The sequence below is a fragment of the Petaurus breviceps genome, unplaced genomic scaffold, assembly GCF_028583685.1.
Source record: "Petaurus breviceps papuanus isolate PSGF00001 unplaced genomic scaffold, PetGlider_PUasm1.0 81, whole genome shotgun sequence".
NCBI classification, from domain to species: domain Eukaryota; kingdom Metazoa; phylum Chordata; class Mammalia; order Diprotodontia; family Petauridae; genus Petaurus; species Petaurus breviceps.
Genome location: NW_027186546.1, coordinates 500,216 through 572,304, shown reverse-complemented (window position 1 = coordinate 572,304; position 72,089 = coordinate 500,216). Strand labels below are relative to the sequence as shown.

General features: G+C 38.3%; 1 protein-coding gene and 1 non-coding gene across 2 annotated transcripts; one reads left to right on the top strand and one right to left on the bottom strand.

Moving 5' to 3' along the window:
• Positions 1-17,692: 17,692 nt before the first annotated feature.
• LOC138176099 (N-acylneuraminate cytidylyltransferase-like) lies at positions 17,693-50,076 on the bottom strand. Its single transcript, XM_069106829.1, is given in 9 exon segments — positions 17,693-18,316; positions 21,844-21,997; positions 22,871-23,042; positions 23,634-23,728; positions 27,254-27,387; positions 30,309-30,464; positions 30,675-30,817; positions 49,752-50,019; positions 50,022-50,076. Coding segments are annotated over 9 exon segments (1,350 nt in total). The 5' UTR covers positions 50,062-50,076; the 3' UTR covers positions 17,693-18,128.
• LOC138176151 (U6 spliceosomal RNA) lies at positions 18,791-18,892 on the top strand. The gene has a single exon (XR_011172176.1). It is a non-coding gene; the product is annotated as a U6 spliceosomal RNA (small nuclear RNA).
• Positions 50,077-72,089: the final 22,013 nt, after the last annotated feature.

Here is a 72,089-nt window from a genome sequence, read left to right as displayed (position 1 = left end):
ATAACTTGTTCATCTGTTTTATAGGCACCCCCTCATCCTCCCATTCTCTCCAATTTCCCTGTTAAGTGAAATATAGTTCTGTACTCAACTCTGTGTGGGTGTATTCTCTCCTTTGATTAGTTCAAATGATAGAAGGATTTAAGTGTCACCCACTCCCCCAACCTTTCCTTCTTGTTAATATAGTCTTCTACTTATGCATTCCACTTATGTTAAATAATTTCTCCTATCTTTCTTTAACCTTTTTTCTCTTAGTCTATTCCCCTTTGTCATTCTTCTTTTAAGATGATCAAAACATAACAGAACAACTCCCAGGCCTGCTGTCTTACATAACTTCTTCAGGCTTCTAAGGGGGTATATGTATCATCTCTTAATAATAGAATATAAACAACTTGTGATTGTTTATTCCCTTATCATCATTTTTTAATATTTCTTTTGACTCCTATATTTGTATATCAAAGTTTCTATGAAGCTTTTCTAGTCTTTTTATAAGAAATTCTTGGAAGTCCTCAAATTCATTAAAAATCTGCTTTCCCTGCTTGTTTGATTAGACTTAGTTTTTTTGGGTAAGTTGTTTTTGGTTGTAAGCCTAGATATTTTTCCCTCTGAAAGAACACATTCCAAGCTCTCTTTTATTTTGTAGCAGTGACTGCTAAATTTTGTGTGATTCTGGTTATGGTTCCTGGTTACTTGAATTTTTTTTTTCTGTATTCTTGCTGCATTTTTTTTTCTGACCTGGAAACTTTTTTAGCTATAATGTTCCTAGAAGCTTTCATATTGGAGTTTCTTTCAGGAGGTGAACAGTGTTTTTTTTTTTCTATTTCTTCTGACAGTTTTCTTGAAGTAAGATGTATAGGCTCTTTTTTTGTCATTTCTTTCAGGTAGACCAATGATTCTTAAATTATCTCTCTTCTGTTTATTTTCAGGTCAGTTGCTTTTGCTATGAGATGCTTTTATGTATTCTTTATGTATTTTTTAGTCTTCTGGCTTAAATTTTTTTTTATCTCATGAAGTCATTCACTTATATTTGGTCATTCTAACTTTCTGGGAGTTTCTTGGGTAAGATTTTGTGTCATACTGTTATCTTTCTGATTACTTTTTTTTCCATAAGTCACAATTCTTTCCAATCTCTCCCTCCTCAATGCACTCTCATTTGATTCTAAACTTAAAAGAAAATTCTTACTTTGTCTCTTGTAGGAGCTCAAGTTGAACTCATTTTCAAGTTGTTTCTTTCTTGTAAATTTTGTAAATCTTTGTAAATCTTGAAAATTTTCAATTTTCTTGTAGATATTTGGAGTCATTCTCTTCTTCTGGGTTTTTGTCTCGAACATTCCTGTCACCACACAGCTCTTTAAGGCAGGAATCCTTTTTGTTTGTTCATTCCTTCAGCTTACTTCCTAGCTTTGGATTTTATGTTAGGGCTGAGCTATTTACACTTTGGGAGGGGATATTTGAATTAAGCTTGTGTTTTCTTGAGTTTATTTTGCAGCTTTATTCGGGGTATTTAGTGAGAGTTCATCTGGAACTTCAACTGAGTGCTTCCCAAGGTGACTGTTCTAGGATAAAGTTCTATCACCATCTTCACTACCTTCCTAGGATGTACTCAGCAACTTTCTGATCTGGGTTTGATTTGGGGCTATAAGCCTTGTCTCTGGTTGAGGCTCCAGTAGACTACTACTGGACTCAGATATTATCAGCCAACTATAGAACTCTGTAGGTTTAGAGTGACAAAAATGTTGGCTCCTCTGTGACCTGGAATTCCTGACCTCATTACTCCTCTCAGACTTTAGACTAGACTGGAACTGAGACTTCTGTAGCAGCAAGCACCCCAAGCGTCCTCAGGGTTTGCTGCCACCACAGGTTCTTGGATCTGCTTTGATAAAGGAAAGCAACTCAAAATGGGTTAACAAGCTTACTTTAATCAGTCAAACATATATCGTTTACCTCCTTCAGGGGAAAAAGCACCCTGAACTTCAAAGTATACAGGCAGAATTATCAAGACAGAAACAGATCAAGTAGACAGCTTTTCAAACTGTCCAACCATTACATCCATACCAAATCAACATCTGGGTTTCAACATCTGGGTTTTTCAAAGCCGGGGGGCTCCGGACAACGGCTTCCCAGAATCCATATCAAATCACAGAACACTTCTCAAAGTGAGCCCCAAAACAAAGCTACACATCAGGGCTTATATAGCCTTCTCCTGGCTCAGAGAATGTAACAACCTTATTGACTCACTGGCCAATCAAGAAGTATCTACAGAAAAACAAGCCTCCCACCCCAGGCTCCAGGTGCACTTTAGCCTAGGGGCAGGGAAGATCTTCCAAATTTGCATTCCCATTACATTCAGCCCCAAAATCTTTCATGCCCATAGCATAGTCAATTTACTTTTGAATTAGCACCAAACATCTCTTAGGTCACATTTTCGAGATACAGAACTAAAGTTACCAAAGTAGCCACTGGGCCTTAAACAAACACAAAGTGCATTACCACTTCAATTCAAAACAAAAATCCAAATAAAATTTCTCTGGGGGGGGGTGTCCTTCCCCTCACAGCTCCAGCCCCTGCTTCCAAGTACAGAGAGGGGGCTGGGCAACAAAACCAACAAGGTGAGGTTCTTGGGGGTCCAAGGCACTTCATCCCACCCACCATAGTCACAAGTCCATCCTCCCCCAGGGTCCCAAACTGTGGGATGCAACAAGGAAACACATTCAGTGCCCCTGCTTTGCTGCTCAGCTCTTATCTTTTCCTGTGGCTGAATTCCGAACTCCTGGGTTCCTTCTCCTCCCGCTCAGCGAAGTCTTCATGCAGGCCATTCTTCTCTCCTGCTCCACGGCTCCACAGAGTCACAGCTACCACAACTGGGAAACAAACAATTATCCCAGCTCCCATACTTTCCTTTTACTCTGCAGATCCTGTTCGTGAGGCCATTTTGTAGCAGCAAGCACCCCAAGCGTCCTCAGGGTTTGCTGCCACCACATGCCTATAGTTACCATTACACAACTGCAGCATCTTGCTTCTAAACTTGGTCCTCAGTTTACCCTGAGCCTGTGACCCAGAATTTGATAGCACATTACATAGGTATCAGTTGGCACTAGTGTCTGCAACCTGCAGACAGTTCAACCCCTTCGTGTGGGTATAGGCTGTCTTTTTTGCCCTCGTACACAGCTTTGGTCCTTTTTGGGTTCCTACTCTGGAATGTTCTACAATTTTGTTGTTGTTCAGCTGTTTCAGTAGTACCTGATTCTTCATGACCCCATTTGAAATTTTCTTGGCAAAGATACTGGAACAGTTTGCCGTTTCCTTCTCCAGCTCATTTCAGAGATGAGGAAACTAGGACAAACTGGGTAAGTGTCTTGCCCGGGGTCACACACTTAGTAAGCATCTGGGGTCAGATCTGAACTCAGGAAGACAAGTCTTTCTGACTCTAGGCCCAGCACTCTATCCACTGAGCCACTTAGTTGCCTTCTCCCAACATTTTGCATAGCTGTTTCTATCTAGACCACATCCTCACTGTCTGCAAACCTGTTTGAAACCCTATGAAAACCTAAGCTGGAAAAATGATTCACTGTGATTTTTCATATGATTTCCCAATTAGGGATCAATCTTGGTACATTTTTCTAGCTCTCTGGATTTGTGGTGGGGAGTTCTGCTGTACTTTTTTCTGCTACTCTGCTATCTTGGCATTTTTGTGTATTTTTACTGGCTCTACCCCATGCTTCCCTTCACCTCCTGGCTTCCCTGGCTTCCTTCAAGTCTTAACTAAAATCTCACCTTCTGCAAGGATCCTTTCCTGGTCCCTGTTAATGCTAGTGTCTTCCCTCCTAGATTACTTTCTGTCTACCCTGTTTATATCTTGTATGTCCATAGTTATTTGCATATTGTCTCTCCCAATAGGATGGAAGCTCCTTGAGGACAAAGTCTGTCTTTTGCTTTTTTTTTGTATCCCCGGTGATCAACACAGTTCCTGTCACATAGTCAGTACTTAATAAAAATGCTGGTCAAGTGACTATATCTATATTAAAAATGAAAGTTGTAGAATCTATTATACCTTTTTTTCTGCAGCTGAATCTCTAATCGGTCCATCAAAATGTTCCCTTGCTAATTATCAAAATACATAGTAGATGATGTTCTATCAAAATGCTCTTCTATTCTTTGATGGATTTATACGCAAAAATGTCTGGGTTCTTTTGTCCAAAATGACTGCCTGAATGCAAACAGAACACTCAATTCCTACTACTAAAACAAAAATCTGAAATTCACACTAGATTGAATTATAATAAAGAAAGCCAATAATGAACTATGACAGGTTGCTTCTTCTACCCCAGGGCTACATCAAAAATCAACTAAAGGTCCATGGACCCATGGAAAGGGACCTACCAGCAAACCAGCACCTATGCTTAGGCCAATAAAATCATAGTCAATCAACCCAATCAGAGATGATCCAGAAATATTTGTAGAATGCAAGGTTCTATGTCCAAGGGAGTGGCAGGGGAGGAGGGCTTCCTCAAGAAATTCTGATGGAAGGAGGATTCAGAAATACGTAGGGTAGTCAGAAATCCACAATGGAGACCTCAGAAGTCATATGGGCTACAGGGACCAGTGGCACAAAATTATTCAGATTGAGACAGCCAATGTACCCAGGGTCTCTAAAACACCTAGTACTGTGTCCCAAGATATCACATGGGGTCATAAAGATCCAGTATTCAGCTCCTCAAAGATCTAGGTAGAGCTCTAGCATAGGAAATGGATGTTAACCCAGAAACCCAGGTGAACCAGGGTGAGAATGAATAGAGCTGACCATCCCACCCAAAAGTGGGACAGACTGACCCTGGCACAAAGTCCCAATTTAGAAATTAAAGTTGGAGAGAAGGGTAAATCACAAAATGTATCACTAGTATATGAAAATAACTGGAGATATAAAAGTGCCAAAAGTTCAGTCTAAAAGCAGACAGTAACTTCACAGACAATTGCAAAAACATAGACTCAAAGGAAAAAAATGGCATTTCCACAAGGACTACATGATTACAGAGAAAAAAATGAAGAGATACAAAATAAGATGGAAATTCTGGGGAAAAAAGAATTCAAAGCATCTAAGAAGAGAAAGTTGTAAACATTTCCCAAGTAGCAGACTCCCCTAAAGCTAGAATAGAAATCAATGACTCCATGAAAAGGTAAGAAATAGAACAAAGTTGAAAGATTAAAGACAAAAGAAAAAAACACAAAAAGTTAGGATAGCTGATATAAAAAACAACTGACTCTGAAAACATAATAATACAAAGAAAGATAATTTAGGAATCACTGGATTCCCAGAAAAACTATGATCCTTTTTCCATCTGTCCATTCATTCAAGAAACATTTTTGAAGTGCTTGCTGCCTGACTAACCTTTCCCAAGTTACTTAACAATCTTCTATAAAATGGGGAAGTGGAAATAGCTGACCTTTGATAAACCTTCTAACCTCTAACAGAATCCTTGGCAAAGCTAAAACCCTAGAAGGGAAGGAGAAGGGGGGGGGGGCATATTTTTTAAGCATCTACTGTGTGCCCAACACTGTGGTACTTTGCAAATATTATCTCATTTGATCCTCACAATCCACCTGTGAGGTGGGTGCTCTTATCCCCATCTTCCCAATGAGGAAACTGAGGCAGTCACACGTGAGACACTTGCCCAGACAGTTGCACAGATTTACTTAGCTAGCAAATAGAGGCTGGTTTTGAACTCAGGTTTTCTGACTCTAGGCCTGAATCACCCAGCTGCCTGGAGAACTGTAAGACTTCAAATATCCTCCCAGTATCTTTCCCCCACCAGCCTCCACAGGTCTACAGCAGGAGCACAAACAAACTTGTATTCTTGTATCTAGGGCCTATCCTGGAAGTCTTCATGACTGTAGTGATTCTGTGGGAATATTCCTTCCCCTAACCCACATTTCATCTTGTTAGAAGCAGAAGATACTGGTTCTGCTGAGTCTCAAGAGTGAAAGGAGGACATCTGCTATGTCCAAGTCAGTGGGGAGACAAAGATGTGTAGTATAGTACAAAGACAATTAAGGAAGGAGAGTATGAAGAGCTGAGGAGATCAGGCTGGCCCCTGAGACAAGACAAGATGATCGAGATGAGAATTCCAAAGGGTAGCACTAAGGAAGAGGTACATTCCAAATATAGGAATTCAGTTCATGCAAAAGCCTAGAAGAAGGAATATCAAATCCAAGGAAACAGTATCACAGGAGCACAGATCTAGACCCAGATCAGACCTCAGACACCATCCAATCCAATCCCCCCGCCCCTTCTGCAGACAAGCAAGAAAACTGAGGCCCAGAAAAGTTAAGTGATTTGCTCGAAGTCAAACCAAGAGTATGTGTGAAAGGCAGGATTTGAACCCAGTACCACTTATGATCCAAACTGGTCTAGTAGTCCCATTGGTCTAGAACATAGAGTTTGTGAAGGGGACTAGCAGAAGTCTGGAATTGTATGCAGGTGGGAGCCAGACTCTTAAGGCTCTTATGTGCCAACCTCAGAAGTTTGTATTTTAGCTATTAGGAAAGGGGGAGTCAGGGAAGGTTTTTGAGCAGAGGGGGGACATCTTAGTCATGTGAGTTAGGAAGATTGTTTTGGCAGCTCTGTAGAGGAAGCACTAGAGAAGGGAGAGACAGCAGCTTGTTGAGCATCATTTGGGAAAGGAATGACTAATGAGCTTTAAAATTAGTCTATGTAGCTCACACAGACCGCTAACGTTTCACCAGCATGAAATCCTTGATAAAGCAGTGCTGGCTCTTTGTGATCACAGCTTCCTTTAATTTGCTGCCCCCACCAGCCTAAGCACAAACTGCCAGGAAATCTTCTTCTCCAAAACAAATCCATTTATAACCTTTCCCTAAAAGCAAAATGCTAGTTTTAACATCTCAGATTTTATCTTATAATTCAAAGATCTGTGACTTCACCAATATGGGTGAAATCTCTTTTTACCAAAACAGGTAGATGGTTTTTGTATTTCACAGTTGTTGTGGCTGAAAAAAAATCATCATTTGATGGATAACATTATTGCAATGAGTCTCTCTGAATTTATGCAAGAAAAGCTGTAACTTAGGTGGAATCAAGGACACTTTGCCCCAGCCTGGAAAATCTAGAAGTCCCAAACCATACTGTCCCATGATTTGCTTCTGATTCTGTCCATCTGGCTTCCATCTGGAAGCTGAAGCAACTTCATTCAAGGGTTAACTTTCCTCCTCCTTTAGCAGTATAAAAATCTCCCAGTCTTCCATTATCCCTTATCCCTCCTCACACTGACAACTCTTCCTGTCTATCTGTCTGTCATACATTCTCTCAACTCATTCCCTCTCATTCTCTTTTTTGCCTCTCACTTTTCCCTCTCTCTGTCTCTGTCTCTGTCTCTCTCTCTCCTGTCTTTTATGTTCTTTCTCTCATTCTGTCAGTCAGCACATAAACATTTATTAAGCCCCTACTATGTGCCAGGCACTATTCTAGGTGCTGGGGATACAAACAAAGCAAGAGGCAGAACCTAACCTCAAGGAGCCCATGGTCTAATAGGGTGAGACCAGAGGAGGCAACAAAAAAAGGAAGCTAAAAAGAGGTGAGGAAGGCACTCAGTGTAGAGGCATGATGAAGTCCAAAGGAGAGCAGCCATGAGCAGAACGAAGGGATGGATGCTATGGATAGCACCCTCTTTAAATGAAGGATGTGGGAGGAGCTCTCCATGGTCTACCCTCTCATTCTCCAGATACCAGAGTTTCCATTTCAATGGTAGAAGATATACCTGAAGTCCTTTCAACTTGGTAGGAAGATGCCAAAGATTTTATTCCATGAGGTGTTTCATTGTTATGTGTAGGAATTTGCTTTAGGAAAACCATCTTATACTACAGTAATATATGGTTATAACAGAAAGAGGGTAGATACAGAGATGGGATTTATCTCTTCAAGCCATACTCTTCTGGGAAAGAATCACTTTTTATGCAATTTTCTCTATCAAACTTGCTATTGATGCACAAATAGAAGATACTTTTGCATTTTAAATGTTTGAGTAAACCAGTTAAAAATATGGATTAAACCTTCTGTGCCCAAGAGCAGGATGTTTGCACCTTAATAACTGAATATGACGGTCACTTTGACATTCTTTCAGTGATCTTCTATATGTTCCTCTTTGTAATATGCATTTACTTTTTGAATTTAAATTTAATTAATTAATAATTAAATTGAGTTTAGATTTCAACTGGTTTCAAATTGTTGACAATAGATTGTCAATGTGTCTAAGTAAGTTATATTTAGAAAATACTTAAGTGAGTATTAGACACTTTTTAAACTCAGTATATTCATTCATTAAGCATTTATGCTGCATCTCCTATAGACCAGCCTGAGGATACGAAGTCAAAAGACTAAGTATTCTCTTCTCTCAGTAGAGTTACCTTCTATTGGGAAGAAGACGTGTATACAGGAAAATAAACAAAAAGTAAATACCGAGTCACAGAGAGGGGAGGACAATGAGAGTACTGAGAAAAACCTCACCAGCAAGGTGGCACTGGAACTCAATTTAGAAAAAAAGTTTGGTATTCTAGAGTCCAAGGTGAGGAAAAAAGTGTATTCCAGGAATAGGGGGAGATGTTGTTTTTACATAGCCACAGAGATGGAAGATAAAATGGTTAGTAGGACATTTTGCTCAGTATAGGAAATGTTAAATAGGGCAGTTTGGCTGAAACACAGAATGTATGAAGAGGAATAATGGAAAAGATAGGTTGGAGCCAGATTGTGAAGGGCTTTAAATACCAAGTGGTTTGTAATGCAGCAATAAGAACCTCCTGGAACTTCCTGAACAGGGAAGAGACATGGTCTATCCTGTGCTTTGAAGGGGATGGTGGGATTATATATGGAAGCTCTGTGGAGGATGAATTAGAGAGGAGAGAGAAGGGAGTCAAGGAGACCAATAAAGGGAGTATTAACATGGTCTCTATGAGAAGAGATAAGGTAGATAGAAGTGGATAGATTGGAAAGAGAAGTAATGGAAATAGAATTCATAAAACTTTGAAATGGATTAGATGTTACAGGGAATGGTGCTGAGGGAGACAAGAGAGACTGAGGAGTGGAAGATGAGTTCAAAGTTGCAAACCTAGGAGACTGGAAGGATGGTTGTGCTTTTGATAGAAAAGTAGAATTTTAATGGGTTTGGGGGGAACGATAATGCTTTCTAATTTGGATATGTTGAGTTTGAAATGTCTACAGGACACTTAGTTCATAATGTTCTAGCAAGGTTTGCACAATGTTTTTTTTTTTAATTTGTCCTTTTTTTAATGCAGAACAAAGTCTTTTTCTATCTCAAAAAGTTCATTCCCTCCAGGCTGATTTAAAGGTATACTGAGTTCTGAAGGAATTTCTTAGTAGAACATAGAGGACATTTAAATTTAAAAGACATGAAGACCCATCTAAACTGGAGCGCCTAAACCACAGATTAGTGTAATTATCTTCAAGGTAAAAGTATTTAAGGGCACAGAATATATTCATATAGTTTTCTTCTTGCTGAATGGCCACTGGAAATTTATTCTTTAATTTTCAAGAAGTGAGGATTTCTTCTTAGGAAACAACCACCAGAAGCATCACCAAAATTATCACAAGAAGCAGCAAACTCAATTAAGGTTTATGTGCTTCTGTACTGCCCATCCCCCACTTTACAGAGCTCATGATGTTCCAGTTTGGCAAGACTACACCAATCGTTCTGGGCTAAAGCTACTTGGGTCAGTGTCCGGAGAGTTTTAGTTTGATATTGGAACAAAGTGAGACACTAGTTGGTCATTCAGCAATTAACAAAAGGACCTTTTTTTATGGCTAAGTTTACTTGCCTATAAGGAGAGAAGGATATTCAATAAGTGAACAGTTCCTAGTCCCCTAAGCTAATCAAATCATTTTTTTTTCATTTTTCAAATGCTTTATTAACTTCTTTTTTTTTTTTTTAAGCAATCGGGGTTAAGTAACCTGCTTAAGGCTACACGGCCAGTTATTTCTGGGTGTGGTGCTGAGTGTCTGAGCCCGGGATTTGATCTCCAGGTCGTCCCAACACTGGAGCCGGTGCTCTTACTCGCTGAGCCACCTGGCCACCCCTAAGCAATTGGGGTTAAGTAACTTGCTCAAGGTTACACGGCCAGGTGTTTCTGGGTGGGTGCCAAGTGTCTGAGCCCGGGATTCGATCTCCAGGTCTTCTCAACACTGGAGCCGGTGCTCTTACTCGCTGTGCTACCTGGCCGCCCCGCTTTATTAACTTCTAATTTACATCATTCATTTCTGCCAGATTTTGAGTTACAAATTTTCTCCCCATTTTTCCTCTACCCACAGCCCCAAAATAGCAGTCCCACAGGATATCCCCTCCTGCAATCTGCTCTCTCCCATATCTTCTCCCATGCCCCCTTAGACTTTTCCAATAGGGGAAGATGGATCTCTATGCCCTAGTGCCTGCATATCTTATTTCCCAATTGCCTGTAAAATAGTATTAATAATAGTATATATATTTAAACATTTGATTTTAAAACTTTGAATTCCAGATTCATTCCCTTCCTTCCTTGTCACCCACCCTTACTGAGAAGATAAGCAATTCAGTATAGGTTGTACATGTGTAGCTAATGCAAACATTACCATAATAGATATATTGTAAAAGACTGACTATATTTCCCTCCCTCCTATCCCACCTCCCACTTGTTCTATTCTCTACTTTGATCCCATCCCTTTTCAAAAGTGGGTGCTTCCAATTTCCCTCCCCCCCAGCCTACCCTCCCTTCCATCATCCCCCCTGTCATCCCCTTCCCCCCCTACTCTCCTGTAGGGTGAGATACCCTATTTAGTGTGTATGTCCTTCCCTCTCTGAGCCAAATTCAATGAGAATAAGGTTGACCCATTCCCTTTTGCCTTCCTATTCTTCCCCTCCATCGTAACCATTTCCCCTTGCCTCTTTTATATGAGATAGCTTACCCCATTCTGTCTCTCCCCATCTCCTCTCATTATATTCCTCTGTCACCTCTTAATTTCCCCTTTTAAGTATCATCCCTTCCTATTAAATTGGTCCTGTGCCCTCTATCTATGTATACCTGTAAACATATATACACACATTTACATATGTATTCATATGCCCGTATACCCCCTGATATATGTGTGTGTGTGTGTGTGTGTATTCCCTTTAACTATTTTAATACTGAGAAAAGTTTCATCAGTTACAATTATTGTTTTTCCATGTAGGAATGTTAATAGTTCAACTCTGATGAGTTTCTTATGATTTCTTTTCCCTGTTTACCTTCTCATGCTTCTCTTGCTTCTTGTATCTGAATGTCAAATTTTCTATTCAACTCTGGTTTTTTCATCAAGAAAGCTTGAAAGTCCTCTATTCCAATGAATGACCATATTTTCCCCTGAAACATTATACTCAGTTTTTCTGGGTAGGTGATTCTTGGTTTTAATCCCAGGTCCTTTGCCCTCCAGAATATCATATTCCAGGCCCTTCGATCCCTCAGTGTAGAAGCTGCCAGATCCTGAGTTATCCTGATTGTGTTTCCACAATATTCAAATTGTTTCTTCCTAGCTGCTTGTATATTCTCTCCTTGATCTGGGAACTCCAGAACCTGGCTATAATATTCCTAGGAGTTTTCTTTTTGGGATCTTTTTCAGGAGGGGATTGGTGGATTCTTTCAACCTCTATTCTGCCCTCTAGTTCTAAAATATCAGGGCAGTTTTCCTTGAGAATTTCCTGGAGGATTATTTCTAGGTTCTTTCTTTGATCATGGCTTTCAGGTAGTCCAATAATTTTTAAATGATCTCTCCTGGATCTATTTTCCAGGTCAGTGGTTTTTCCCATGAGATATTTCACATTGCCTTCTATTCTTTCATTTGTTTGGATCTGTTTAAAAGAATCTTCATGTCTCATAAAGTCACTAGCTTCCATTTACTCCAATCTAATTCTGAAGGAATGATTCTCCTCAGTGAACTTTTGAGATTCTTTTTCCATCTGGCAAATTTGGCTTTTTAAGGCATTTTTCTCCTCATTGCCTTTTTGAGCCTCTTTTGCCATTTGAGTTAGTCTATTTTTTAAGGTGTTATTTTCCTCAGTCAGGCTGTTGACTCTCATTTCATAATTTTCTTGCATCATTCTCATTTCTCTGCCCAATTTTTCCTCCACTTCTCTTATCTGCTTCTTAAGGTCCTCTATGGCTTGTAATCAGCTCGTATTTTTCTTGGAAGCTTTTGGTGCAGGAGTTCTGACTTCACTGTCTTACTCCTGTTCCATGCTTTGATTCTTTTTGTCCCCAAAATAGGAGTCTAGTGTTGTATTGCTTTGCTTGGTTTGCTTCCTTTGCCTGCTCATTTTGCCACTCAATTACTTGACTTTTGGGCTTTTTGCCACAGTAGGACTCTGCCACCAGACAGGGGAGATTTGTTCCAAACACTGGGGTTTTCTCAGCTGCTGGAGGTATTAGTTGAGTGCCCTCTCTGAAGCCTCCACACACTCTGGCAAGCTGGTTACACACCCCAGGACCTCCACCCCAGACCACAATCCAAATCCAAGCAGGTTAAAGCAAGAGCAATTACCCTTCAGACTGGTTGCTTGGTCCCCCTACACTCTGCAGACCAGAACTGAAGCTGCCATGTGGAGGTGGCTGCTCCTCAGCCCTCAGCAGCTTCTCACACCGGGGGCAAAAGCCAACACGTTCCCAACTACTGGATCCCAAAGTCCACACTGCACTGACCTCTCACTTCGTCCTTAGCATCTATGTGTTGATAATTCTGGAAACAGCCATAGCTTCTGGTGATCTGGAGTCCCTCCAGCTGGTGGTTGGTCAGGCTTGCCCTGGGGCTAAAATCTCTGGCTCATACAGGCCTGGGCTCGGCTCCCAGAGCACTGAGCTGGCTGCTCCCTGACATCCTGCTGGCTGTCCTCAGTGGGAGGTTAGCTTCTCTGTGTCATTTTGTGGGTTCTGTAGCTCCAAGGTTTGTTCAGAGTCCCCTTTTACATGAATTGGAGGTGGTGGGAGCCGGAGCCTCGTGGAGGTCCTGTTTCTACTCTGCCGTCATGACTAGCCAATCAAATCTTAAGGAATGTCTCAGTAGCTTCTAAAGAAAAACCTAACCTCCCCTGCATTGGGGGACAGGTTAAGATTTTACTGCTACTACAGTGATCACATATGCAATACATAAATGACCAGTTTTCAGAGAATTAGAAAGCAATAAAATGCATGTAATACCCAAACTATGTAGAGCAGAACTCAGACTTTCTTTGCTTTTATCAAAATGCAGTTGGGGGGTAGCTAGGTGGCACAGTGAATAGAGCACCGGCCCTGGAGTCAGGAGGACCTGAGTTCAAATCCAGCCTCAGACACTTAACACAAAACTAGCTGTGTGACCTTGGTCAAGTTACTTAACCCCAACTGCCCTACTTCCCCTCTCCAAAAGAAACATGCAAAGAAAAAATTCAATTGGAAGGGAAGCTCTTCACATAGCTAGTTGTGTGACTTTAGGTATATCACCTAACTTCCTCAGAGCCTCAATTTCCTCATCTGTAAAATGAGGGGGTTAGAGTAGATGATTTCTAAGGTCCCTTCCAGCTCTAAATAGTCTTATATTGTTTTCTGGGTAACAAAAGAGTTCTTTCTCCACATCAGCCAAGAAATCAAATACAGAGTTTTTCAAATAGTAGTGGATACCTTCTACAGGGAAAATATCCAATAATTGCTGTTCTTAGATTGCAAGATTTCTTTGGAAAAAAGTCATTAATGAAAATCTAATAAATAAAAAAATAAGCTTCATGGATTCTAAGAAGTACAACAGATTCTATTGTCTAGCCTCCAAAGAAATTGAAAATAGCTATAGCTAGTAGGTTTTGTGAATTTGAGAGAAAAACAGTGTTGGGTCTTTCACTATTGTGGAAATAATTTCACAATGTAGTAGTATCAGAAAATACTGTAATGGGAAAATCAGATTCAGACATCAGGGTAGAGAAAAATTATTTTCTATGGGCAATATCAAAGAGGGCAAATTATTCTTATTAACCTAATCTTAAGGAATAAATTGAGCATCCAAGGTTAAAGTCCAAGATCCAAGAGTTCAAATAAATTGAATATCCAAGATTCAGAGAAATCTGAATGATCCCATATCAGCAAATAACCTGGGATATTGTGTTCTTTATAAGGCTTCCTTATACAAGGTTTGTTATAAAACTGTAAATTTTTTCTTTTGGCTAGTGGATAAGTATGCATAGAGTATTTGCATAGGGATGTCCTTGTATTTGTTTTTCTTTCCTCTTCCCTAGCCTCTCCTATCCCTTGCAAAAACAAAAATCAAATCCATTCTAAGAAATTTGGTCTGCCTTACGAACCCAATATCCCTTTCTTGGATGCTAGTTTGGTGCCAGAGTCACCTTGGCATCCAGATGAATTTTCAGGTAAGCCACAAAGTTTGCCAGATTGGAATAAAGAAGGCAGAGCAGGCAGCTATGTAGTACAGTGGATACAAGGGTGAACTTGGTGTTAGGAAGATCTGAGTTTGAATCCCACCTCAGTCCCTTAGCAACTGTGGGACCCTGGGCATATCAAAGCCCCTGATCTCTTTTAGTATCTGTTTCCTTATCTGCATAATTGGGACAATAAAAATGTCTCTCTCATAGAATTGTTGTGATGTGTTACATTGCAGCATAATGCTGTGAAAAGAATATTGGTTTCGGAATTAGGGAGAATCCTGGGTTCAAATTCAGATTCTACCACTTATAACCCGTGAGTCCTCAGAGAAGTAATTTAATTTCTTTTTTTCTATAAAATTCAAGGATTGGACTAGATTACCTTCAAGGTTCCTTCTATATACAAATATATGAACCTTATATGTTATAATGTGTAATATATTTGTTGTTGATGAACAATGTTATTAAGATATTTGTGATGGAAAGATGGGGATAGAACATTACTTCGACACTGCAGTGTCTCTGTTGTAAAGAGTCACAGATAACAACATAACATGTATTTCTACCCAAATTAGAATTCATTTTTTTAAAGCAATCAGGGTTAAGTAACTTGCTCAGGGTTACATGGCCAGTTGTTTTTGTGTGGGTGTTAAATATCTGAGGCCGGGAACCGATCCCAGGTCTCCTGACTCTGGGGCTGGTGCTCTTACTCACTGAGCCACCTGGCCGCCCCTAACAGAAATTTTTGAGGGTTAATTTTTGAGAGAAAGCTAAGTTCATTTTTGGGTATAGTATCACAGAATTTAGAGCAGGAAGAGCTCTTAGAAATAATTTTGTCAAACTCAAATAGAAATGGGTCCACTAATATATACATAAAAATCTGTGGGGGCCACATATTGACAGTTTTAAAATGCAATGCTATCTACATTTTATTGTATTTTTACAATTTTTTTTGTCCCAGTTACATTTCAATCTAGTACAGGCTTCACTCAGGAGTGTTGTGGGTTTCATCTATCTGCACTGCTCAGAGCATGTCTGACACCTCTGATATAGACTAACTCCCTATTTTTAATATGAGTAAATAGAATTTGAGTGACTTGTGCAGGTAGGAGGTACAAATACAGGGATTTGAACTCATATCTTCAAATTCCAAATCTAATGCTATTTGTGTTTTACATTGCTGTTGAATTTGAGGTGCAGTATAGGACACCCTGGTGTTGCTATCCAGTAAGTAGGCCATTGGGCATAGCACTAGGGAAAGGGATTTATGGGTAGAAATGTTAGCTTTGGTGACATCTACATGGTAGTGATAACTGGATCCATAGGAGTGGGTAAGATCACCAAGGGAGAGAGTGTGTAGATCTTCTCTTCCTAGTGACATAGTGGGCTACAGTTTTGCCATATACTTTATCTTCATCCCTTAGTAACCATGATGAATACTATAAATAGCAGGTCCTTAAAGAGTACAGTGAGTCAATCACCTATCAATGTCTTGGTATCTATCTTCTTAATCTTTGTGTTCTCCAGGTTCAAAACTTTGGAGTCCTCTTTGATTTCTTCTATCTCCTTTATGACTTTGCTCCAAACAAGTCATCATTATGTTATCTATCTACCACAGAGCTTATCACATCAATTCATATGGACAAATCAAATCATGGTCTATGAAATATTAAAACCATAGACAAAAATGCCAATATAACATAAATATCAGTATTAGGAAGGAATTCTATTGAAATACATATAGAATTCAGGACAAATATGGGACTGAGGACTCCTTGCTAAAAGCAATGCTTTAAAGGGATACTTCCTTTTTTATTTTTAAATATTAGAAATAGTTCACACATACTCTTTTAGAATTGTATAGAGAACACCAATGTTACAGTATGCAAAAACAAAATAATTCACCTATACTTCTCACCTTGCTGACAACTGCAGAAGCGGTTTCTCAAATGTTGAGATAATAAATCAAGACAGGGCCATTCAAATATGAAGACAAGAATAATGAGCTTTCACTCCTAAGTTTCTCAATGACTATGGAATATTTTAAATCTTTCACATTGCAATGATCCATCTGTCTTGCTCCTTTCATTTTCTGTCATTAGACAAGCAAACAAAAAACAGGCACTATATAAGATACCTACTAAATGTCAGCTACTGAAGAATTCTAGGATCTGATTTGAAAATGAGAAAATTATTTAAATAGTCTTATTATATGCAACTAGGGGTTAGGTTACATATATATGGACAATTTTGTTGATATTCAATATGTCTTATTCTAGATATGTATAGGGATTTTAAGTATAAAAATACTCTTTATAACAGAAGCATATAAGTAGACAATGAAAAAATATTTTTTGCTTCTCATATATAAACTAAATTTCAAACCTCTGAGATATTATGTTCAGGACTCAATTAGGTAAAAGAGGGATTTCTTTGTTAAGTGTATAGGTGTAATTGTAGCAAAATATGGCATGTAAAATTACCATGAAAACTACCTTAGAGATAAGTACAAGTGACTCACCAGTCCATTTTCCTCTCCCCATCCCAATTACATATCCAGTTCTAAGTAAACTTAAATAAAAGGTAAGCTTTTTACACCAGTCAAGTCTTTGAGATTATTTTGTCTTATTTCTATCCTCTAGTGTAGTAGCATAATGTAATATACACAAGAAATATTTTTTAAAATACTTGTTGAATGGGTAAATAAATAAATAAAACCAATACTTTGTTAGATTTTCCACAGGATTATAGGTTCACAAAATTAGATTTGAAAGGCACATTAGTGGTTGCCTAGCCCTTAACCACTCCCTCCTCCTCTCATTTTACAGATAAGGAAACCAAGATGCAGAGAAATTAAATGACTTCCCAGGATCATATAGCTATTAAGTGCCTGAGATGAGATTTGAAGGCAGATCTTCCTGAAGCAAGTCCAGTGCCTTAACCACTACACCAGTAAGGGTCGAACTCAAATAGAAATGGATCTCTGCAGGTCACATAGATTTAGAAAATCACAAATTCACATTATCTATGTTGCATTGCATTTTTATTTTATAAACTATGTTCCAATATAATTTGGGCTACACTTGGGAGTTGTGCAAGTGGTTTTCACCCAGCTGGCCATCTTGCTCTCCATCATGCTGCCTTCTAATTTGTAACAGACTCTAAAATGTATGGTCAAATGGCAATCCAAGATGCATTTCAGGAATAAGGTGATGCTTCTGTTAACCTTTCTCTCCCACAAAAACGAGATAGTTCTAGTGAAGTTTGTGCAATATAGTTTTATTAACTGATAGTGCAAATCTTACCAGACACACAGTCCCATAATAAATAAAACTCAAGGATCATTTGAAGCACACGAACATGCAGTCTTATTTGGTACAATGCAAAGCTTTAACCTTCTGACAATATTGCTAATTGTGTTTAACAAAAATCTGGGAAAGACTGGAAGCAACCCTAAGCAATGAATTCAAATAAAAGGTGACACAGACCATTCCTTTTCTACAACAGATTTTGGGCTAAAGATTTCAGAAGTTTTCATTTTAAAGCTATTTAACTCTACCACAGTGCAAATCATATTGCTGAAATATCACAACAGGGAAATAACACTATTCAAATAAAAGCAAAGTGGTTGAAGAGGATTATATAGTTTACTCTTCTTTTTTATCATCATCATCATCATCATCATCATCACATTATGTTCTATTTTTGGCAAGAATTCACTTTTTCCATCAGTAGGAAGATGTGTTCTGCAAACTCTCGGATGGCACCTCGGCCTCCACTGCATTTGCAAATATACCCAGCAGCCTTCTGGGCAATGGAGCAAGCATCAGCAGGAACCCCACTCATGCCAGCTTTCTTCAAGCATTCTTCATCAGAAACTTCATTTCCTAAAAAAAAAATACACGCATTAAAACAAAACACAAATGGCATTCTTTTTGGATATGGCAAGCTATTTAAATTCTGACTTCTAATTTAACTGATCCTTATAACAACTCTGTGAGGTAGCTGCTATCATTACCCCTGTGAAGAAACTGATGCTAAGAAAGGTTAAATCACTTCCCCTGGGTTGCACAGTTAGTAAGTGTCTCAAGAGGAGTTTACACACAGATCTTTCTGACTCCACGTCTACTGGTCTAACCATTGTGTCCCACTGCATGGATCAAAGAGCCACAAAATTCTGAGACTTTAGAGAAGATTGAGGAGGTAGTGTAATAGAGTATAAGGAAAAGAGTACTGAATTCGAAGAAGTGGTCTAGGTTCAGATCCTGCCTTTGCCATTTACCCTGGGATACTGGGTAAATCATTGTATGCTTCTGGGCCTCACTTTTCTGTACCCATAAAATGAAACGGGTTTTTGCTCTGGGAGCACATCTACTCAAATTTAAAATTGGAATGATACAGAAAGATTAGTATGGTTCCTTTGCAAGGCTGACTCAAAAATCTGTGACATCTTCCAGACTCTTGTTTTAATGAGGGGACTTCACTAGATGAAGTGCTAGGTCTGTTCCAGAGCTGAATCTTCAGGATTCTTTAATCCGTCTCCAACAGATGTGCTAGCTGATGCAGAGACATTTGCCACAGTGAGTGTGGTCAATTGTGTGTCAGGGACCGACAAATGGGAGCTGGCTGAATTTAAGCTTTCATTTCTCGATGGATAATGTGGATTGTAGTGATAGTATGCAGAAGATATTTCAACAGCAATTTCAAGAACTTAAGATACAGTGTAACTTCAAAAAGCTATGGACGCACACACATATCTGGAGTAACAGGCACACGTTATTTTAGAAACACGCACGATAAACACCCATATGACTATAGCATGGGCCAGGAACTCAACCTTCTTTTTGTTAGGCATTCCCCGTGAAACCTATGGAATTCTTAGAAAAATGTTTTTTTTTTTCTTTTTGTAGGGGGGAAGGCAGGGCAATTGAGTTTAAGTGACTTGCCCAAGGTCACACGGCTAGTAAGTATTAACTGTCTGGTCCAGATTTGACCTCAGATCCTCCTGACTCCAGGGCTAGTGCTCTATTCACTGTGCCACCTAGCCACCCCTGGAATAATGTTTTTAAGTGCACAAAGTAAAAAAAAAGTAGGGTTATAAAGGAAACCAATTATATTGAAAGAGTTATCAAAATATCAAAGAAAAAGTTCATGAATCCCATATTAAGAACCCCTGAGGGGCAAACAAATTGAGCTCTAAATTTTTCCCAACATAATTCAAATTGGTTTATAGGAAACTCTTATCAAGTAAGAATGAAGGGTTCTGGTTTCCAAATGCCACAATTACCATATATAAATCTTATGTGTAGGTCAATTTTCAAAGATTTAGAATAAAATGCAAGCTATATATTATTACTCAAAGTAAAGCAAAGTAAACTTTTAATCATTTAATTTAGTAATTGACTTTTTCTTCCATGCTTGTTCAGAGGTCACTTGAGAGCCTTACCATGCCTGCCTCCCAGTTATCATCAATTGTTATTACTGTGTAGGGACTGCAGAGCACTGATGATAAAGTTCCAGTTACGACAGTGCTAGATGAGTTTGCTCTAACCTGTTTTAGTCTTATCCACTCTGAGAATTCCCCACATTTCCAACAATTAATGAAATGCCAAATACGAAGAATGCCAGAAAAGACTGCTTTTGCCTCCTCACCTGTCCTGCAGCACGGCAATAGCTTCCTGATTGGTCTCCTGGTATCTAGCCTCTTCTCTCTCCAATCCAACTTCTGCACAGCTTTCAAATGAATACTCCTTAGCCATAAATCACTGGTCTACTAAGAAATCTACTGTTGTTCCCTTGAGACTCTAGGTCAAAATGCAAACTCCTTAGCTGTCCTTCAAAGCCTGCCTCGATCTGGCTCCCACTTAGAGAAAACAAGAAGCCATTGCTTAGAGCATGCTTTTCTGCCCTCTCCAGGCTATCCAGCAAGCTGTCCTCCTTCACTCCAGCTCTGTTAATAACGTCATCTTCCTTCTTCCTAAGGTCAAGGCCAGCCCTTCGTCATGTGTCCCCAATCTCATGCCTATTCGTCTTCTCCACCTACCTGCCCTCTCAATCACCTTCTCCACCAATTTGTTCCTTTCCTGTTCCCTTCAATAAGCCCAAGTATTCTTCTCTATCCTAGAAAAACATTCACTAAGACTAGTCTAGGCCCTCTCAAGCTTTCAGCCTACATTTCTCTTCTCTTTCTCAAACACCAAAAAAAAGAAGCCATCTGCGCTCAAGGCCTCCACTTCCTCTTCCCTTACACATTTTTCAACTCTTTGAAATCTGGCATCAGAGTCTGTGGCTTGACTGAAATCACTCACTCCAAAGTTACCGATGACTTCTTAATTGCCAAAACTAATGATAAGTTTTTCAATCCTCATTCTTCTTGACCTCTCTGAAGTACCTGACACTGAACCCCTCTCTCTTACCTGTCAGTAAGTCAGGCAATAATCATTTATTGAGTCTGAAATAACCATTATAGTGAATGGGATAGTGAATTGATTAGGAACATGTAAAAGGATTGCTTTGCTGAACCGAAGTCCTAGTCAATTATGTAACATTAATCTGTAGTGGATCAAATCAGGATTGTCTTGTGATTTCCATCAGTTCTATTCAGCTCCATGTGAATGGTATCAAAGGAGATGAAGAGTAGGGTGCTGGGGTTTGGAAGGTATGACTGGTAACAGGACAAGGGAGTAGGGGATTCAAGAAGAAAATGTAAAGTTGAACCAATTTACAAGGGTTCCAGATAGAGAGACTTCCAGTGCAGGGGTGATGGAATGGGAAGGAACTGAAGGGTGGAAGGACTGGTGGTAACAGTAAGGACAAACAGGGATAACAGCAAGAAGGCCTAAGGAAATATGGAATGTTAAAAGATTATGGTCAGATAAACTTCAGAGTTCATGAACATGGAAACAGAATACTTGTGGTTGTTAGAAAGTATGACTATCTCTATGTGTAGCTGACCTGGAGTGGAGAAATAAATCATTAAAACTCAGTTATTGAGGAACTGGGAAGTTCTTAGTTGAGGAAGCATCAAAATGTAAACTGAAGTCCCCTAGTGGGCATGAGTGCAACAGGAGTTGGCATGGAGCCAGTCCAGGCCCCGAATTCACTCAGGAATGAAGGAGAACATACAGAATGTCAATAGGAAATGGTCACAAGGATCTTAGATTGGGTGATAAATTTGGACAGTGTGAACCTCAAAGGAGGAGAGGCTGCTGAGTGGTGGTGGCAGGAGAGTCTGGAAGGGGTACTATGAAACAAGTAGTATTCTGACTCCCTTGCCATGACTAGTCGAGGGGCATGAGCTATGCTTTCTTTTCTCCATTTCTTTATCTATAAGGTGTACAAAATACCCACAGATTCATGTGTGAAAGATGAAATCCTAATTCTATTTTATTTGGCTGAATTACAAGGTACCCACCTAGATATGCCACTTCTTTCCAACATAAACCCATTTCTTTTCTCCATTCATCTACAACTGCTAGCTTATTGGATATACCAATTTCCATCCTCACATCCAGTTTTAAGGAGGAGAGTGTCTGTTTTGAACAGGCTCTTTCAGAGATTAACCTCACCTGTAAAAAAAAAAGATGAAAATATTAAAGCATTACAAATTTTAAAAACTGAAAAATTTTTTAAAAATAATAGCTCCAGAATGTAATACAAGTCAACAAAATGAAGTTATTTGGCATCCTGAGATATTATTTTAAGTAAAAAGAAATAATTTTATGTTTAAAATGAGACCATTTTAACATTTTTCTAAGCCTAATCTGAGATTGAAATGTAGTGCTTCTACAGGAAGCACTTTAGGGAAAACACGGTACATAAATTATCCTATTCTGATAGATAAGACAGCTCAAACATCCATAACATGGGAGGGGATAGCTCCACTGGTCTTTGTCCTGATGAGACCACATCTGGAGTACTTTGCTGAATTCCTGGTGCCATATTTTAGGAAGGCCACTAACAACTTATAGAGGAGGGTGACCAAGATAGTGAGAGCTCTTGAAACAATGGAATGAACAACAAAAGGAATTGTTAAAAGTTATCCTAGAAAAGATTTAGGTGAAACATGGTAATTATCTTCCTGTGTATAAATAGCTGTCATATGTTAGAAGATTTAGATTTTGGTTGGCCTTAAAGGCCAGATAAGCAGAAGTTGCAAAGAGGCAGGTTTAGGCTCAATATAAGGAAAAATTCCCTAATCATTGGGGCTATTAAAAATGGAATGGGCTGCCTTTGAAAGCCCATTAGTCTGGAATTTTGCAGAGGGTATTTCTTTATAGGTAGGAATTGGACAAGATGGCCTCTGTAGATTCTTCCAAATTTGAGATTCTATTACCAAAAATTTTAAATCTCAGGATTCTCTCCCCCAATTTTCTGTGAGACTAAATAAAAATAAATATGTATATACCTAATAAATACAGTAAAATTCAGTGGGTAAATACCTCAATATTACTTTTCTTTAATAAATTTATCCCAATTGAATCTCTAACATCATAAGATATTATTTCTTCTTGGTTTCCTGATACATAAATGTGACCATTGGTGAGACATCCATCAATATTGCAAACTAGGAGCTTTATTTCCTTAAGCTTCTCTTTGCCAAAATAGCCATATCTGAAAGAAACCAAATCCAAATTTGACAAGGTCCTTTTGAATCCAAATATAATACTCAGGTTTAAAAGCACTTCACAGAGATCATGTCATTTGAGCCTCACAGTAACAACCCTGAAGTCGGTACTATAGCTAATATTATCCTTAGAAGAGAAAAGTGTGGTTCAAGGTAGTTACATGCCTTTCCCTTGGTCAAGCCGCTAATGCTGAGGAAGGACTCCAATACATATCTTCATGACTCCAAATCCAACACTCTACTAACTCTTACAATAACCTCATCCTAATTACCTGTCACTTATAAATTTAATAAGCATGCTATATACTTAATTTTTCAAATCACTGGTTATATTAAAGGCTGTATCATGTATAGACACACACATAAAAGCATAAATTCTTACGTTATTGTGGATAAGATCAAAGTAGACTAAAATGGTGTCACTTTATGGAACCATACTAACTATACTGAATATCCTGTAACCTATACGTCATTTCAGAAATTGCCATCTGGACACTTTGTTGTAGTGTTTTAACAGTCATAGAATTTAGTCTATTTGTTAAACATAAATATACTTGGCTCTAATTAAATGCTCTTACCTCAATACTCTTTGTTCTGCAATAGGCCAATCAATATCAACATCAATATCTACACTGTGTTCAGCTCGCATTTCATAGTAGGCCATCTTCCCACCCTATAAAAAAAAAATAATGTCAAAAGTATTGTTTCTTAGCATCAAATATAGCTGTTCCTATCCCAGCAAAAAGTTTTTTAAAATTAATATTATTTCTCTTTTCCAATGCTCCCTTTCAAAAATTTTAAAAAGAAACACAAAAAATCCCTTTGTAATGGAAACACATAGTACAATTAAATAAATTCTCCCACTGGCCGGGTCCAAAAATGAATGTCTCATTCTACAATTTAAGTCCATCAGCTTTCTGGCAGGAGGTAGGTAGCATGTTTCAGTCAGTCAGTCAGTCAATAAATATTTATTAAGCACCTACTATGTGGCAGGCACTGTGAATAGAAAGGCAAAAAACCAGTCCCTGCTTTTAAGGAGCTCACAGATTAATGAGGAAGAAAGCATGCAAACAAGTACATATAAACAAGCTATATACATGATAAACTGGAGATAATCAACAGAAGGAAGGCACTAGAATTAAGGGAGAATTAGGAAAGACTTCCCCAAAATCCAATGGGACTTTAGCTAGGAATTGGAGGGAGCCAGGGAAGCCAGGAGGCAGAGATGAGGGGGGAAAGCATTCCAGGCAGGAGGGACAGCCAGTAAAAATGAATGAAGTCTGGTGATGGAATGTCTTGTTTGAGAAACAACAAAGAAGCCAATGTTCCTGGAGTACATGAAGGCTGGGATTGGGGAAAGGCTTAAGAAGACTGGAAAGGTGGAGCAGATCATGGAGGGTTTTGGATGCCAAATAGAGGACTTTATATTTCATACAAAAGGTGATAGGATGCCACAGGACTTTACTGAGTAAAGGAGGGTTACACGATCATACCTGAGCTTTAGAAAGATGACTTTGACAGCTGAATGGAGCATGGATGGGAGTGAGGAGAGATTTGTGCCAGGGAGATCAACCAGCAGGCTATTGTAATAGTCCAGGTGTGAGATGATGAGGGCCTACACCAGGGTGGTGGCAGTGTCAGAGGAGAGAAGGTGGCATATTTGAAAGATATTACAAAGATAAAAATTGAAAGGCCTTGGAACAAATTGGATATAGGGGATGAGAGAGAATGAGGAGTCAAGGATAATGCCTAGGTTGTAAGCCTGCATAATTAAGAAGAGGGTGGTACCCTCAATATTAATAGAGAAGTCAGGAATAAAGGAGAGTTTTGGTGGAAAGATATCATTACATTGATCAGAGTTCTAAAGTTTTTCAAAGTTATTTTTCACTACAATGTTGTGTCAATGTTTTCCTAATTCTGCTCACTTTACTCTGCATCAGTTCATAGAAGTCTTCCTCATTTCCTTTGAAGCTGTCCATTTTGCCATTTCTTATGGTGCAGTAATCACATGCCTATACCAGAATTTACTCAGTCATTCCCTGATAGGTTAGCACCCCCTGAGTTTTCTGTTTGCTGCTATAAATAATTTTATATCTAGCAGTGGTGCAACTGGGCCAAAAGGTATACACAATTTAGTAATTTTCTAGAAAATAGTTTATTATAATGCACACAACTTTTTTATAAGTTACTTTCAAAAGGATTTCTGGAGAACTACAAAAATGCAAGACATTACTAACAGAAACTAATGAATTTTTGAACCAAATAATTTGGAGGGTCTTTTTTATCTCCCGATAGCAAAACAAAACCACCAAGAAATTTAGAATATTTCCAAATATTGTTGATGACAAAATTCTCATTCTTTTCCTTTAAAATGAAATTCTACTTTAATACTAAATATGTATAAACACAATATTCTCTCCTCTCAATATTATGGTCAAAAAGAGAGGTAGACAGAGACACAGAACCCTGTATGTGTAATGTTAACGGGAATTGAAAGTTTTCTCGTCCATTAATACGCCTCACATAGAGCCTATTAACTCAAGAGAAGCTTGATTAGGGGAGGCTTGTTCTTCAGGAAAGCCCACACCTTTTGTTATATTGTAATTAGGCAGTGGGTCATGAGGGTTGTGATGCCCTCTCACCCTGAAGTGTGTGTGTATATATATATACACATACACACACACACACACACACTGAGGTTAGCATTTTGCTTTGGGACTTACTCGTGGGAAGAGTGTTCGAGTGATGTAGCCAGATGACACTCTAGGTAGCCGTTAAGAAGCCCTCTGGCTTTGAAAACCCAGATGTTGGTGCTTCTCTCTCTGGTCACTATGTATGTATGTAATGATCAGACAACTGGATTTGTCTGTTGGTCTTTATGCTATTATTTCTGCTTGTAATTTCGGTTTGTATTTTCCCTGAAGTTCAAGGTGCTGACTTTTTCCCCTGAAACTAAGTAAATGATATATATGTTTGATTAAAGTAAGATTGCTGACCTGTTTTGAGTTGCTTTTCTTTAGAAAAGCAGATCAAAGAACTTGTGCTAGAAGCCCTCCTGTGTGCTGGTGTTATTGGTCTTATACTCTCACAGTAACTGTAAATAGCATTTCTATTACAGTATGATAACAACATATATGAACAGATCTCTTTTCTTTCTACATGTCTCCAACTCAGGGACAGTTTAAGAGTCCCTGTGATTTTTGTTCCAGTTATGACACAAAAGAAAATGAAGGACAAGAAAACTGACAGTACTATTGAACCTTATCTATTGTATTTGTGGAAATTAATATAGAACAAATGGAAGAACTAATATTTAGCCCTAATTTAAAACTCCCAGTCAAGGAAGCACTGTTGCGTGTGTGCGTGTCTGTATGTCTTCTGTCTGTTTGGGTGGGAGGAGGCTCATTATAACTAAAACTTGTTGATGTCGAGTATGATTTCCTACCTTAGCAATTATGTGGACAACAGGGATCATTTTTCTATAAAGATGGACTTCCACTTTCACAATTAATAGTCAGTCAGTCAATAAGTCCTTGTGTCTCATTCCTACCGGGCAGAGAAGTACTGGTTTCCTCCATATCTTAGGGTATGGTTTATGGACCATGTCTCAGATTGGGACTTACCAGAAGAATCTGTACCTAATCAGTATAATTTTTCCTAATTCTTTGATCTTTTGTATAAAATATATAGACTGGTGAGAAGATGAAAAGCTTGTTTTCTTCCCAAACATAGTGTTTTAGATAAACTAATGGTGATATGATAGAACTCTGTGGTTTTCAAGTTTTCTTTTCAGGATAGCTTTTATGACAAAGGGGCAATCACTAAACAGTAATACTATAACATTAGCTCAAAAATGGATGTAAAAATATTAGTATTTTTAATAGAACAATGTGAATGTTGCAATAGTAATTTTATATATGAAGATATATGAAAATCATTATATACAGAATATATTTAATATCTTTACACATAGTACACCATACATATACTAAAGTATAGTATACATAGAGAATATATATGCTAGTGATCAGCACCAGAGGATGAATGAAGAACAATGCTTCATACAAAAGAGCTTTATCAGTGACAGTCTGGTCCCCTTAACATTGACATTTGATATCATTTAGCAACTCTGCTTCTCTTGTCATTCTTTAGGAACAACTAATACTTTAGAGAGTTTTTGTCAAATGACTATACAGACCTGTAAGTAGCCCATTTCTATCAAATGTCTTTTAGCAAAATAAAAGGAGCCATTTTCATATAATTCTCCATCCCAGTCTTGCCGACGAGGGCGTTTGGCTGGATTCAAATTCAGAGGCTCTGTCACTTCACTTACTGCAAGTAAAAGGCTACAATCAATTCAAAATGCCTGTATGTCTACTAACAACACATCCCAATAATCCCATGTTTGCTAGCAAGAATGATTCTGGATGAGAACCTTTTGTAAAAACATGAATAGTCATAAACAATATAATAGAACAAGATTTCAAATTAACTAAATTACTCAAGGGAATGGATGTTATGGTTAAATTTGTTGTTGTTAATATCAAATGAGAACTCGCCATAAAAATCTAGAAAATCTTCCTATGATGTAACTGCTTGATGATCCATGCCATAGATGCAAGAATCCCCTGGTATAAGGCTCATATCCCTGAAAGAATCTAGATTGTGGCATCAAACTCAAATTTGAGTTTGTATTTAAGTTTAGTTTTTAATCAGATGGTTATTTTAAGAGGTTATATTTATAAAGTGCCACGCAAACCTTAAAGTGCAATATAAATGTTATTATTATTCAGCAATTGTTTGAAAAGCACTTCTGCAGCTATCTGATTCAACTCTACAGTAATTACTAAACTCAAATACTCAACAACTACTAAACTCAAATAGAAATGGGGACCACTAAGCTGTACATAAGGATGCCTGTGGGTCATATGTTGACTTAGTTTTGAAAAATAATATTATCTATGTTTGTAATTTTTACTTATTTTGTTAACTATTTCTCAATTACATTTTAATCTGGTTTGGATTGTTGTAGGATGTTGCTTGCACATTTGATACCTGTGGTCTAGAGGACCTGTAATAACCTCCGGGTATCACCTCAGGCATACCAAGAAACCAAGGGCAATTTGCTCCAGGGAGGGCACGTGATACAACTATGAGATGCCCCTCCTGCCCAGTTTCCCTGGTACTCTAATTATTCATCTACTAGGATAATTTAATACGTTAAAAGTAGAAAAAAATATTATATGTCATTTGAATTATGTGCACCACAGTATCAGGGGATTCATTTAGATGGAGAGGATCTTGTAACAAAACAGTACTGAATGGTATGTATACAAAACTGAATTAATTCAATACTGATGTTATGAGATATTATTTGTAAAGTGCTCTGCAAACCTTAAAAATGCTATAAAAACAGTAGTTATTATTATTCAGTAATTGTTGGGAAAACACTTCTGCAGCTATCTGATTCAACTCTACAGTGAATACTAAAGAAAATAACAATTTAAAAGAATAGATTTAAAAAAATACCACATCCTTAGAAATGCATAATTGCTCTTAAATTGTAAGTGTGCAACTACTTCACCTTCCTACTACCAAGTAATCAGATAGGTCAATGTCAATCTTACATACTATGAAAATAGTATAATATTCTGCATACTTTTAATCTAATGATTGTTTTTTCTTTTTATTAGTTAGGATCCTCCTACTAAATACTAAGGTTTAAATAAGAGTATGTGTACTTTCCCTGCTTCTTTGCAGAGGTAGAAGTCTGTGGGTGTGTGTATATATATAGTGTTGGATGTTTTCTGAGTGGCTTTGCTAAACTAACTTTTTTCCCCTTTGTTTTTACTCTTTGTAATAAGGTATTACTCTTTGGGAGGGACTAGAAAGAGGTATAAATTGAGAACTATTTAAGTGACATAAAAATAGACATTATCAATAAAATTTTATTAAATATAAATTTTTAAAGAATATGCCTGATCTGGAGAAGTCCTCCAAAGGAGAAATTACTAGAGAGATAATTTTGCCATTTATTATTTGAAATGGGCTCTCTGAGTTTAGCAGTCTCACCAGCAGAAAGGAACCTATAAATGTAGCATTTCATAAACCAAAATCACTTTAGTAGTTTGAACCAGTCAAGATGGGAGAAAAAGCACAAGAGCATAAAAAGAAATGGCCCAGTGCCCAAGACTCCTGGTCCTTTCAGTTCAGTAGGCTGTCTATATTAATTCTGACATTTTACGGAAAGATTAGTCAATCTTAAAAAACTGAATAAATATTGTCTGCCCCCATCCATTACCCCTTGCCCCCAAATTCCTAGTTTCCCTTAAAATATCATTTTGGATTTGTCATACCAAAATGTTTTCGATCCCTCTTTAAATCTATTTATATTTTACCATTTCTTTGGGTAAAATCTAATATTTTAACATGTTAAGTCTTACTTCCTATTCTTCTTTCACGTTTTAAGGGGAGGATAAGTATCCCCATAGCATGTCCTTTATTATTTTATTAGCTTTTATTTTACTGACATCTTATTCTCAGTTTTCTTCTAGACTGACGGGTCCAAACATTTGATTTTATTTTTATCTAATTCGTCAAAAACTAGAATACTAACTTTGGGAATATTTCAAATATTTACTTAGTGCTACTTGATCTAATGCTTCTGACTTTTAAATATTTCCTTAGTCAGGTTAGAAGAAAAGCTAAAGCAAATTCTCTTAGTCCAGATGTATAATCTACGATCACGGACCATGGAGTACAAGTGATCCATTTCATTAAGTAATTCCACATAATAAACATAATTTTCATTGACTGAATAAATAACTTATGTATTACTATTCTGAAGTCTCTTTTTATAGACGCTTTCATAAGCAAAATACAAAATTTCAGAGCTATTGATGAATTTATTGCAGCTTTTCTATTTTGTAGTTAATGGATACCAACAGTATATAACTATTCTCACATGGAATCAAATTTTTTTTACATTAAAAATTAGTCCTTTTACTTGAAAAGGTTGGGAACTGCTGGTCTAAATATATTATTTGCTACTATCACCTCACTGTTGGCAATAAGATCAGAGTTTTATAAACAAATCATACTCCATAAACCACTGTATCATTTCTACCTTATTTTTTCCATAAATCACATTAAGTATTATGTATTCACTTTCACTTCTCATAACATACCTAGAGAAGAAAAAATTTGAACCTTGTAAGCAGTTAAGACTAGAAAGAATGAAAATGTCAGGTTACCTCCTTTCTGAATTTCACTCCACCGAAATTGGTGACGCCTCACAACAGAGAAAACAGAATCATATCCATCTTCTCGGATCATTTCTGCCACTTTCTGAAGGTCAGAAGGATGCAGACATGGAGAAGTAGCCTGAATATTTCCTACAATATCAACCTCTTAAGAAAACAAAAGATGAAGAAAATGTGTGTCATAATGATATCAGCAAAAGACAATTAAGTGCTAATGAAGAGATTTTTCTAACATATCCAATTCATATTAAAGTAAATCAGGTTATCTAATAATTAAACACAGCAAAATCCCATTCCAACAACAACAATAAAATGAACTTGCTTTTTAAAAAAATAAACAAGTAATTAAATACATACCATTATGGTAACTTAGAAACTCTGATATGGCATCTAAAGAAGTAGAACTGTCTTTTGAAACTTCTGAACTTCTTCGATGAACTTGTGCTCCACATTGCTTGGCAACTTTCTCAATTTCATCATGATCCGTAGAAACCCATATGCTATATATGGATAAAAAACACAACCCCCCAAATCATTAAGAGAGCTTTGTTATCAAGGTGAATAGCTTCAAACGTCTATAAAGTTCCTGTATGACTAGTGAAACTGATGAAAGGTAAAAATAAACACTATAATTTGGAATTGTTTTATAATGCTAAATAACAGCAATTCAACAAAGAACATTCACATTATGAAATAACGAATTTAATACTGAACAACAGGAATTTAATGAAGAATGGAGAGAAAAAAAAAATGTTTCCTGTTATTTGCAGTAGGAACTTGAAAGACCATGTCTCTGAAAGAATACTATGTCCTCTACTAACACATTAAAATTAGAAGTGAGACTACTTAAGCTAGTCTGAAAGCATTACTGAGCATGGCTAGTTAGTTGGTATGGTCAAGCTAACTGTGTCAAAACATTAGGTCATGTAAGGAGGCCACACTTTAATCATTTGAGACCTAAACATGGGCATAGCAGCTATGTCGCTACTTTGGGCTGAATTTTTACCTAGATCAAAATTATTTTAATTATGAGGCATATATTTGTTATGTAAAATGGTGTATCAGTGAATTTTCCTTAGCAAAGGAACAAAATATTTGGGTAATATTACTAATTATCTTGAAAATAAGATAATATATATCATTCAGGCAATCCTGGCAACTTTAGGGTTGGGCAGGACAAAATAACATGCTTATTATTAATTCAAGTCACTGTGAAGGAAGTTTTAAAGGTGGTGGTGGGGGGGCTTAATTCCTATTTCTCACACATCAAAAATGGTTTCTCACAATCTAGTAGTGTTTACTTAGCATTTTTATAGGTTACAAACAACAAGCACAGTGGAACCTGGCATTCACTATACCTTTAGTCAACTGTATGATTATAGTAACAAGAGTTATTAGGGAACAGTGCTTATGAAAGTCTTTCTGTTCCCTTCTCACACACTCACCAAGGATGTCCTTAATATGTATGTAGATTATTCCTGTGAAATTTTTGTTTAGACAGATAGGAAAGTAGGTATGTGGGACTATAATTATTGGTATTCTTTTAGTTGCCTTTTTTTGAGGGGGTGATATCTTTGGTATCTTCCCCTATTTCTGATTTCTTGAAAACTGATCCCTCAATGCCCTCGAAATTGTGTGACTTAAAGCCCTACCTTCCTCTGTGGATACCTGATCCAGTCTAGCTGAATTTCCAGCTTGATTTTCATCAGTTCTAATTCTACTTCATTAGATAATACAAGTGGAACTTCGATGCTAGAGTTCAAATATGGTGACTTCATTATCACTGATAGTCTCTCCCCATTCCAATCCATCCTCCACTTAGCTGCCAAGGTCTGACCATGTCACCACCCTATTAAAGGACCTCCAGGAGCTTTCTATTAGCTCCAGGACCAAAAAGTGCAGTCCTATTTTGGCACTTAGTTTCTTAAAATCTGTGCCCTTTCTAGCCTTCTTGCACATGATTCTCCTTCACACATTCTACAGGGCAGCCTGGCCTACTTACAGTTCTCCAATCACAACATTCTATTTCCTTTCTTTTTGCCTTTGCATTGGTTGTTCCTTATGCATGGAATAAAGCTCTGTCCCATCACCTCTACCTCTTTACTTTCCCTGGTTTCCTACAAGACTCAATTCAAATTTCACTTTCTGTAAGGGGCCTTTTCCTGTCTGTGCTCCCACCCCCCAGTTGCTAATGCCTTTCTCTTTGAGATTACTTCCATATGCTTCCCCAATGGGGGAGACAACATGAAAACAAAGTGATACAAAGCCAGTTATATACAAGATAAACACAAAATGATTAAAAGATAAAGTAGTGGAATTAAGAGGGGCAAGATAAGGCCTCTTGTAGAAGGAGGGATTATAGTTGGGGCTTAAAAGAAGCCAGAAATGTCATTAGACACAGTGGAGGGGGAGGGGAGAGAGCATTTCCAGTCAGAGAAAATACTCTGAGTCAAGAGATGGAGGATCTTGTTTGTGTAATAGCCAGAAGGCCAGTATGACTGCATCACAGTATACATGGTAGGGAGTAAGATGTATGAAAACTAGAAAGGTAGGAAGGAGCAAGGTTATGAAGTGCATGAATGGCAAATAGAACATTTTAAAATTTGTTTCTGGAGACAATAGGGAGCCACTGAAGTTTACTGAGTGTGTATGGGGCGGGGTGGGGAGGGGGAACGGAAGGATAACATGATTAGGAAAATCACTTAAGTGGCTGTAACTGAAAAACAGCTAAATCAGGAATGGCTCTCACATCAATAACTAGCTGCTTTCTGCCAATGGAACAATAGTAAAACTAAAACTAGCAATTTACCCCTAATTGTTTTTCTATTGTTTATTGAATTTGGCAGTAGCTTCACTGACTTTAAACTCTCATTTTCTATTCCACTGAAGGCTCATTTCTGCAACTGTGGTCAAGAGGCAAAGGGAAGTCAGGAGATCTGATGTTCTAGCCTTGGCTATGCCACTCATTTTCTGTGAGAACTTAAGTCACTTACCTCTCAGTACCTGGATTTCCTCATTTGTAAACCAAAGGTATTTACACAATGCTAGATTTAGAACTGAAATAGACCTTCAAAGTCATCTGGTCCAGCCTCCTCATCTTATGAATGAGGAAGTTAGAGAACAAAGACTTTAGTGACCTGCCCAGGTCAGGAACCAATGATCAGGAACTTTCCTTCCATGCCAAACAATCTATAATTCTAAGTCAACAGACACAATTTCTACTTTCTGGAATGAGTATAGCAAAATCTCTTTACTATATAATGCTGCCTTAAGGGACATACCAGTTTTACAAAACCAGTAAACATTTACTGAGTATTTGACTGGGTGTGAGCACTATGCAAGACAAAAAGTAATAGTTTCTGCCAAAAAGGGAACTTATCACCTAGTTGTAAGCAATGGAATGAAAATGACAGGTACAGAAGATTTTAATGAATTTATGTAAGTTGTTTATATTTGTAATGCATTTTGCCATAGTCTTATAGTTTAACAGGGGAAAGAGAAAAAATAGTCTGCTTTACTTCCCATAATTTATTTATATTTCCATTAAAATTTCTAGAGTCCTTTTTTTTTTGTTTTCTCAGAAAAACTGTTTAAAAAGACTCTGGTCCCAACCCAGGTCATAAAAATAGTATTTTATTGCATTATAGTTCATAAGATCATAGAAATAAAATTGGATTACGTTAGAAAAATAACAGAGTCCAATCCTTTCATTTTACAATTGAGAAAGTTAAGGCCCAGAGAGAAAAAATAACTTGTCCAAGATCATCCAAACATAAGTGGCAGATTCAGAACTAAAATACAATCCCACTGGCTCTAAATTCTTTCTCCACAAGGCCAGGGTAGGACAATCTTATTATTGATGACTAATAATAAACTTTGTCTTTTACACATATATTGAATTTGCCTAATATCTGCTTTAAGAATTAGATATTTTTGAGATTTTTTTTTTTAAGCAATCGGGGTTAAGTAACTTGCTCAAAGTTACATGGCCAGTTATTTCTGGGTGTGGTGCTGAGTATCTGAGCCCGGGATTCGATCCAGGTCATCCCGATACTGGAGCCAGAGCTCTTACTCACTGAGCCACCTGGCCGCCCCTAAGCAATTGGGGTTAAGCTCAAGGTCACACGGCCAGGTGTTTCTGGGTAGGTGCTAAGTGTCTGAGCCTGGGATTCGATCTCCAGGTCATCCCGACACTGGAGCCGGTGCTCTTACTCACTGTGCTACCTGGCTGCCCCTATTTTTGAGATTTTAAGAATTTAAAACATTTTAGAAATGGTCAAACAGTAGCTTTCATTGGATAAATAAGAAATCATCTTAAGGCAATAAAAAGGCATATTAAGCCTGGGAACATTAAGGTGAAAAATAAAAAGAATGATGAATTTCTTAATAGGTAATTATTTTTTTATTATTCACTTTTATGTTTATTTTTAGTTTACATCATTCATTTCCACAAGATTTTGAGTTACAAATTTTCTCCCCATCTTTCCCCCACCCACCACCCTAAAACAGCGAACCCACTGAATACCCCCTCTCCCAATCTGCTCTCTCCTATATCCTCCTTCATCCCCCTCTGAATTTCCAATAAGGAAAGATGGATCTCTATGCCCCAGTGCCTGTATATCATTTCCCAGTTGCACGTAAAAATAAAATGTATGTGTGTGTATATGTATATATATATATATATATATATTTTTTTTTTTTTTAAACATTTGATTTTAAAACTTTGAATTCCAGATTCTTTCCCTTCCTCCATTGTCACCCACCCTTACTGGGAAGACAAGCAATTCAATATAGGTTGTACATGTGTAGCTATGCAAAACATTTCCACAGTGGATATATTGTGAAAGACTGACTATATTTCCCTTCATCCTATCCCACCCCCCACTTGTTCTATTCTCTACTTTGATCCTGTCCCTTTTAAAAGTGTGTGTTTCTAACTTTTCTCCCTCTCAACCTGCCCTCCCCTCCATCTTCCCCCCTCTCATCCCCTTCCCCCTTACTCTCCTGTTGGGTGAGATACCCTATTTAGTGTGTATGTCATTCCCTCCCTAAGCCAAATTCAGTGAGAGTAAGGTTGACTCATTCCCTTTTGCCTTCCTGTTCTTCCCCTCCATTGTAACAGTTTTCCCTTGCCTCTTCTATATGAGATAATTTACCCCATTCTGTCTCTCCCCATCTCCTCATTATATTCCTCTCTCACCTCTCAATTTCACCTTTTAAATATCATCTTCCTATTCAATTGGTCCTGTGCCCTCTGTCCATGTACACCTGTACACATATATACACACACTCACATATGTATTCATACACCTATATACCCTCCTATATAGACATATATGCATGTATACATATATATGTACATTTATATTCCCCTCCACTATTCTCATACTGAGAAAAGTTTCATAAGTTACAATTCCATGTAGGAATATAAATAGTTCAACTTTGAAAAGTTCCTTATGATTTTTTTCCCTTGTTTACCTTCTCATGCTTCCTGTATCTGAATGTCAAATTTTCTCTTCAACTCTGTTTTTTCATCATGAATGCTTGAAAGTCCTCTATTCCATTGAATAACCATATTTTCCCCTGAAACATGATACTCAGTTTTGCTGGGTAGGTGATTCTTGGTTTTAATCCCAGCTCCTTTGACTGCCAAAATATCATATTCCAAGCCCTTCGATCCCTCAGAGTAGAAGCTACCAGATCTTGTGTTATCCTGATTGTGTTTCCACAGTATTCAAATTGTTTCTTCCTGGATGCTTATAATATTTCTCCTTGATCTGGGAACTCCAGAACCTGGATATAATATTCTTAGGAGTTTTGTTTTTGGGATCTTTTTCAGGAGGTGATAGGTGGATTCTTTCAACCTCTATTTTGCCCTCTGGTTCTAAAACATCAGGGAAAATTTCCTTGAGAATTTCTTGAAGGATGATTTATAGGTTCCTTTTTTGATGATGGCTTTCAGGTAATCCAATAATTTTTAAATGATCTCTCCTGGATCTATTTTCCAGTTCAGTGATTTTTCCAATGAGATATTTCACATTGCCTTATATTTTTTCATTTATTTGGATCTGTGTAATAGTATCTTGATTTTTCATAAAGTCATTAGCTTCCATTTGCTCCAATCTAATTCTGAAGGAATGATTCTCTTCAGTGAGCTTTTGAGATTCTTTTTCCATCTGGCAAATTCAGCTTTTTAAGGCATTCTTCTCCTCATTGGCTTTTTGAGCCTCTTTTGCCATTTTAGTTGGTCTATTTTTTAAGGTGTTATTTTCTTCAGTCAGGTTGTTGACTTTCTTTTCATGATTTTCTTGCATCATTCTCATTTCTCTTCCCAATTTTTCCTCCACTTCTCTTATTTGGTTTTCAAAATCCTTCTTAAGCTCCTCTATGCCCTATAACCAGTTCATATTTTTCTTGGAAGCTTTTGGTGCAGGAGTTCTGACTTTGTGGTCTTCCTCCTGTTCCATGCTTTGAACCTTTTTGTCCCCAAAATAGGAATCTAAAGTCAATGGATTGCTGTGCTTGCTTTGCTTCCTTTGCTTACTCATGTTGCCACTCAATTACTTAACTTTTGAGCTTTTTGCCACAGTAGAACTCTGCTTCCAGAGAGGAGAGCTTTGTCCCAAATTGCTGGGGTATTCTCAGATGCTGTAGCTATTAGTTGGCTGCCCTCTCTGAAGCCTCTACATGCTCTGGCTCACTGGTCACGCACCCCAGGACCTCCACCCTAGACAGTGATCCAGATCCATGCAGGTTAAAGCAAGAGGAATTACCCCTCAGACTGGTCACTTGGTCCTCCTACAGTCTGCAGTTCAGGAGCTCTGAAGCAGCCATGCAGCGGTGGCTGCATGGCCGCGACACCTCAGCTACTTTTCCCTCTGGGGGCAGAGCCTGCACCACACTCCCAGACCCTCTGTTCCCAAAGTACACTGACCTCTCACTTTGTCTTTGCCATTTATGGGTTGATAATTCTGGAAACCACCACAGCTACTGGTGATCTACTCTCCTGACGTCCCTCTAGCCGTGGCTGGTCGTGGCCACCCTGAGGCTAAAACCTTGGGCTCATGCAGGGCTGGGCTTGGCTCCCAGAGCACTGAGATGGTCCCTTTCTGCTGGCCTGCCAGGCTGTCTTCAGCAGGAGGTTAGTTTCTCTCTGTCACTTTGTGGGTTCTGTAGCTCTAAAGTTTGTTTAGAGTCATTTTTTACACATATTGGAGGAGGTGGAAGCATGAGCCATGCAGAAGTCTTGTTTCTACACCCCCATCTTGGCTCTGCCCCCGCCAATTCTTTAAGACTGTAAATTTACAGCAGGTGTCAGTCAGCATGGGTAGGAATTCCTAAACAGGAGTTCTCTCTACCAATGAAGTCACAGACCCAGTTTTCCCCAAAGGAACATATGCCATATTAATAACAGAGAAATGTAAAAGTAGCCCAACCATTATACCTAATGCTAGGAAGATCAAGTAGATGGTTTTTAATGTTCTTCGTGATTGCAAAATTGCAAGTCTATGAACAATGGAAATTTGACATCTAAGAACACATGAATATTCTACAATTGGTACTTTGTGCTAAATCATAGGCTCACAGAATCTCAGAGTTAGAAAGGCCATCAGAGACCATCTACTCCCTCTGTATCTCAAAAAGAATCCATGCTACAATATAGTTAACAAGTCCTCATCTGGTTTGTGCCTGAAGGTCTCTAGGGAAAGGGAGCCCATCGACTCTGCTTATGGATCATTCTGATTGTTAGGAAGATTCTTTGGATGAACTTAAGTGTGTCTCTGTGCAACTTCTAGTTACTGTTCCTAGTTCTATGTTTTGGGGCCACAACAAACAAAATAAGTCTAGTTCCTGCCCCATGTGAAAGCCCTTTATATACTTGAAGACAACTATCCTATCTCCCTCCCTCCATGTCCAACTCTTCTCTTCTACTGAACATACATCTCCATTTCTTTCTGTTAATCCTCCTATGGCCCTTACTCTCCTCCAAGTATTTTAATGATCCAGTGACACTGGTCTCACTATTCCCTGAACAAAATACTCTGTCTCCAGATTTTGTGTCTTTGTACCCACTGATCCTTATGCCTGGAGTGATTTCTCTCCTCAGTTCTGTCTCCTGGCTTACTTCCAGATTTCTGTTCAAATCCCACCTTCTCTAAAAGGTTTCTCTCCACCCTCCACAACTGCTAGTGTCTTCACTCTAAGATTAGCCCCAAGTTGGTGTCTTTGCTTTTGATCCTTCCCCTCTCTAATCCACCCTCTATACAGCTGCCAAAATGATTTTCCTAAATCAGAGCTCTCACCATGCTACTCCCCAACTCAAGGACCTTGCTGCTTTTTTATTGCCTCTAGGACAAAGTATAAACACTTTGCCCCTGACAATATAGCTTCACCCTATTTTTCCATATTTATTTTATATTATTGCCCCTTACACATTCTATAGTTTAGCCAAACTGGCCTACATATTGTGCCCCAAATATGACAGCTTATCTCCCCTCTATGTACTTTTGCAGAGGCTGTCCCTCATGTCTAGAATGTTCTCCCTCTTATCTCCTGGAATCCTTATCTGAAATGCCATCTCCCACAAGAGGACTTCCATGATTCCTCCAGTTAGTGATCTCTCCTTTCTCCTAAAATATCTTCGAATCCCTCTTCATTTCTTTGTCTTAGCTCATTAGTTTCTTTCAGGGCCCAAGAGAGGTGCCACTTCCATGGGAGGCCTCTCCTGATTCCCTGAATTGTTATTCCTTTTTTCCCTTCTTAAATGATCAGGCACTGAATTCTCCAAATAAATGTTGTATTCTTCCAGTAGGATGAAAGTGTCTATGTAGCTGAGATTAATTTTTGTTTTGTCTTTATAGGGACTAGCACAATGCCTTACATGCAGTAGGAATTAAAACAGTGTGTGCTGAATTGAATTTTACTATATCCCATAGTCATGTATCTAATGATAACTGATGTCAAAATGAAATCAATTATAAAACACAAATGTTATTCAGTACTCAAAGTCATCAATACAGCCTTAAAAATGAACACAAATTAAAAAAGCAAGGTTCTGATCATAGGCCCAGTGTTGATACTGTGTGTCACCTAAGAATTAGCCCAGCGAAAATCAGAGAGGGTCATCACCATTTTGGCCACTAGTTGAGTAATTTTTCAGCCACAGCAACTTTCAAAGACAGTCAAGATGCTGTAATCAGTTGGTGGAGGGAGAGTGCACCCTGACAAAATCACAAAGCCTTGAAGTACATGTCGACATGTAGATAACACTAATGTTGGGAAGACTAATTAGTAGATGAACTTTTTTTTTTCTTTTACCCAGATCTGTGGTTTCATCAGTACTGGGAATGCTGCTTCCTTGGTCCTTTTCTAAAACTTCCATCTACTAAAGTAAATCTGTGAAAGAAAGCTGCTGAGGGCACTGATATGTGACTTCCCTAGGATCACATAGCAGATATGTATTAGAAGTCTCATTTCCAAGGGGCGGCTAGGTGGCGCAGTGAGTAAAGCCCGGCCCTGGAGTCGGGAGGACCCAAGTTCAGTTCCAGCCTGAGACACTTAACACCCACACAAAAATACTAACTGTGTAACCTTGGGCAAGTTACTTAACCCCAATTGCCCTCCAAAAGGCAAAAAAAAAACCAAAGTCTCATTTCCTGACTCTAAGGCTCTCCCTCAATCACTTGCATGCTCTCTCTATTAGTCTAATTAGTCTTCTATTTCTCCATTTTTCAGCTACAATTATTTGTTTGTTAGAAATTAATTCTTCTGCCTTCTTCATAGTAATTAGTGATGATCAGTAAATAACAATGTGCTTGAATTTCCCTATGCTAGGCCCATGTAACTTATCTAAATAAAGAGACTAAGCTAAAATACCATTTTCATTGGTTGATGCCTGTAAACAAAGGCATGAGGCAACAAATGGTTATCAGATACAAATACAAGCAATGATCCATCAACATCACAGTTCTGGGAAGGGATTTGGCAGTGCCATTGATGTCCTTCTAACCAGTAAATCTTGAAAACTTTAGACAGCAGTTGGACAATAGGACACAAGGCTGGCTGAACTTCACTGATGTAAAAAAAGAGCTTTTGATCAAAAGAATAAAAGAAACATTTAACAAGAACTGGCAAAGATATGTACTTTCTGGGTAATTTCTAACTTAATACAAAAACATACAAATATATAAAAAACAACTTCTATAAATTGAGGATTATTAAAAGTAACCAAATTATTAAGAGTAAGAGAATGCAAATGAAAATCCAAGGTTTTATCAGAATTTAATCAGAAGAATTGGCAGAGATAACTAAAGAGAAAGAGTAGCCCATGCTAAAAGTTTTTTGAGCATAGAGGAACACTGACACCTCACTGGGGTAACTGTGAAGTGATCCAACTATTCTGTATTTCAGTTAGAAATCATGTAAGAAAATTGACCAAACCCTCTGCCCTACTGGGGCAATCACACTACTGGGCAAATACCTCCAAGGAAGTCAACATCCCCCAAATCTCCACCCCCCCAAATTAATTAGACCAAATCTAGGATTCTAACATAGTGATAGGTGTATACTGTGGTTGCAAAAAATTGGAAACAAAATTAATGTCAATAAACAAGAGTGTGCATGGAAAAACCACAGTAATGAAATATAATTGTGCAGTATAAAATGATGAATATGAAGAGTTTAGGGAAATGTAGGAGGATTTGCATGAACTTATTTCAAACAAAATAACAGAATCAAAAGAACTATACAATGATTAAAATGGTGTAAATGAAAAAAATCATTAAAGGCAAGATGAACTCTAAATTATGAAAAAATAAAACTGAATTAATGAAACGATTCTTGCTTCATGGTGGAGACAGAGGAATAGCAGGCAAAATAGGACAGACAATGTCAGATACTGGTCTCTACATTGGTCAAATATTATGATAAAACCAACTCCAATAATACCTTTATTTGTCTCTCCAAGGATAAACTTATGAGCTTCAATTTGCTGGCCTTTTCTCTCCTTTGGCTTTATTTATAGCAAGAAGGTCAAGATAAATCTAATTCTGTATCTCTAGCAGTATGTCTGCTCCTTGTTCATTCTATAAAGATCTCACATTCAGAGTACCAACAACTATGGTGAAATTAATGAATGATCTGAAAAAAACAACAGCCACCAACCAAACTCGGTGATGGGCCATCCTTTGTTCCATTTTCTGCTACTGCCACCATCACTGCAGAAACAGATTGTTGCTTGTAGTTTAATCATTACAGCCATGTCTGACTCTTTGTGACCCCATTTTGGGCTTTTCTTGGCAGATACTGGAGTGGTTTTCCATTTCCTTATTCAGCTCATTTTACAGATGAGGAAATTGAGGCAAATAGGGTTAAGTAACTTGCCCAGAATTACATAGCTAATATGTGTCTGAGGTCAAATGTGAAATCAGGTCCTGACTCCAGGCCCAGTGTTCTTTCCACTGCACCACAGGGCTCTGCAGAAACAGAGAGGTCTGCAAAAGGCTGAGGTCCACTTTGCATTCTTCTCTGTCTCATGGGCTGCCATGGCCAAAGAATTCATCACTAAATGACCAGTCTAATGTTGATAAGCCTCTATGCACTTATTTTGAAAACAGACTGTATGTTGCTGGGATCCTAGTCAAAGTATTTTTGGCACAGCAGACCCTACTAGAGTGCGTGTTCTTCTGGCATAGCCTTTGAGAACAAAAGGTCACCTCTACTTCATCTTGTAACAGTAAGACCTACTTTGATATGAGGCCACATAGGCCATCCAGCTTCAAACCAGAGAATGGGAGATACAGAAAGAAAGATAAAGGATGAAAAAAGGGCACAAAGTACTGCCTCCCACTCCTCTGCTCAAGAGATGAGGAGCCAAGGGATGAAGGGATAAAGATGAAACACCCTTATGTGTTTTTCACGACTTCCAATCTAGTCAGGTCACCTTTCTTCTTGCTAGAATTTTTAAAGTCTGCTCCTTAACACCTTCTGAGGACTGGAGGCAAAAACAAAACTTGCATTCCAAGTTTCATGGTCTTTGGAGAGTGCTTTCCCTTAATAAGGGAGAAGTTTAATTTGAATTGAGGATACTCAATCCTATTAACAATAGGAAGCCTCTTTCTCAGTCCATTCACATGACTTGTTGCTCCCCCCTTTTCTGAGAATGACTCTTCTGGGCTACAACTGAATAGTAGGGGAGGAGGATCTTAATGTTCTCTCCCCATCCTCCAGTATTTAGAAAGTAATGTGACATCAAATGATAATGATAATATTGCCAAGGATAGCTAAGGAGCAAAGCCCTTAACAACAGAGGGATGGCTTTGAGACTGATTTTTCAAATAACCCTACCAGAACTTACAGACCTATAATTTCATCAGGGTAGGAACTCCTAATATGAAAACTCCTTGAAGATTATCACTAGCAACTCATCTGTAACTTACTGAGTTTTGGAGAGCTGCTAATCAGCATTGAGACTTACACAGTTAGGATGTATCAGAGATGGGGTTTAAGCCCTACTAAAGGTTAAGAAACTATTACATTTAGTACATTCTGTTTTCAACCATGGATGTACATATAGCATTTTAGAAAGATTTGTATCAGAAATAGTAACAGGGGTGGCTAGGTGGCACAGTGAATAGAGTACTGATCTGGAGTCAGGAGGACCTGAGTTAAATTCGGCCTCAGACACTTGACACACTGACTAGCCATGTGACTTTGGGCAAGTCACTTAACCCCAATTGCCCTCCAAAAAAAAAAAGAAAGAAACAGTAACAACAAAAAAGCTTTAGGACTTAAAGGAGTAAACTTCAATAAACTGAAAATTCACTTTCATGAAAAAATCCATTCCATTAAAATGCAGGACAAATTAGGCATTATCAGATTTACAATTTTTCATTGTTTCTGTGTCAACTCTTACTACCTACCAGGTCTATGGTATTGTGAAAAATCATTTGCATGGAATTCAATTTCCTCAATTGCAAAATGAGGCAATAAGACTAAATGTTCTTTCCAGTTTCTTCTAGCTCTAATATTATTCATCAGAATGGTGAAAGGGCTTGATCTTGCCATATTAGTACAAAATGGAGGAACTAGGGATAATTAGCCTGAAAGAGGAAATTGAAAAGAAAAATAGGGGAAAGGTAGCCAGATAACCATCTTCAAATATTTAGAAGAGAGATTAGATTAGATCTGTTTCTTCTTGCCCCCAGACAACTAAGGAAAATGGGCTAAAGTGAGGTAACTTTTAGGCTTAATATAAGGAAAAAATTTCCTAAAAGAGCTGTCCAAAAAGTAAAATGGGCTGCATTAGGAAGAAGTGGTTTGCCTTTTTCTTTATGTCTTTAAACAATGGACTGATTATTTTTCAATTACTTATCAGGTAGGATGTTGAGATTCCTCTTTAGGAAGGTAGATGAAAGATGGTTGTGAGATTCTTTGCTACTCTGAGATTCTGTAATACCATTTACCCTCATCTGTAGCAATAAAGGGGAAGAAGCCACAGTCATTCCCTTATCTCTCCAGTTCATACTTCAAACGGCCTTCTTATCTTTTAGAGTCAGCTCCTATTTCTGCTTGGCCCTAACCATAACTTCCTTTAGAGAACCGTTGTTGTTTTGGGAGGCCCAAACAACTCAAAACACGGCAAAGGAAAAAAAAAAACCATACACGCTTTCCTTAGGTTTCTTTCAAACATAGAGCTTTCAGTGCTTAACTGGTTGAATAATTGCTAGGTTCTTTCTAAAGCAGGGTTAGGCAGCTGTTAACAGCAAGAAGCTACAGCAATAAATCAGGCTATAGCAATAACAACTTGTGCTATGGTTCATTCATTCAATAATAATTTATTAAGTCTTTATTGTGTGTAGAACACCATGCTAGACACTGGAGAAGAAAGTTTAGATAAGATAGGATGCTGGTCCTCATAGAGTTGACAATCTATTGAGGGGATGATACAAATAAAGGTAAATATTATATTTCATGATTAAGAGGCATTTAAGTTAGTTTTAAGGGGAAGGAATTCAACAGGGAAGACATTCTAAGCTTAGAGGACAGTGTGAGGAGGGAACAGAAGGAAGAGATCACAAGGGTATATTTGGAGAGCAGAGAATAATGCAGAGTTTGTGGAAGGGAGTAATATGAAATAAGCCTCGAAAGGGAGAGTGGGTCAGACTATGGCATACTTTGAATGCCAAGCAAAGTAATCCAAGTTTCACTTGGCTGACAGTCACTAAAAATTATTGAGCAGATTGGTCAACATGATGCATGCATAGGAAAGGTTATTTTGGCAGTAATACAAAGTATGGATTTGGGGGGTATAAGATATAGAGGTGGGAAGACCTGTTAGTAATGTATTAATAACAGTTGAGAAGAGTAGTAAGAAGAGCCAGAAATAGGGTTGTATCAGTGGGAAAAGAGAGGAGGGCTGTTTGTCAAAGATATTGCTGTGATGGAATCAACTGGTAACTGAATGGCACTGAGAGGTTTAGGAGGGGGAAAGAGCCAACTATTGCCAAGTCTTTGAATATGGGAGGGTGAGCAAATATTGGCACCACAGAGAGAAACATTTAAGTAGGAAGAAACTTATTTTTGGGACAGAGTGGGTCAGATGATAAGCTCAATTTTAGACATGTAGAGTTTAAGTTGGGACATTCAGGTGGAAATGTTCTTCTACATGTAGTTAGGTTTTCTAAGTCTAGAGTTCAGGGCTGGAAGTTGATGGCATAGAGGTGGTAACTGAAGGTATGGAAAAGAACTGAAATTGACAAGGGAGGAGAGTGAAGAAAGGTGCGGAAAGTGCTATGCTTATGAAGCACCTAGCCTGTAAAATGGTTTCCTTACAACAAATGGATAAAGCAAATATTGTTGTTTACTTGTTTTCAACTGTTCCTGACTCCATGGACCATATTCTCCATTGGTAAAGCTTCTGGGGTGGTTTGCCATTTATTTCTCCAGTGAACTATGGCAAACAGAGGTTAAGTGAATTGCCCAAGGTCACATAGTAAGTGTCCAAGGTCACATTTGAACTCAGGTTTTCCTGACTCCAGAACCAGCGCTCTTTTCACTGAACCATTTGGGTGCCCCAAAGCAAATATCACTCCCCCATTTTCTGGATGACGAAACTGAGACCAACATAGCTGAGAGGTGGGATTCCAACCCAAGTCTTGTGGTTCCAAATTTAATGCTCTAGCCACTCTTCTCAAAGAGAAAGGTAAGATCAGATGCTTCAGGCAAAGAGAAGGTGAAAAAGGCATGATGAAAGGTAGGAAAACCAAGAGAGATTGGTGCCTCTGCACAGAGAGAGGAAAAAGTAAAAGGGAAAGCACAACACTGTCAAAAATTACAGAAAAGTCAAAGATAATGACTGAAAAAGAGTACTGAACTTGATTTTTAGATCACAGGGGACCTCTGAAAGAATACTTAAAATATTTTCTAAAATAAAATTTTATTGATGCTATTTAGTTTTAGAATGCCTACATTTTCCTATATGTCCATTCTTTTCCCTCCCCCCAGGCACACCTCTTATTACAAAGAAAAAAATTAGAGGGGAATGAAAGCAGTGGCAAAACTAAGCAACATATCAAAGCCTGACATTCTATGCAGTGTGCCACCCTCATAGATGACCACTTTCACAAAAGAGTGAAGGGAGGGGCCTTAAGTGGTAGGCAGTCATATTGGAAAGGATTGAGGAGAAAATGGGTACTGAGGAAATAGAAGCATTAGATACAGAAAACTTTTCCAAGATGTGTAACAATGTAGTGGGAGACAGCTGAGATAGTAGCCAGGTGGAATACAGGTCAAGGGAATTTTTTTAGGGGGAGTGAAGGCTGGAGAGGCTTGAGCATATCTGTATGTAAACAAATTATAGACCACAACACAGATTTAGAGCTGGAAGGGATCCTACAGGTCACTTAGTTCAACTTCCTCATTTTATAAATAAGACAACTGAGGTCCAAAGAGGTTACATAACTTGCCCAAGGTCACACAAAACTAAAGGGTGGTTGGGGTACAGCCAAAATTTGAACTCTGGTCCTTTCAGCTAGATCTGACCACTCTCTCCCCACAACAGCAAGCTGTTTCCCCTGAGGTAAGTGCTGGAACAATACCCTGGAAAAGATGGGAATAAATGGGATAATAGTACAAAGTAGGGGAGTAGGAATACCACTTATTGTGTGACCAATGGGCAAAGGCAGGAAAGGGGTCATGATGAGGAGAAGTTCTGAACAATGGAAAAAGGGGGCTGAGACAATGCAGGCTGCTTTTAATTACATGGAGGTGAGATCACAGGAACAGCAGGGAATGAAGCATGGAATGTGGAATCAGGTAAGACCTAGATTCAAATCTCACCCAATCTCTAACCATGGCTAGAAATTTGACCAGGGGCCTTAAGCTCTGTGAGACTATTTCCTCATCCATAAAATGAGACAGCTGTAGTATTTATCTCACATGTTTTAAAGCTCAAATGAGAAAATACATGTGAAGTACAAAGCCTTTTATAATTTGTCATTATTATTACTATCTACTAAATGTATAGGAAATTCCAGTTATGGCCTTGAGGAGAGAGAAAAAAGATTTGCAAGAGTTTCTCTGGGAAATGAGATCTGGTATCAATATGAGTAGACAGACCTACAGAACAGAAGAAATCAGCATGGACTAACAGCCTCGGCTGTTGTGGTCTCAGCACTGCTACTGATCAGTGATGTGTCCTTAGATAAATCAATTCACCTCTTGGGACCTGAGCTTCCTCATCTGCAAAATGAGCTTTGAACTAAATGCTATCTAAAGCTCCTTCCAGTTCTAAAATTCCATGATTTACAGAGGTCACCTAGTCCCATCTACATGCACTCCAAAATTCCCTTTATTATATACCAACCCATGGTCAGCCAATCTTTTCCTGGAAAAAAAAAAATAAAGGAAACCACTACATTTGAAGATACTCTGTTCTACTTCTGTATGGCTCTAATTTAGAGTAAGTTTTGCTTGTTACCCATATTTTGTGCAGTTTTATAAAAACATTTGAAGTCATAGTTTTGCTTTTTTCCCTAGTCTTTTCCTTGTGTTTTTTTTCTTTTGTAAATTTATGTACATTCTTATCCTCTCAATATAATTTATTGTCTCTATTAGGGATGGAGACCCCATCTGTGTTTTATTTGTTTAGGGAGCTGTTGGGTGAGGAGCTTCCTCTGCCAAGAGCATCTTTATAAACCACTTGAACTCATTTAATGAACAAGCACCAACCCAAAGTGCCAGGTATAGAATACAAACATACTACTAAAAATCTGGGAAAGAGATAGGGATTGGGACTACGACTTCAATGGTATATAGATCTCCTGATGAACTTCCTGTACCAATGCTGCTTGGCACCTTCTCTGCCATTTATATGCTTACGGAGTTGCCTAGAGCACTGAGATAATCAAGTTGTTGGCCCAAGGTCACACTGCCAGTGTGTGTCAGAGGATGTGAGCAAAGGCCCTTCTCACTCCGGGGCCAGGCTCTGTCCTGGTCCTCCTCTTCTCTCTCTCTACTACTTCTCTAGGTGATCTTATCAGCAGCTCCCATGGATTTAATTATCATCTCTCTACTGGTGATTCTCAAAACTATCATCCTGCCCTAACCTCTCTGCTGATACTCAGTCTCAAACCTCCAAATCTTCCTAGTTTCCCTATTACTCTTGAGGGCACCATCATCCTCCCAGTCAGCCAGGCTCATAACCTAGGCATCATCCTTGATTCCTCTTACCCCTCCATAGACCTGTTGCTAAGGCCTCTTGATTTTATCGTAACATCTCTCAAATACATCCCCTTTCTCTTTTCTGTCATCATCCTAGTGCAGGCCTTCTATCACGTCATACTTGAATTACTGCAATAGCTTGCTGCTTGGTTTCCCTACAAGTCTCTTTCCCCTCTAATCCACCCTCCATTCAGCCATCAGTGATTTTCCTAAATAGAAGATCTGACACGTCATCCCTCTTCACTTCAATAAACTCCAGTGGCTCCCTCTCACCTCCAGGATCAAAGATAATGTCCTCTGGCATTCAAAGCCCTTCATAATCTAGTCTCCAAATACCTGGAAAGGTATAATCAGTCTTACACCTTATATCCTTCCACATACTTTGCAACACAGTAACACTGGATTTCAAGAGGAAGATACTTCATCTCTCCCTTCTAGGCATTTTCTTCAACTGCCCTCCACGTCTGGAATGCTCTTCCTCCAAATCTCTGTCTCCTGGCTTCCTTCAAGATTCAGGCAAATCCCACTTTTCCCAGAGAAGCCTTTCCCAGTCCTCTTTAAACTTAGTGCCATCTCTCTGGGATTATCTCAGTTTTATTTCTGCATATAGCTTGTCTGCACATAACTGTTTTGTACTTTTGTCTCCTCCATTAGACCGTGAGCTCTATGACATCAGGGAGTGTTTGTCTTTCCTTGAATACTGGGGCCTCAGCACAGCGTCTGGCACATAGCAGACATTTAATAATAAATGCTTATTGACTGACCCAGCAGCTCTCAATCCACAACACCAGTCACCTCTTCACTAAAAACCTGAAATACTGCAATTTCCACGGCAGCAATACATTTACATGCAATTTAGCCACTGTCTGAGGCTATCGCAATTCAATTCATAACACTAAGAAATATTTTCTCCTTTCCCCTTAGTCCTCTATGTGACTCTCTCCTAGAAGAGCTGGCAGGAACGTCTTCAGGTGATTTACAACGGGCCCGGCAATTGGAATTGACGGATTAAGGGTCAAGCACCGGCAGTTCCTCCGAACAGGGTTATGTTCAAATTTAAATGATGAAATCATTTACAAGAATACCGCAATAAAACCATCACGACTGTGCATATAAACCTTCCCTATCTTTCACCTCTGTATAAACACGGGCTGCACCGCACCGCGGATTGTGCTGACTCATAGGCAGAGGTCTGGGAAGGTGGCTTGGAATCGGGAATTAAATGAAGCCTGGATGAGCTCACATTTCACCCATTCCTGAACCCCCTTTGTCACCCATTTCAATAAGCAATAAGACACTGTCTATGGGGTTTAATTAACTCTTGTCGGATCTCTAAACTGATCGCCCGTGGCCTCTGACAGTATTTGGCACAGAGTAAGCCTTAACAAACGCCATTTGTTCGTTCATTCATTCATTCATTCATTCATTCATTCATTCATTCATTGCACCTTTTTCAGTGGGAAGAGTGAGGAAGCAGTGAGACAAGCACCAATCTCCCTATTTTATAAGTGGGATCATAAAGAGAGGGCAGGGTCTGAAAACTGCCCCCGCGTCTTCCGAAGGGGCTAAAACCTTCTGCTCCAGGGAGCCCGGCTCCCCAGTGCCAATCCCCTTCCACGCCCACTCCTCAGGGCGCTCTCGGAGGGAGGGAGCTGACCCCCGCGCCCCCGCGCCCCTTCCCCGTCAGCCTGGGTCCCCTCTGCGCATGCACACCTCTGAAAGACCCCGGCGTCCTGGGCTGCGCGCAGCACCCAGCCGATGAGCGGGACCCCCGCCAGGTGCTTGATGTTCTTCAGGGGGATGCCTTTACTGCCTCCTCTCGCGAGAATCAAGGCTGCCATATGCGGGGTCTTCTCCCCACCTTTGCCCACGCCATTGCGGGCGTTGCGCTGCAGCTTCGGGGGTCTGCCCCGGGGCGGCCGACCTCGAGGGGAGGAGGTGGCGGTTGTCTTCTCGGAGGAGTCCATCTTCAGCCCTCCCCTTCTCTTTCTCCCTCGCCGCCGCCGCCGGAGCTCCGCCACATCCGGGATCGCTTCCTTTGCCACCTCAGCACAGCCCCGGCTCCGTCCTCCGCCCAGCCCGCGGGAGGCCGCGCGGAGGCTGCTGGGAGTTGTAGTTCTGATTACGCTCTGCGGACCACGCGGCTCTTGGGCTACCGTGTCCTCTGGACTCTTGTGGGCTGGGCTGGGCGGGGAGGAGGATGGAGGAAATGTGGTTGTTTTGTTTTGTTTTGTTTTAAGTCAGTAAATAGTACTAGGAAGGTGATGCGCCCGAAAGACACTGGGATTTAGTGAAAGAACATGACTCGAAATACAGGTTCCATTACTGTCCTAGTGACTGTCTTTCCTTGGACAAATCACTTCCTACCCTTAGGTTTTCCTTATCTGTGCAAAACCGTAGGTGTTTTAATCCAATCATCCATCAAACCACAATCTGTAATCCTTTACTAAATGTCTGATAAGGTCTAGGTACTGCCGGGATACAAAGACTAAAAGGAAATAGTCCCTCTTAATAAAGGATTTTTCAGTCTGGCCTTTAAGTTGAAGTCAGAAGGTCAAGAAATCCTGAGATTTAGTGAAAGAATCTGGCTTGAAATACAGGCTCAGTTACCTTCCTTTTGACCTGGGCGAGTCACTTACTGGACTCCAAGATTTTCTCTTCTGTGGGAAAAAAAAGGCGTTTCACGCAATCATCAGTCAGCAAATTCATAGCAGCCTAATATGTGCCTACAAAGACAAAAGGAAAATAAAATAGTCTTTCCCCTTGAAGGATTTGCAATCTGGCCCTGAGGTGGGGCAGTGCGCAGGGATTGGATTTGGAGAATGGAAGAGCGAAATCTAGTCTCTAACTTCAGCTTGCTTCAGTTTCCCCTTTTGTAAAGTGCTTTGCAAAACTTAAAGCAATATACAAATGCTATTTTCGTTGTGAAGTAGGATGTACATATAAAAACAAATACCATATGATATAAGATAATACAGGAGAGAGGAGAGAAAGGGCATTAGCAGCTGAGGAGATAGGGAAAAGCTTCATGTAGAAAGGGAAGTTGAGCTAAGCCTTGGAATTTTGGAAACTAGGAATTTTTAGAAGCAGAGGTGAGGAAGGAATGATTTCCAAGTCTGGAACAGGATAGCCAGGGTAATGGTACAGAGACAGAAGATGCTGTACTATAGATGCATAACAGAAGGCAAATTTGGTTGGACTGTGATGGGAGTGCAGGAAGGGCATGGCACACATTCCCATATGCCTCTTCATTTCTTGGGGACAGTGGGCTCATACTTAAAGTCAGTCAGTCGATAGGCATTTATTAAGGGCCTGCTATGTTCCAGGCACTGTGCTAAGAACTGGGGAATTCAAACAAAGGCAAAAGACAGTACCTGCTCTTAAGGATTTCAACACTCCAGTGGTTTGAGGCCAGATCACAAAGGGTTTTAGAGGATTTTATATTATGGTCCTAGAGATAACGTGTATATTAGATAGGGAAATGGCAAAGGTGTGCCTGAGCTTTAGGAAAATCATTTTGACAGAGGTGTTGGGGAAAGATTGTAATACAAAAACCCTTGAGGCCAGGAGAACAGTTAGAAGGCTATCACAGTAGTTTAGGGTATTAGTTGTTCATCCTTCTCAAAGAAGATGGTAACATCATGGGCTGATGTCTTGACAAGCATGAATCAGATTTAGGTGAGACAGAGTTGCACAAAGTCTTCAATCAAACTTTGTCTTCTAGAACCATCCAAGTCTAGTGGCAAGATAAAAGTCAAGACAACCAGAGATGCCCCATGATGCAATGTGGCTCAGTGGATAGAATGCTGGGCCTGAAGTCGGGAAGACTCATCTACCTGAGTTCAAATCTGGCCTCAGACACTTCCTAATGGCATGACCCTGGGCAAGTCACTTAACCCAGTTTGCCTCAGTTCTTCATATGTAAAATGAGCTAGAGAAGGAAATAGCAAATCTTAACCCAGTTTGCCTCAGTTCTTTATCTGTAAAATGAGCTGGAGAAGGAAATGGCAAATCACTCTAGTATATTTGCCAAGAAAACCTCAAATGGGGTTATGAAGAGTCAGACATAACTGAAAAACAACAAAACAAAGATTTAACATGGTGTACACTTGTCACCTGAGTTTATTGAGAGCCTTTCTTGAGGCTATCAGTATGAATGGAGAGAAGGGAACAGATAGGAGAGATATTGTTTAACAGGAGGTTATTTCTAAGGCCTTTTCTTACACCCTGATTCTCTGATTTTGTTTGTAGTTTTGTTGTATGCATATAATATTTTATTTTAAAATGTGCTTGTTTATGTACATGTCTTATCCCCATTACTAATTGATAAGCTGTTTAAAGTCAGGGATCATTCAATTCAATTCAGCTTAATTATTTATCTTTGTTTCTGCCCGGTGCTGAGAATATTGCCTTGAATGCTTATATCGTAGGATTTTATTATTTAAAAGGAGGAGGAAATTTAGAAATCATTTAGTCTATTATCCTCATTTTACAAATGAGAATACTGAAGCCCAAAGAGATTAAGTATTTGTAAGGTGCTTATTGAATGAATTTCATTACAGAAAGAGAATATATAATAAGAGCAAAAGGGGAATATGTTATACACAATCATAGCATCAGAGAACTAGAAGGAGCTTAGAGATTGTATAGGCCTCCACTGTCATTTTACAATTGAGGAAAACAGGGGCCCAAAGAAGGTAAATGATTTTCTTTACATCCAAAGTGACAGAGCTTGTATTTCAAGACATTTTCTTTCTCTAAATCCAAGTCTTTTGATTCTTTCCCACTCCACAATGCTACCTTTTTTTTGTTTTTAAAACAAAACAAAATTTCAGGCTATATTGAAAACTATGGGGGTGGGGGTGGGAATTGTCCTTTTTTTTTTTTTTTAACAGATGAGGAAACTGGGCCCCAGGGAAGTTAAGTGGCTCCTCCTAAATAATACCCCTAGCCAGTGGCAGAACCAATGTCATGTATATTTGGAGCCAGGCCAGAATTCTTTCTACAGTTTCATTTATTTATTAATGGTTTTATAATCACCCACTATTTCAATTTTCAGCTTTATGAAGATGAATCTCAGATCTGTTTATCTATCCCTAACATCTCTCCTGACCTCGTCTCTCATCTACCATTGTCTTTTAGATATCTTGAACAGGATATTTCTGGATATATTAAACTTAACATATCCATAACTAAACTCATTTTTTTTCCCCCTAGACACTCCACTCCTAACTTCCCAATTATTATCCTTTTAGTGACTCAGACTTGCTACCTAGGTGTTACCTTCACCTCCTCTCTCTCATGCCTGGTATAGAATTAGTTGCCAAGTTCTGTCAATTTTATTATTGAAATATCTTTTATATGTGTCCTGTTCTCTCTTTTGACACTGCTACCACCCTCAAGCAGCCCTCATCATCTCCCACTTGGACTAATGGAATGGCAGGCTGGTTGGTTTCCCTGCCTCAGACCTTCCCACGCCAATTCACTTTCTAATTAATCATTAAAGTAATTTTCCCAAAATGTAGGTTTGTTCCTCTTACCTCCCTATTCAATAAATTCCAGTACTTCTCAGTTATCTCCCAGATCAAATATAAAATTCTCTATTTGTCTTTCAAACTCCTTAATAACCTGGCCACGTTAGGCTTCTTATACCTTACTCCCTTTCCCATACTCTGTAGCCCAGTGAAGCTGGCAGTTACTCAAACTTAACACCCCACTTCTCAATCCAGAGCATTTTTACTGTCTGTCCCCCATGCTCGGAACATTTCCTGTCCTCATCTCTACCTCCTGCCTTCCCTGGTTCCTCTAAATGTCAGCTCGAGTCCCACCTTTTTCAGGAAGCCTTTCCCAGTCCTTAATCTTAGTGCCTTCTCTCTGAGATTACCCCCAATTTATTCTGGACACAGATCCTGTTTGTACATGGTTGTTTGCGTATTGACTTCCCAATATGCCACATGACTGTGAGCTCTTTCAGAGCAGAGGGTGGTTTTTGTCTTTGTACTCCCAGCCTTTAGCCCAGCACCTGGCACATAATAGGTGTTTAATAAGTTATAGTTGACCAGTGCTCTTAAAATTACTTACTTTTTAAAAGAATAAATATTTCTCTGACTATAACATTAAACTATTCCGATATAAGTGAGGCATCATTCCACATTGTTAACACGGGGATTGAGGTTGCTGAATCCACACTATAGATTATTTTCTCTCCCAAAGTTTCCAAAATCTCATAAGCTGTTTCTTCATACACATTTTTAACAGTTTGTGTTAAACCAAAATTATTTTCCCACTCTACTAGGTATCAAAATTTTCATCCACAGCAGAGGCAATATCTTATTGTATCTTTTGACAATAATAACAAATTTCTTCCTTTAAATAAAAGTCCTTCCCCCCTTTTCTTTTTGACCCTTAACTGCTCCTTATGAAAAGAATCTTAAAGAGACAGGGTACCTTCCATTTTCTATTTCCATATTAATTGAACTCCAGAAGAGCTCTACCTAGAATCGTGCAGTTTTATTTTCAGATATGTAACTATGCTACTTTGTCCATAAGAAAGCCCAGGCTCATTTCAATATAAGTAAGGTCTTTTCCCTGTCAAACATATAGGATGTGTCTTAAATGGCAGTGCCCAAACTGCCCAACTATTACATTCTCCAGTGATAAGTGGATAATTAAATTGATAAGCTTATACTACTATGTTAGCTTTAAGCTTCTCTGGCAGTTAGGTAGCCCAATAGAGAGAATGCTTGGCCCGGAGACAGGAAAACCTGACTTCAGATCCAAGCTCAGATATTTATTAGCTGTGTGACCCTGGGCAAATCACTTAACCCTATTTGCCTCAGTTTCTTAGTCTGTAAAATGAACTAGAGAAGGAAATGGCAAACCACTCCAGTATCTTTGTCAAGAAAATTCCAGCTGGGGCCATGAAGAGTTGGACAGAACTGAAACTACAGAACAGTAACAACACCTACCTCCTAACAGGGTGGTTGTGAGGAGCAAAAGAGATAGGCATTGTGAAGTGCTCAGCACAGTGCCTGGCTAATATAAATGCCATACAATTAATGCCATATAATTGCTAGACTATTCTGTCATCAAACTAAGAGAACTTGCCACTTGAAGAGGAGATTCATCTCCATTTTGTTAGTGACCTTGGGAACCTTATTATTTCTTAGTCATACATAATCCAGTTTGGGAAGATATTAAAATTTTTCCCTCAGGCACCTAGCACTGTATATTGTGAGAAGCCTGCTTAGCAAGATGTTTCAGAATCAGTGAATATGTGAGCCTCCTAATGCCACATTCTTTTTATTTGGATTTGAAAATTACACTAATGCTATTTCCCCTATTTCCTGATTCATATTAACAGCCTGTTGATACTGATTATTTCAGCAATCTTCTTGAGAATAGACTATGTTCTAAAACTTCATTGTAAAGTCATTTGTTAAGAACATAGAACATATTTTTAATTAGAAATAGTGGCAAGTTTCTCATAATACTCCACAAAAGCTTCTGGCTGCTAGTAGCCAAGATCAGTCTTCTGTACCAAGGGACATCATAGCTTATGGAAAGTTGTTTTATTTGTATGAATGCTCACAAATAGTAGAGTATAAGGCACTTAATTAAAAAAAAACTTTCATGCATATCTCATTTTAAAATTCTCTTAACAATCACCTAAAGTTCTCGGGTTTTTGTTTTTTTTTACAAACAGGTTGGTTATCCTTTGTTCTCAAAGAGGACCAAAAAGACACCATTATTTTAGAGCCAAGTTACAGTGTGTCCAACTGTGTCTAAACAGACCAATGCAAACTTGGAATGCTTTACCATAGGTCGGGCACAAATAGTACATCTCAACATTTGGGGTGGATTCTCTAAATTTGTGCATTTCATATTGCTTTTTTTTGGGGGGGGGGTAAGGTAGGTCAATTGGGGTTAAGAGACTTGCCCAAGGTCACACAGCTTTTTTGTGTTAAGTTGTCTGAGGCCAGATTTGAACTCAGGTCCTCCTGACTCCAGGGCCAGTACTCTATTCACTGTGCCACCTAGCCGCCCCCATCGTGTTTCTTTTGAGCTACTTCAATTCTGCTTTGCTCAGAGAGCACAGCCCCTTCTCTGATGGGGGCACGCCATCCTGGATGGTCCTATGCTACTGTCTCCCGTGTCACACAATCAATTCCAAAGTTCTTAAGAAGGACCTTGAGAGTGTCCTTATATAGCTTTTTCTTGACTACCATCTGAGCACTTGCCCTGTGTAAGTTCTCCATAAAATAGTCCTCTCAGCAAGAGTACACTTGACATTCGAACATGGCCAGCCCATCAAAGTTGTGCTCTCTTCAGTAGAGTTTGAATGCTTGGCAGTTTAGTTCAAGAAAGGACCTCAGTGTCTGGTACCTTATCCTACCAGGTGATCTTCAGAATCTTCCCAAGATAATTCACATGGAAGCAATTCAGTTGGTATGCCGTCCAGGTTTCACAGGCACACAATAAGATCAGCACAGTGGCTCTGTAGACCTTCAGTAATACCTCTTGTCTTCTGCACTTTCCTTGAGAGTGTCCCAAACACTGAGCTTGCTCTGGCAATGTGTGCGTCAACCTCATGATCAATGTGTGCTTCAATGTGACCCAGAGGCCACACCCCAGTAAAAGACAAACAGGCCCAGAACAGCTAAATGGTTTGAGTTCAGATTGCTAGTTTGTGGTAGGACTAATTTTGGATCCTATCCTACTCCTTCCACTGTTTTGGATATTACTACTATACATTAGGCTTATTTCCAAAGGAATATGGCTTCCGATGTTGTGGTTTTTATTCCATTGATCTAGTTGGAGTTGGCATTATACTGCCATTGATTTTACAAGAGACTGGGTCCACCTAGTGACCAACAGATATTTCAGCAACATTTTCTCATACAAAGACTACGCTCTGTTGTTTTTGTTTTGTTTTATTCAGTCATTTCAGTCGTGACCCACTCTTCATGACCACATTCGGGGTTTCCTTGGCAAAGATACTAGAATGGGTTAGCTATTTCCTTCTCCAGCTTATTTTATAGATGAGGAACTGGGGCAAACAGGGGTAAGTGACTGACCCAGGCAATAAGTGTCTGAGGCCAGATGGGTCAGCCTGACTTCAGGTCCCGTTCTCTATCCACTGTGCCGCCTACCTGCCCTCTATAAGTGTTACTTTGTTCCTAAAAGACTTGGATTTTTTTTTTTTCCTTGTTCTGATGTCCAGGAATTGGAGGGGTTTCTGCCAACATCTTGTTGGCAAATCTGAAAGTCTATTTTAAAATGAACATGGCTAAAATAATGTTCATAGAAACCTCACAGTAGACAGACTCAACACTTCACTGAAATCCAAGTTCCAGTCTATATAAGAGCATTCTCTGGCTACAGAGAGAAACTGAATCCATTTTGTCACTATGGTAGCAGTAGATTTAAGTTTGGGTTGGGAATGGGGTCAGAGCAGAGAGGAGTAGAAATACACTGTACTATTTTAGAAATGAAACTGTGGTTCTTTTCATTAATTTAGAATGCATTAATTTCCTGGTGAAATGAATATCTTTTAAAATATTATTTTGTATTTTTTAAGGATTTTAGTTTATGAATAAGTAAGAGTTAGAGAGACAAATTAAGTATAAAATGGATAATTTTGATTACATTAAACTAAAACATTTTTGTACAAATATAACCAAGATCAGAAGGAAAGCAGAAAATTGGCAATAATTTTTATAAAAAGCTTCTCAGATAAAGGTCTCATATCTCAAATATATAAAGAACATTGTCAAATCTATAAGAATACAAGTCATTCCTCTTTTGATAAATGGTCGGAGATATGAATAAGCAGTTTTACAATGAAGAAATAAAAACAATTTATAGTCATATGAAAAAATGTTCTAAATTATTATTCATTAGAGAAATCTAAGAGTCCTTGACTTACATCAAGGTTTCTTAACATTGTGTATATGTGTGATGGGCTTGTAGACTTTCTGAGATATCTTTAGTGTCTTTAAATGCATTAAATAAAACAGAAAAGATTACACAGAAATCCAATCATATTGAAATAGTTATAAATATATATATATTTTAAAAATTCATAGACCCAAGATTAAGAAACCTTGACTTAAAAGCAAAAATAAATCCAAGTATTTAGTTTCCTTATCTGTAAAATGGTATCTACAGTATCTACCTTACAGGATTCTTCTGAAGATAAACTGAATGTTACTTTGTATTTCTCTAATTATTATTTATTTATAGCACTTTCTTCTTATGACTACTGATACTTTAAATGTTTTTTTCTTAAAAACTATCCATTCAATATTTTTTGTTTTTTAAAAAATAAAATAGATGTCATTAGCTGGTTGCATTATAAAGAGAAAGAAGAAAACCAAATTACCAGTAAATGAAAAGGTACATTTACAATGAATGAAAAAGAAATAAAAGCAATTATTAGGAGCTCTTTCATTCAACTATATACCAACAAAATTGACAATCTAAATAAAATAGATTAATACTTTTACAAAACTATCAAGTGCCCATATTAAGAAAACAGGAAACATAAATATTTAGATAATTCTATCTTGAAAAAGAAATTGAATAAAACATAAAGTAAGTACTAAAACAAAACCCAAAAACACCAGGGCCAGATGGAAGCAAATTCTACAAAACATTTAAAGGGCAACTCTTTCCAATGCCACACAAACTATCTATCAATTCCTTTTATGACATAAATATGATCTTGATATTTAAAGCAGACAGAATCAAAACAGAGAAAGCTAACCATAGACCAATATTCCTAATTATTATTGATGTAGAAAATTTAAATAAAACATCAAGGAAACTATAACATAAGGATCATATAATATGACAAGGCTGTATTTGTTCAAGGAATGCAGGAGTAGTTTTTTATTATTAGAAAAGATGAATAAAATCAAACATATTAATAAAAAACAAAAATCATATTGTTTCAGTAGATGCATAAAAAGCTTTTCAGAACATGTATTACCCATTCCTGTTTAAAAAAAAAACTGAGAAAGCATAGAAATAAGCATTTCTTTCCTTAAAATCATAAATAGTACTCATCTAAAACCAAGAGTCAACACTATATAGAATGGGGTAAGCTAAAGGTCTTTTCAAGAAGAACAGGGGTGAAGTGATAATGTCCATTCTCACCACTATTCAATATTGTTATTAGAATGCTACCTCTAACAACAAGACAATAAAAAGAAAATGAAAAGATAAGCATAGGCAAAGAGGAAATAAAATTATCACTTTAGAAGAATATAATTTACTTAGTGAACCCTAGTAAGTCAACTGAAAAACTAAGTGGACCAATGAAAACTTCAGCTAAGCTTCTGGACATATAATAAAACACAAAAATCATCAGCATTTCTTTGTGTTACCAACAAAAATCCAGCAGGAAGATATAGGAAAATTCCATTTAAAATAACTACATAGTAGAAAATACTTTGGAGCCTATCTGCTAAGGCATACACAAGAACTATATTAACACAATTACAAAACACTCCTTACACAAATAAAGGCAAATCTAAATAGTTGGAGAAATATTAATTGCTAATAAATAGGCCAAACCAGCATAATAAAAATGATGATACTACCTAAATTAATTTACTTATTCAGTGCCATACCAATTAAATTATCATTTTATGGAGCTAGCAAAAATTTATTTGGAGAAACAAAAGGTCAAGAATATAAGGGAATTGATGAAAAGAAAGTGGAAAGCAAGGGGACCCAGCAGATATCAAACTATGTTACAAAACTAGAATCATCAAAATAATTTACATTGGGTAAGAAATAGAAAGATTGATCAGCAGAACAGGTTAGGTACAAAATATTCAGAAACAAATAGCAAACACAGTAACTTAGTGTTTTATTCACCCAAAGATACCATCTCTTGGGGGCAAGAAATCACTTCTTTTTTAAAGCAGTCTGGCAGAAAGTAGGTCTAGACCAATACCTTATAATGTATGCTTAGACAAGCTCCAAATGGTTACACAATTAATGATTCATGCATAAAGGGTAGCATCATGTACAAATTGGAAGAGCATAGAAGAATTACATGACAGATGTATGGATAGGGTCAGAGTTCATGACCAAAGAATGAAGAGATTCAAAGGAGGTAAAATGGACAATTTTCATGACATTAATTTAAGTTTTTCCACAAATAAAACCAATACATCTGAAATTATAAGAGAGGCAGGAAACTGGGAAGGGGAAATCCTTTTTTATTTGTATTTATTTAGTATTTAATTTTCCCCCAGTTACATGTAAACAACAACTTTTAACATTTGTTTTTAAAACTTTGAGTTCCACATTCTCTCCCTTCCTCCCTTCTCACCCTCTATCTCATTATTGAGAAGGCAAGCAATTCCATATAGGTTATATATATGCAGTCATGCAAAACATATCCATAATAGTCATGTTGTGAAAGAAAATATTGAAAAATATCTCAAGAAAAACAAAGTGGAAAAAAAACAAAAACAAAAGTTGTTTCAATCTGTATTCAGACCCCATCAGTTTTTTCTTTGGGGAGGGATAGCATTTTTCATCATAAGTTGGGAGGGAGAATCCTTAATGTAAGTTTCTCTGATAAAGATCTAATTTCTGAGATATATAGGGAACTGAGTCAAATTTGTAATAGTAAAAGCTATATCCCCAAATGGCAAATGGTCAAAGAATATAAACAGGCAGTTTTCAGCAGAAGAAATATAAGCCATTGGTAGCCATATGGGGGGAAAAAAAACCTTTAAATCATTAATAATTAAAGAAATGCAAATTAAACCAACTCTGAGATATCACCTCACACCCAACAGATTTTCAAACTCGACCAAGAAAAGAAAAAGAAAAGAACTAATGCTGTAGGGAGTGTAAAAAACAAACAAACAGGTACTATTAGTGGAGCTGTTTACCGGTCTGTTAACTGATAAAACAAATTTACAACTGTGCTAATAAATCTATTAAACTCTAAAAACAAACAAACAAGAAAAACCAACCTTGAGATATTTTACACCTATGGGATTGGCTAGAATGATAGAAAGGGAAAGGGACAAATGTTGGAGGAGATGTGGAAAAATTGGGACACTAATTCATTGTTGGTGGAATTGTGAACTGATCCAACCATTTTGGAGAGCCATCTGGAATTATGCAGAATTATTAAACTGCCTATAACCTTTGACCCAGCAATGCTAGTTGTATTTCCAAAGATGATTAGGGAAAAAGAAAAAGAATATGTAGGTTCTAAAGTACTTATAGCAGCTCTCTTTGTTGTGGCAAAGAACTGGAATTTTCAGGGATGCACATCTATTGGGCAATGACTGAACAAATTATGACATATGATTGTAAAGGAATATTATTGTGCCATAAGAAATGATGAGCTCAGTGATTTTAGAAAAACATGGAAAGATTTGTATGAAATAATAAAAAGTGAAATGAGCAGAACCAAGAGAACATTTGTATATAGTAGCAACAATATCGTTTTAAGAATGGCTTTGAGCGAATAAGTCATTTTGACTATTATGAATACCCAAATTAACTATAAAGAACATATGAATAAAGTCGCTATCTGTATCCAGAGAAAGAACTGCTTAATAGAAGTATGCATAGAATAATTATGTGTGTGTATTTATATATATTGGTTGGTTGGTTGTTGTCCTTCATTCTTAAAGAGGACCAAAATGACATCACTAAAAGTCCAGTTTTAATGTGTCTGACTGTGTCTGATCAGAGCAACATGAGCTTGGAATGCACTACCACAGGTTGGGCATAAGTAGTCCATGTGAACATTTGGAATGGATTCTCTAAATTTGCCCATCCTGCATTTCCTTTGAGCTGTTTCAATTCTGCTTTGCTCTTAGAGCATAGCACCTTCTCTGATATTGGTATGCCATGCTGAGAGATCCTGTACCAGAGTTTCCCATGTCCTATAATCAATTCCAAAGTTCTTGAGAGAGACCTTGAGAGTGTCTACACAAACACATACATATGTACACATATTAAATACATGTATATATACATATACACACATACCTATTTATGTCTAATGGTGGTTATTTCTGGGGAGGGGGAGGGGAAAGAGAAGAAAAAAGAAAAAAATATATATGATAACTTTGTTGCATATTTCAAAAGAATTAGCAAGTTGTACATAGTGGACTTACAGTTTCATGTACAATCATCTTTTTTGTTGTAATATGTTATAGAAATGCTTCCATAAATTAAAAATAAAATAAATTTAAAAAAAGAATTATTTTAATTTTTCATTTTTTTTTCCAAATTTGAAAAACATTAATAAAATCCTTTCATGGGCTTGTTTATAGAACTAATGCCTGAAAATATAACAGTGTACACTATTTCAATGTTATTTTCTTTGTCTTATTCTCTTAGCATAGTGAGCCAATATAAGCCTAGAACTACACTAATTTCAGAGATTCCCAATATTTTTACTCAGTGAATATAGAATGTAAACTCCTTGAGATAACGCAATGGTTCCTTTTTTTTTTGTCTTTAATTTTCCTGTCAGTTAATGACTCAGTCAAGAAGCATTTATTGAGTTCTATTAATAAGCACTGCAGATACAAAGAAAGGTAAAAACATGGGTCCTGTTCTCAAGGAGCCCACATTCTAATGAGGGAATTAACTAGTAAATAACGCTGTACATGTGACAAGGTTGTCTCTCCACAGGAAGCATAGGGTGTCTTGATTTCGCAGAGGGGGCAAAATCGACATATCTCTAGTGTTCCCTCTTCCCACTCTTCTCTCCAAGGGAGACTGCAGTTTCTGCCAGAAGAGGAAAGCAGGAGGTTGGGACCAGAAGCTTGACCACTCTGTTCTCCTGAGAGTTAGGGGGTTCAGGGCTAGAATTATATCTATTTGTTTCCTGAAATATTTAAATAGTAAGTCCAGGGATAGGTTTGAGGTTCAAGTTTAATTCTTGATCACTATTTTTTTTTTTCCTTTTTGGAGGGGGGAATGCAGGGCAATTGGGGTTAAGTGACTTGCCCAAGGTCACATGGCTAGTAAGTGTTAAGTATCTGAGACCGGATTTGAACTCAGGTTCTCCTGACTCTAGGGCCAGTGCTCTATTTACTGTGCCACCTCACTGCCCCGATCACTATTTCTTAAAGAGGTTGATGGCTCAGTGGATAGAGTGCTGGACCTGGAGTCAGGAAGACCCGAGTTCAAATGTGACCTCAGACACTAGCTGTGTGACTCTGGGCAAGTCACTTAACCTCTGTTTGTTTAATCCTTTGGAGAAGGAAAAGGCAAATAATTTCAGGATGTTTGCCAAGAAAACCCCATGGATGGTATTGGTGTGCTGTGGTCTACAGGATCATGAAGAGTCAGTTATGACTCAACAATAACAATTTCTTAATGGGGCAAGGAAGGCCCTAAGCTTTATATTCTAAGGCTTGACTGCCTTTCTACCAAATACCAATTCTAGAATGAGTACATGTAAGAAATAACAAGGAAACCCACTTATCCAAGTTAACAATGAAACAAATCAGAGAAAGTGAAGGAACTCTCCTATGGGGGTGAAAGTAACAGTTCAACCAAAAGAGAATACCAGATCTCACCCAAAAGGAAATTCCTTAAAGTCTCTAGTGTAGCGAGCTGGGAATGGAGATATGATAAAGGTTATACACATCAGTTTCTTCTCAGGGTCTTTTTTTTTTTGGCTTTATTTTCAGCAACCTAAAGTAAGGTTTAAATTGTCCATCTTCTTTCTTGAAGGTGGAAGCCAGAATACCCCAAAGAGACTAAAGAGATCTAATTTATCTTCTCTTCTCTTGCTACCTCCTCCCTTTATCCAAGCACTTATTTTGATCTCCAGCAATGAGAAGAGGCTCCCATACCAATGGGCTTTGGGGCTCAGGTTATGTAATACAATATCTTTATAGTGTAAAGGGAAGGTAATCGCAGAGGTAAATTGGGAAAGAGAATGGGAAAGTCTTCTGCAGAATGTGGGATTTGAGTTGAGTCCTGAAGGAGGCGGGGGCAGGGGGGAGAGAGAGCCTTCTGGGCACAGGGGACAGCCAGTACAAAGGCACAGAGTTGGTAAACCTGAGTGTTGAGTGAGTAACAATAAGTGAGCTAGTATAACTGGGACATATGGTGTGTGAAAGGGAATGAAGTATAAGAAGACTGCAGAGATAGGAAGGGTTGGATTGTGAAGGACTTTAAAGGTTAAACACAGGACTTTATATCTGATCCTAGAAGTAATCATGAAGCACTATAGTTAATTGAGTAGTAGAGTGACATGATAAGACTGTGCTTTTGGGAAATCACTTTGGTAACTGAGTGGAAATTTGATTGGGGGTGGGGAGAGGCTTGAGGCAAGGAGACAAATTAGAAGGTTTTTACAATAATCCAGGTGAGAGCTAATGAGAGCCTGTGTAAGGAAGGTGGCTTTGTAAGTAGAAAGAAGGAGATATGTATGAGAGATATTGTGAAGGGGAAATGATAAGACAACAGATTGGATATGTGGGGGAAATGTGAGTGATAAGTTCACTTAGGAGAGAGATTTGTTGTTATTGTTCATTTGTTCAGTCATGTCCGACCCTTCATGACCTCATGAACCATAGCATGCCAGGCCCTTTTATCTTCCACTATCTCTTGAAGTTTGTCCAAGTTCATGTTCATTGTTTCCATGACAGTCTATCCATCTCATCTGCTGTTTCCTTCTTCTTTCAATCTTTCCCAACATCAGGATCTTTTTCAATGAGTCTCATCTTTTCATGAGGCCACAGTATTTAAGCTTCAGCTACACTATTTAGCTTTCCAGTGAATAACCTGAATTGATTTCTTTAAGTATAGACTGATTGGATCTCTTTATTGTACAAGGGAATCCCAAAAGTCTTCTCCAGCACCACAATTCAAAAGCATTGATTCTGTGATACTCAGCTTTCCTTATAGTCCATCTCTCACAGGCATACATTAGTACTGGAAAAATCATATATTTGACCATATGGAGCTTTGTTGGCAAGGTTATGTCTCTGCTTTTTAGTATACTGTCTAGATTTGCCATAGAGTTCCTTTTGTATTGCAAGTAATTGTAATTTCGTGGCTAAAGTTGCTGTCTGCAATGATATTTGAGCCCAAGAATATAAAATTTGACACTGCTTTCATTTATTCTCCCTCTATTTGCCAGGAAGTTATGGGACCAGTTGCCAAGATCTTAGTGTTTTTTTTTTGATATTAGGCTTCAAGCCAACTTTTACACTTTACTCTTTAACTCTCATTAAGAGGTTTCTTAATTTCTCTTCACTTTCTGCCATCAGAGTGGTACCATCTGCATATCTGAGATTGTTGATATTTCTCCCAGGAACTTTAATTCCAGCTTTTGATTCGTCTGGCCTGGAATTTCACATGCTGTACAATTAACATAAATTAAATAAATAAGGTGACAATATACACTTTTGTAGCGCTCTTTTTCCAATCTTTAGCTGATCCATGTTCAGTTCTAGCTGTTGTTTCTTGGCCCACATACAAGTTCTACAGGAGACAATTAAGATGATCTGGAACTCTCATTTCTTTGAGGAATTGCCACATTTTGTTGTGATCCACAAAGTCAAAGGTTTAGTGTAGTCAATGAAGCAGAAGTAGATGGATCACTGCTTTATTGTGGCGGAGGGTCTTGCATAGCTTAATGAAAGTATTAGCTATGCCATGCAGGATTACCTAAGATGGACAGGTTATAGTAGAGAGTTCCGACGAAAGGTGATCCACTGGAGAAGGAAATGACAAACCATTCCAGCAACTTTGGCAAGAACACCCCATGGAGGAGAGAGATTAGGGCTCGGTGTGTAGATGTGGGAATCACTTGCATAGAGATGATAGTTAAATCTATGGGAGCTGATAAAATCTCTAAGTGATATGAAAAGAAAAAAAAAAAGAGGTCCCAAGAGTGAGCCTTGTGGGACACTCATAGTTAGTGAGTTTGACTAGGATAAATATCCAGTAAAGTACATTGAAAAGTAGTCTAAGAGGTAGGAAGACCAGGGGAGAATAGTGTCACCAAAGGTTAGAAAAGAGAAAACATCCAGGAAATTGTGATTGTCGGCATTAAAATTTTCAGAGATGGCATGAGAAAAAGCTATTAGATTTGGCAGTTAAAAGTTCATTGGTAACTGGATAAAGCAGTTTCAGTTAGATGAGGAGTTCAGAATTTGGATTACAAAAGGTTTAGAAACTAAGGAGAGGAGATAAAATGAAGTAACCTAGTGTGAATGACTCTCATGGACTCTGTACAAGAAGAGGAGAGATAGCAGTTGCTAGGGGTGTTGGTGAGATCTAGTGAGAATAGGGGAGACATTGACATTTTTGTAGACTATACATAGGAACCAGGAGTGAGTGAGAGAGAGAGAGACAGACAGACAGACAGACAGACAGAGAGACAGAGAGAGAGAGACAGAAAGAGAGAGAGACAGAGAGACAGAGACAGAGAAAGAGAGAGAGAGAGAGAGAGAGACAGACAGACACACACACACACACACAGACAGAGATAGAGGGATGGGGGTGGTTCATTAGAGTAGTGGGTAGTGGCAGTCTGCTGGAGAAAATGGTAGGATGGGATCAAGGATAAATGTAGAGTGATTTGTCAGGAGTAAGGGAGATTGTAGGGAAAGTTGTCTGAGTGATTTGAGAAGAGGAGGAAAGAAGAACAGGGAGCTGATGGCAAATGACCCCAGTTTTGGAGGATGAATTATGGAGCAAGTTTCTCAGCTGAGAGGGTTGGGGGTGCTTTAGGTGCCTAGAGGAGGAATGAAAAGACTTGGAATAGTTACTGTGGTATTAGAATAGCAAACAATTAGAGAGGTATAAAAACATTACTTTGCCAAAGTAAGGGCCCAATTGAGATTATATAACATAATTTTGTAGTGGATCCAATAAGCCTCATTTCATGATTTCCTCCAGCAGCAAGCTAAAAGGAGTGAATGAGGCAGATAGAAGAGTAATTCATGGTTGAGATGTGGCAGGGTATTATTAGTGACAAGCAAGGCAGCAAGGAATTCAAGAATAGTGTAGAATTGAACTGATTACCAAAAGGGTGAAGATAGAGAAGGAAATCTTGGTCTGACTATAAGCAAATAGGTATTAATTGAAATTCAAGTCTAAGTCTGTTTGGTTGCAAAAGGTGGGACCCAAATAACCTACATAAACCCTCTGAAGCTGCTACCTTCCCTACAATTCTACCTCCCTATCCCCCCTCCCCAATATCCCACAAACATTACTTTGACAACATCTATTTCAGTGCATACGTTTGCATCTTCCACGATGGGTTGACAAAAGACCCTGATAATCTTAAGCATCAACTTCAGTAAGACCAATTCCAGAAAAATGATTGAAGAATCAATACCAATACATTCTCTATGCATGAGAAAATGGTTGCTGAAACATCTATCCGCCACTAGGTGGCCCCATTCCCATATAAGATCAATACTGGCATATAAAACTAGATAACGTCATACAATTATACCAGATGACCAAAAGTAGGCAATTATTTTCATTTGAATATAAAACCAATGTAAAGTAATATATGATCTCATGGAAGGAGTAGGAGAGTTTGTTTCCCAAAATGGTTCTCCCACAAAGTCGCAGATTATGATATATATATATAGTTAAAAGGACAAGTAGAATAAGTGGTCTATCAGTATATAGACCTTAGGAAGACACTGCAGATGGACAGTGAACTGAATAGGAAAAGAAGTGTGTTGGTTTGGATTTGGGAAATTATATAGTGCTTTTAAAGAATTCCAAGCTCCCTGAAAGAAAAAAAAAACCCTCATCTCTTTTATACCAATATTCTTCAGATGATGCATAGAATATCAGAGTTTTTAAAGAATTGAAATTTGGAGGTACCTAAAGAACAACATAAAGACCTATTTTGGCTATAAATCGGTTGTATTATATTACCAATGAGGAAATACACACATGACAATGTAAAAAGAAAGCAAAAATGTATGTGACCTGAAAATGAGATCGGCCAATCACATCGCAAGAGTGAAAGATAACAAATGGACAGCCTGGGAGTCTTCTGGATGTAACTTGGTATCAGCACACTTAAAGAGAGCTCCCAGTACCACGGCGGGTAGATGTTCTGTGGCAGACTCATAGAACACGAACAAGACTCTACACGCACAATGAGGAGGTTTAGCTGGAAGGCCATCGACCCCTGCTGAAGTTGGTAGCCGCATCATTGTGATCACAGATCCAAGTTGAATCAACAAGCATTTATTAAGCACTTATGTGTTAGGTTCTGTGACACAAATACAGACAAAATGAAAGATGGCTTCCATTCTGTTGGGGGAAGGCACATAAAATGGGGGTAAGGTATCTGTATAGGGATATGGTGGAGAAAGAAGTCCAGAGAGTCAGAAGTGGATCCTAAAGAGCCGTGGAGTGAACATTGATGCTTTGAGTGCTTCCTTGAAATGGAAGTCCTGAGAAGAGCTGACCAATCAGAGGAAGGGGCGACATCTGCAGAGTTTTTCTAATGTGAGAAGGCTGCATAGGAATGATGATAGAGATGATTTTCAGGGTGAGAAGACTATGGGGTGGGGCTCTTCCAGATTTGTAAATACAATTTTTTTTTTTAATCTAGTCGTGGTTATTAGTGTATACTGAACCAGGTCACCTAATCCTCCTTGTGAAACTGTGAAAGACATTCTATGAGATAACTGGGCTTAGGAGTATAATCAGTGGTGTGGATATTTTTCCTCTTTGAAGTTAACTTGCCCCAGGTGGGGATTCCACCTGCCATCAGGTTCTAACAAGTTGACCCACAAGACAAGCTAATAATGTAGCGATCAACTGTAGAAGCTTACAAATCTGAATTGTTTAGGATAAGACATGAGAAAATCCACATGGTTCAGATGTCCTGGAACTATTTGTTCCATCCCTAACTTGTTTCCTACTGCACTTACCCTTATTGTCCTTGGCTTCTGGTCCCATAGTGAAAACAAACAAACAAAAAGAAAAACAAAAGATACATATTACCCAATTTGAGATCAGTAAGAGCTGCTGCTGAACTTCTCTGCCATTTAGTTCTGTGACAGTAGTCTCATTTATTTTTGGCCAGGATGGTACTCAAAGGATTTCCAGCCTGGTAGAAGCCTACCAAATCTTCTGCTGCCCTGGCACATCCTTCAGCTCTTGGGGGTACTTTCACATTGTAATGAGGTATCAGAGTAGGTCACATCTTTTGGAATAAAGTAATCAAACCAGGGCAAGGTTAGTTCTGTTATTTTCATCCCTGCACAAGCCAGTCTAAGTTTCTTCAACTCCAAGTCATTTGTTTGATGGAGTTTTTTGGAGTCTCAATGGCATAATATTTGTTCTTTTCTAATGCTTCCCATAAAAACCATCCTCTCTTTTGATCCAGTTCTGAATGGGAAGATACTATCAACAAATCATTGGAGAAGTTCCTATTTTTGCCTTTCCTCCCCAGCTGATGACCTAAAAGCAAAGCCTTGACAGGAGTTCTTTGAAATACTTAAATTGTAAGCACTGCTTTGCTTAGAGTTCCTTCAGCCCTCCTCATTTCCATGTAGAGTACAGATCATTTGCTTTTCATCCATTGGCAAAGTGAATTTTCAACTACTCCCATTGGTTTCAATGGCAGAAAAACTAAATACTCATTATCAACGATAATAATCACAAGTAAAAGAGATGCAATGTGTGCGCTCAGAGATCTAGCTGAGAGAAAACTGTATACAAAAGATCTTTGTTGTTCTCATTGTTTTTTTCTGAGTTACAATGAACTTACCCAGTAGGCTTAGTATACTCTACAATGTCTATTCAAGTAATGATGAAAACGGGAATTTCTGAGTTGTTCTTTGAAGTACTTAAATTCTAAGTACTGCTTTGCTTACAGTTCCTTCAGCCCTAGATTTTTCCATGTAGATTCCTGACCATTTGCATTTACTCCTTTTTTCAAAAGTGCGTTTTCATCTCCTCCCACTGGTTTCCATGGCAGAAAAGCTAAATAATCATTTTCAACGGTTATAATCGCAAGTAAAAGAGATGAAGTGCTGTGCATTTCAGACATCTTGCTAAGAGAAAACTGTATATAAAAGATTTTCGATGCGCTCATTGTTTCTGCTGAGTTACAGGAATATATACCCAGTATGCTCGGTGCGTCCTATAAATATCTAAGTTAAGGTGAGAAAGCAAATTTCTCAGGAGTTCTTTGAAGTACTTGAATTCTAAGCAATACTTTGATTATAGAGCCTTCAGCCCTCCACTTTTCTAGTATAGTCCTGATGATTTGCTTTTACTACTTTGACAAAGGGCATTTTCATCTACTAACCATATTTTCAATGGCAGAAATCATATATATCCAATTTAAATGGAAATAATCCGTAGTGAAAGAGATTCAATGTGTGCGTTTCAGAGATGTAGCTATGAGTAAACTGTTTATAAAATATGTTCTCTATGCCCATTGTTTCTGCTGAGTTACATGGAAATATGCCCAGTATTCTCAGTGTACTCTACAATATGTTTTTAGGTAAATCTGAAAACACAAATTTCTGAGTTGTCCTTTGAAGTGCTTAAATTCTAAGTACTGTTTTGCTTACAGTTCCTTCAGCCCTGAATTTTTCCATGTAGAGTCCTGACCATTTGCTTTTACTCCTTTGACAAAGTGTGTTTTCATCTCCTCCCATTGGTTTAAATGGCAGAAAACCTAAATAATCATTTTCAACGGTAATAATGGAAAGTAAAAGAGATGCAATGCTGTGTGTTTCAGACATCTAGCTAAGAGAAAACTGTATATAAAATATATTCGATATGCTCAGTGTTTCTGCTGAGTTAAAGGGATATATACCCAGTATTCTTAGTGTGCCCTATAAATATCTAAGCAAAGATGAAAAAGAGAATTTCTCAGGAGTTCTTTAAAGTACTTGAATTGTAAGCCCTACTTTGATTATAGATCCTTCAGCCATCCACATTTCCATGTAGAGTCCTGACAATTTCATTTTACTCCTTTGCCAAAGTGTTTTTTCATGTGCTTCAATTGGTTTTAATGAAGGAAATATACATACTCAATTTAAATGAAAACAAGCCAAAGCAAAAGAGATGAAATGTGGGTGTTTTGGAGATCTAGCTAATGAGAAAACAGTATATAAAAGATCTTCGATGTGCTCATTGTTTCTGCTGAGTTATAGGGAAATATACCCAGTATTCTCAGTGTGTTCTATAAATATCTGTCAACGGAAAGACAAAAAGGCGAATTTCTCAGGAGTTCTTTGAAGGACTTGTATTCTAAGCACTGATTTGCTTAGAGTTCCTTGAACCCTCCACATTTCCATGTAGATTACAGACCATGTGCTTTTAACCCATTGGCAAAGTACGTTTTCTTCTGCTACCATTGGTTTCAATGGAACAAAATTTACATACTGAATTTACATGAAAATAAGCAAAAGGAAAAGAGAGGAAATATGTGCCTTTCAGAGACCTACCAAAGAAGAAACTGTATATCAAAGATCTTCGATGTGCTCCTTGTTTCTGCTGAGTTACACACAAATATATCAACTATTCTCAGTGTGCTCTATAAAAGTAAATCTAAGTCAGAGATGAAAAAGATCTAAGCACATGTACAGACTGTATTTCATTTTTGAAATGAAAATGAATGACCTTGTTCACAAGTTAGCTGCAAGGAAACACAGCTTTGGATGCTCTTGATAACCGGACAGAGTTCACATCCTCCCATATTACCTTTGTAACTATACCCACTGGGAAATGTGTTCCTTCCCTTGGTACTTAAGCAATAGCTAAGAGTCACAGAAAGTTCCTTCTTCTCTCATGCCCCAGTGCTTATTGGAGTGACTTCTAGGCCAGGGGATGTTTTGCATCACTTTTATCTTAAGGTCATATGTCTTGAGACAGCTGGGGAGTGTTAATGACAAGGCCACAGTACTCAGGTCTGCACATACAGTTTCTCCATTTCATAACCAGGGAAACATCTTAAGATGTGGTTCTCACCAAAGAATCATTGAAAGGAGACTCAAAAGATTGGGGTCACCCTGAGAGCTATTTTTCAATTTGGCT